Genomic DNA, 69,426 nt, shown 5'->3' on the forward strand with positions numbered 1-69,426 from the left:
AAAAAACACAGAAATCTACTATAAAAACTGTTCTTTCCTGTATTAATGCTCAGATCTCTCATTATTCTAATGCTGACATGAATGTTGATCATGTGACCCTCTGATCAAACAAACACATTTTTTTGGCCCTACTGTGATAATAGTTGCCTACCTCTGACCTAAAGTCTGTGGCTCAATTACTTAGTTTAACATGTTTAACACAGTTAGATGATCATTGAGTGTGTTTTAACCCAAATTCACTCACACGTGCTGTCCCTTAGAGGAGAAAAAGACTAAAGTCACACATATTGATCAGCTGTTTGTTAATAAATGTGTCTGTGTGGTATTTAGCATCAACAAATATAACCAGAACTGTCTTTCTGGTCAGACTTCATTTGAAATAAAATTATCGAGATTTATATCCTTTATCGTTATTTTGAGAAAATATATTGAGATATGAGTCTTTATCGCCCAGTCCTAGTGTACAGGAAGAAGTTCTTCCTTTGATGTTTAGCTAACTGTGAGTAACAGATGTTTGTGCTTCCACTGCAGCATGCTAACGCTAACGCTAACTGTTCTCCATTTTATTCACCTGTTGGTCAGAAACCTGTGTGTGTGTGTGTGTGTGTGTGTGTGTGTGTGTGTGTGTGTGTGTGTGTGTGTGTGTGTGTGTGAATCCTAATGTATTAATACTGCTGTGCGGCAGCTCCCGTGTGTGTGTTCCCATCCTGCATTATTCACACACACTTTATTCACCGTAAAACACTTCATTGTTCTCAGAGTAATTATTACACGTAGCGTGGACAGACGTCATTAGCGTTAGCGTTAGCTTCTGTGTCTGACACCAAAGCATCACTTTCCACAGAAACCGTTCTGATGCTAATGTGTTGTCTTTAGCTCAGGTCAGGGTTGGGGTCGATTCATGAAAATTGCCTGTTCATGTTCAACATAGATTTTTCTTGATGATTTTCACATTTTTTGTGTTTTTGTTGTTGTTTAATAGATTTCTGGCTCTTTTTGTCATGATTTTAATTATTTTATTCTGTATTTTTATTATTTTTCTTTGTATATTTGTGTGTGTGTACTTTGGCCAGTTGCACGTCTGCACTAAACCGTACCCTAACCCTGTGTAATTAATGTAGCTTTCCCCCATTTGTGTTTACTGTGAAGTTGGTCATAAATTTAATTTAAAATGGCAATAAAAAGTCTTATAAAGTCTTAAATGTAGTTTGACTAAAGCTGTGGGAATCCTGTTCCCAGTATTCCCAGTGATGTCACCTGACTCCACCCATAGAGCTGTACGATATAAAAACCTCTAATAATAATGCATTTCATATAGAGCTTTATCATAGACACTCAAAGACACTTTACAGAATGAAGACATTATTCTTTCACTCCACACGTAGTGGTGGTAAGCTACTATTGTAGCCACAGCTGCCCTGAGGCAGACTGATGGTTGTCATAGTGAACCATAGGCCCCTCCCACCACCACCAACACTCACTCACACACTACATTCATACTAGACAATGTGGGTGAAATGCCTTGCCCAAGGACACAATGACAGATACCACAGCACTGACTGTCCCCCTCAGTGGTCTCCATCATCTACTGACCAGGACCAGACCTGCTTATCTTCACAGATCAGACCAGATCAGCCAATCACAGGCTGGGATGGTCACATGATACCCCTCTATTGCTCATATTGTTATATTTCTGAGCTCTTTTTGGCAAATTGACCAGTTTAAGCAAAGTTATAGAAAAATAATAAAACTTCAAAATGCTGCAAATTTTGCCAAATTTTTTTAAAAATCTGCTGCAAAATCAGGCGTTTTAGTTCACGACAATCACAGAAATTGGCCGTGAAATCCTGGAAGGACTGATAAATGTCTTTTATCAGTCCTTTTAAATTGTTCTGGGGTTTCCATGGAGACGCTTGATGGTAACAGAGTGAAAAGGAAAAGTGCTGAAAATCTTCAATCAAACCTGCATTACAAAAAAAACACGTAGAAAGTTAAGATTTTTTTGCTTTATTAAGTAAAACACACTTAATATTTCTGTGAATCACATTTTTTACTGAAAATAACGTTAAAAAGCTAAGAAAATAAAAACGCTATCTGTAAATGTATCGTTATGACTCACACTTACAGTCTCTCTGTACCCAACCACACTGACACCACTGGAATGTTTGCATGACTTTTATTTTGAAATGCCAAGCTGTTGATGCTTGGAGCGCTAAAGCATGTGAGTAAACCCAGTGTAGGTCAGATTAACCACAACATGAGCTTTAATATTTTATTCATCACCATGGCAACGCCTGTGCCTGCTCCACACAGCAGGACTGGCTGAGAACCATGGAGTAGAACCATGGAGTAGAACCAGTGACAGGATGTGGTCCTTATGGGATTAATTTATCTCTAATCAATGATAATTAATATCAAATCAATATTTTATTAGAAAAACAATTTTCTAAACATAAGTACACACACATACGCACACACACACACACACACACACACACACACACACACACACACACACACACACACACAGATCTACAGTATCTACCTACCTATCCTCTATCTAACAGAAGTAGGTGGTCCCAGATGTTCCTTCTATTGGTGAAGTGGTCCTTGGTCTGATAAAGTTTGAGAAACATTTCTCTAGACAATAGTCATAGATTCTCTGAGGTTCAGGTCAATCAAGCACAGGAACACCATGGTCATGGGGGGGGGGGTGTCTCATCACCACCAGTGATCCCCCCATCCTTCACCCACAGCCCAACCATGTCCCACCATCACCACATTTCATGACTCCAGGGCCCACCTCTGAGCCCGAACCCCCCCCCGGCCCTCCTTCCCACATTTCACCCCCTGTTGTCACCAGACCATACTCAATAGTTACCATGGCGACCGTGACGGAGCCAACAGGGGATTGGTCACTATTTAGGGAGACTGAAGCAACCTCCTGTTGAAAGTCCCTCCCCCATGAAAGATGACCACCTTATTGTGGTCAGGGGGGTTTACGTACCTCAGTGACCTTCAGAGCTTTACCAGCAGGAGCTTAGTCTTCAGGTGGGACCCTGCCCCCTCATATATACCTGCCCCCTCATATATATACCTGCCCCTCTTATATATACCTGCCCCCTCATATATACCTGCCTACAACTGGCCCTGGTGTTGAGCCTGATTTAAGGTAACGTGAAGGCTCTACAAATGATATTTTTTCATACGTGATAATGATAATTGGACTAAAAAGAGTAATTAGATAGTTTTATCAGAGTGGTTCCTTCCCTCACTTTCCTCCTTTCACACACACTTGTCTAAGCCCCACCTCCCTCTGGTGTTGAGTGTGTGTCTGTGCGTTGGATGCTGTAAACCAGCTCTTAATAAAGCTTGGAGAACCTCTAACGTCCTCCAGCATCTCCAACAGCAGCAGAAGCTACAATAGGTAGAGCTCACTCACTCACACATGCTGTCCCTAACAGGAGAAAAAGCCAAAAGTGGCACATATTGTGTTTGGTAATAAACTGACGACAGCGTATCACAGGTTGATGATGAAACATGAACAGATCATCTTTGGTTCAGATCTGATATTCTGAGTGAGGGTGGCATGTGCTCTGTGTGTGTGTGTGTGTGTGTGTGTGTGTGTGTGTTTACTTCCTGTCTGATTCCTCTGTGATCATCAGGAGAACAAACCAAACCAGAGCTGAGAGTCACCATGACCCACTACCCTGTGTGTGTGTGTGTGTGTGTGTGTGTGTGTGTGTGTGTGTGTGTGTGTGTGTGTGTGTGTGTGTGTGTGTACGTGCACGAGCTCCTCCAAGGTTCTCACCAGAACTGCTGAACATAGGGTGCTCTACTCTATGATTTAGATTCTTCTCTGTTTTTGTTCCTCTGGTGGTGAAAGGAAACAGGAAGTGTGTCTGATTGGCTGATGCTTTGTGTGTTTTGTGCACATGTTGCCTCACTATAAGGGGTCAAAGGTCACACTGAGCCCAACATATTCTGACTGTGTTTAATGTGCTCAATGTTAACTCAACACACAGAGAGATGTGCTGTGGTATCTGCCCTAACCTGTAGGAATGTATTTATGCAATAGATCAGAAATGGGGGCGGGGCCACAAACATGTAACTATATGTCACATGATCAACATTAATGTCAGCATTAGAATAACAACCAATCAGAGCATTAACACTGTGTGTGTGTGTGTGTGTGTGTGTGTGCGTGTGTGTGTGTGTGCGTGTGTGTGTGTGCGTGCGTGTGTGCGTGTGTGTGTGTGTGTGTGTACAGGTATTGATCTGAGTGTGTGACACCAGACGTTCTCTCAGTAAACTGTGAACACTGATGGTGACGATAGTGACAGCCGTCGCTAAATGAGGCGAGACATCACAGATTAGTGTGAAACTCACTGAATATTTCTCTCCAAAGATCAACCAGTGAAGAATTAGTCAATGAGGAAGTTTCCCACGCCTTCACAAGCTGTAGATCTATGAGTTACACTCTATGCTCTATAGTGTGAGGACACACTCTGACCCCAGTGTGACACTGAGACAAAGACGACTTAGAATCATTAAGACAGTTACTATTGTCATTCATTCCCTTCACGGTGGCTAGCGGTTAGCATCTCAGCACGTCCTCACAGCAGAAGGTCCTGGGTTCAAGCCCTGGGGTGAACACGTGGAGTTTGCATGTTCTCCTCCCGAGTACACCGTTACCGCTTTGCTAATGCTAAGTTAATGCTAGGTTAATGTTAATGCTAATCAGTGCTAGGCTAATTTTAATGGTACGATAATGTTAATGCTAAGCTAATGTAAATACCAGTACTAATCCAGTGTTCATGTTAATGTTAGGTTAATGCTAATGCTAATCCAGTGCTAGGCTAATGTTAATGGTAAGATAATGTTAGGTTAGTGTTTGGTTAATGTTAATCTAATGCTAGGCTAATTCTAATTAATTGTTAGGTTAATGCTAACCTATTGTTTGGTTATTGCTAGGCTACTAAGCTAATGCTAGGCTAGGTGTATGGGTTCTGGCTCCTGATTGGTGGATGACGTCAGGTTCTCCTTTTGTTCTCCAGCTTCATATTGTTGTTGTTTCATCTTCACTTAGAAAATATTCTAGTAAATATAGTGTGTGTGTGTGCGTGTGTGTGTGTCTGTGTGTGTGTGTGTGTGTGTGTGTGTGTGTGTGTGTGCGTGCGTGTGTGCGGCTGTGTGTGTGTGTGTGTGTGTGGCTGTGTGTGTGGGTGCGTGTGTGTGTGTGTGCGGCTGTGTGTGTGTGTGTGTGTGTGTGTGTGTGTGTGTGTGTGTGTGTGTGTGTGTGTGTGTGTGTGTGTGTGTGTGTGTGTGTGTGTGTGTGTGTGTGTGTCTGTGTGTGTGTGTGTGTGTGTGTGTGTGTGTGTGTGCGTGTGTGTGTGTGCGTGCGTGCGCGTGCGCGTGTGTGTGTGGTCCACACTGAGCGTGTGCAGAGACAACACAGAACACTCCATGACAACGAACAGCAGAGCTTCTTCTTCTCCTTCTTTTTCTTTTCGATGATGTCATGGTTGTGCAGCGCCTCGTCCAATGGGGGAGGAGAAGCTGCAGCACAGACGCACTCATGCAGCGTGCTGTGTTTATTCTGGGATGTACAGTGCTAGCATCAGCTGCTAATTGGTGGCGTGTGCTGTAATGTGTGAGTAGATCAATGGTTCAGTCAAAGAGCAGGAAATGCATGGGAGACTTTTCTTTTTTTGGGGGCGGGGGACGGGGGGTGGGGGGGCGTTCTTTCACTGAGAATAAAGGTCACTGATGATGACTGCATTACATCCAACACATGATTGGCTTTATTTAACCTTTGTTGCTTTGTGGCAACACATCAGTACGGTGGCTGGGAAGAGCAAAAACACATTTACAAATTATTGCAACACTTTTACAAATGCCACAAATTTTGAATACAAATATAATTATCTAAAAAATGTACAAATAGCAAAACACTTATTTACAAATGTTGAGCTAGAAAATAAGAAAGAAAATAAGAGGGAAAAAAACACAAATAACAAGAAGAAAAAAATTCTTCACAAAACGGCAACAAAAATACACAAAAGTGTTTCCCAAGTCACAACAGGTGCTGACTTCCTGTGTGGATGTTGCTCGGTAAACGGGCGCTGACTTCCTGTGTGGATGTTGTCTGGGAAACGGGCGCTGACTTCCTGTGTGGATGTTGTCTGGGAAACGGGCGCTGACTTCCTGTGCGGGTGTTGCTTGGTAAACAGGCACTAACTTCCTGTGCGGGTGTTGCTTGGTGAATGGGTGCTGACTTCCTGTGCAGCTGTTGCCTGGTAAACGGGGCGTGGGTGTTGTGCAGCGGCTGCTTTGTGCAGAGGTTATTTTTGTCCAACACGTGGTGCAGATGAGATCTCTGATAAAAGCTTTGGAGTGAAGTCCAAAAAAGTGGAGAAAACACCACGGACACGGATCACGGTTTCCATGGCGTCATACTGAGGCTCCGCCCACCACATTAAGATGTGAAACCCACACTGCATTAGCGGATTTCTATCTTTGGAGTGGTTTTATTCTTTTATTCTGCCTCGGTCAAGGACGCTCTGACCTTCACGGCCACGTCAGGGTCCGGGGATGCTACCCCGGGGCCGGGCCCCTGCCGGGCACAGACGACCCACCCGTCCACAGAGATAGGACAGGAAGTGTCCAGATGAAAGCAACAGGAACAAACGCTCTCACTGCAGCGGTGCTCACACACACGGCCAGCGGCAGAGAGCAGTGTGTGTGTGTGCGTGTGTGTGTGTGTGTTATGGGGGGTTTAGTTTCTGTGACTTTAAAGCATGTTTGTTCCTACGAGCACACAGTCATATCCACACTATCCTTGTGATTGCCATGGTAACCATACGCTCTCCCTGTGCTGCTACAGTCACTGTCCCCCCCCCCCACCAGGCTTTGTTTAAACCGCTCTGTCATTGGTCAACAAAGGATTTATTGGTTAATGACTGTAATTATTCTGCCCTCCACACATTAATAATCTACTGTATCAAAGGAAGAGTCAAAGAATCAGAAGGATTGTAACCTGCAATTCAGCAATAGTCAGGGGCCAGGGAAGTTCAGGCTTGACTTCACAATTTCTGACACAAGAGACGATGCTCTGTGATTGTGTTGATGATGTCATACTGACATACTACTCACACTAACGTATTACTCACACTAACGTATTACTCACACTAACGTACTACTCATACTAACGTACTACTCACACTAACGTACTACTCATACTAACGTACTACTCACACTAACGTACTACTCATGCTAACTTACTACTCATACTAACTTACTACTCATGCTAACGTACTACTCATGCTAACGTACTACTCACACCAACGTACTACTCACACCAACGTACTACTCACACTAACGTACTACTCACGCTAACGTACTACTCATGCTAACGTACTACTCATGCTAACTTACTACTCATACTAACTTACTACTCATGCTAACGTACTACTCACACTAACGTACTACTCACACTAACGTACTCCTCACACTAACGTACTCCTCACGCCAACGTACTCCTCACGCCAACGTACTCCTCACGCCAACGTACTCCTCACGCTAACGTACTACTCACGCTAACGTACTCGTCACGCTAACGTAATCGTCACGCTAACGCACTACTCACGCTAACGTACTACTCACGCTAACGTACTACTCACGCTAACGTACTACTCACGCTAACGTACTACTCACGCTAACGTACTACTCACGCTAACGTACTACTCACGCTAACGTACTACTCACGCTAACTTACTACTCATGCTAACTTACTACTCATGCTAACGTACTACTCATGCTAACGTACTACTCATGCTAACGTACTACTCATACTAAGTGTGACGTCTAAATGAGTATGTCGTACATTAGATAGTGTGAAAAGTTTGAGTGTGTGAGAAATACGGGGATGTGTACTATAATATGGGGACATTTTTTAAGTGTGCACACTAGTCATACTCAATTGTCCCACGTAGAGATGTTGATCATTTGTTTTTACAATATTTTTGTGAAAAAATTACTTTTTTGCATTGTCTCCAATGAGTTTAATTAGTTTAATAAAGATTTAATAAGTTTAACAGTTTTAATAAAAACACAGTGATGGACTTGATGATTTAAAAAAGGTTTAAATGTAGAAAAGTTCCCTTAATGTTGGCATTTCATCTTTAGTGTTTTTCACCATCTGTGACTCACTAACACTGCAGTAATGAATGAATGAATGAATTAACGTTGATGTTAATTAGGCTGGATTAACTGTGACCTGGAAACCAGACACATTCATTCTACTGAATAATTCACACTGTGGAGTTGATCATATTATTATAGAAATAAAGCTTTTGTTGCTTTATTTCTATAATAATTTAATAATTCTGTTCCTTGGCTCTGGATCATGATGTTCATCAGGAGGCAGCTGCAAATAAAACGTCGCTTTGATTCTCGCCAACAGGCCAACGGTCAGGCTCCTCCCACTCTGTGCACTGCGGGCCTCATTCAGTAAACGACACACACACATGTGGACTCTATATGGCATCTGTCATGTTGCCTTTTCTGCGTGTGTGTGTGTGTCAGATGAAAACATGGCGTCTCATCACTGTGAGAAACGTGACTTTATAAATGTTTGTTCCTCCTCCTATAAACGACCTCTCCGTGACCTTTCCACCCTGTGCTGGGCCCTGATTGGTCGAGCATTAGATTACTGCTCCTTCATTGGAGTGTGTAGTGTGTTTGTCTTGTGTTGTCATTCTGTGTTCATGGAGTTGTTTTGTATGATGTCATTTTTCAGAGCTTTTTCTGACAGTCTGTGCAGCGACTGTGTCATATTCTCTCCAAAATCCATCATTTAAGGAACATTTAAGGCAAAATAAAGGGGAGAGATTTTTGGGGTCCATCCATAAAGTCAGTGAAATGATGGTCCATTGTTCTATGAATCTGTGATAACCACATTTATTTATTCATCTGAATAATATCCACTGTTATCCAGGAACGTTTACTATTATTTGGGCCATAGTATATAGTCATAAACCACAGAAATGTGTTAAAAGTTGCAAAGTGTGGGCAATGGAATAAAAAAATGTAGGGAAGATTAGCTTAAACTAGCAAAATGTAGGCATCGAAATGGTGAATGTGGTTAAATTGGCAAAAATGATCATGAAATCTGGTGAAAAGAGGTTAAAAGTGACAATAATGGGTCAACATGTGTGACATTAGGTGTAAAAGTGGTAGAAAGTGTTTATAAGTGCTGAACATGTCTGGAAAGTGGAAAAAATGTGCAGAAAGGCATTAAAATGTGATGTAGAAGTGTCAGAAATGGGAGAAATGTAGCAAAAATACATTAAAAGGAGCAAAAAATATGGCAAGAAAAAGTGACCCCAAGGTTGAAAATTTTATTTTAGTTTTTTAATTTATTTATATGTGTATATATATATATATACTGTATATATATATTTTTTAAAGTGGTAGTTATGAGCAGAGTTGTTCTGTGACTAATGACGGCTGATCATCTTTTTCTTCTTCTTCTCTTCCAGTGTCACTGCAGATGTGACGGAGGCCGACGCCCCTCGTTAGCGTTTCCTGCATCGTTCCCTTTATTTTTACTATTCTTCCTTCGTCGTCCGTCCTTTTGGTGCCAAACACACACGCACACACGAGACGAGCTAAAACCAAGAGGCCGTTTGTTAGGTCCTCTTAAAGCCGTATGAAGCTCCTCCCCCTCGCTGTCTTGTCTCCATGTTGCTGCTGAATGCTGCCATGGCGATGGCGTGCGTTAACGATTCAAAGTGCTTTATATCCACCTTCAGGTCTACTTCCTGTAGGAGAGTGGCTTAGCTCCGCCCCTTTATCCTCTCGGACCTCTTCCTGTACGATGCAATCTGACACCTCTCACTGTTACGCCATCGCCGGCTCGTCTAAACTAACGCTCTTTTTCTGACAATCCCTGACGTTTTTTTTTACGCTCAGTTTTGCCGTCATTCAATTCGAGCGCCGAGTTGACGGATGAATTCGGACACTTTCATGTCTGTCGTGTGGGCGGAGCCGCGCCGCCGCGCTCGAGCCGGGCCCACTCCATCCTTTGTCCTCTTCCGCTGGGCTGCACTGAGTTCAGAGCAGAGACGCTCGCAGGAAGTGGGAGTGGCTTCCCTCGCTCGCCTCCTTCCTCGGTTCCTCCCCAGGATCTGATGCCAAACCTCCAATGCAGACTCACCTTTACCGAAAAAAATCAACTTCACTCAGTGCCAAATGAACACCGACTTCCTCAAACCGTCGTTTATGCCACGCCCACTTTTTACATCTGACAGAAGTGCCATCAGCTCCGTTTACATCTCAATGTTTACACTCTCAGTGAATCGTAACTCCTGTTTACACCGATCTCATAAGCCCCGTCCCCTGAAACTCTGACCTCATTGTTTACGCCACTCTCATAAACCCCGCCCCCTCAAACTGTGACTGACCTTATTGTTTACACTGTGTTTGTCAGCGAGCGCCGTTTACATTCCTGTGAGGGCGGGACATGTCCCGTCCATCGTACGTTCATCTTTAAAGACACTTTGACGCAATGTCGCACTCGCCTCCAGCGGAGATGTTGTACCTCGTCCTCGTACTTCTGCTCGTGTCCGGCCTCGCCCTCGCCGACGTCCGGACGCCGAGCGGGAAACCCAGCAGCACTTTGCTCCTCCTCACTGGCCTGAAGAGAACTCCGCCCCCTCTGCGTCCGGCAAAGGCGGCCGAGGTGGAGGATGGCGACGAGGGTCGGCCGGCCGCGGCAGAGCTCCCGCCGAAGCCCCTCCCACAGAAGATGCTGCCAAGCAACGTGACGGCTGACGCCCTGAAGCCGCCACTCGGCGCCGCCCAGGTGGCTCCACCCCCGAGGCAGCTGGTGGACGTGGACGTGTGCAGGTAGGACAGAACACCAGGAAACGACCCACGTTTATGATCCTGAATGAAAACATTTTCAAAATGAAATTCAAGAAAATGATTTCATAAACATAAGTGAAGCCCCTTCAAAATAAAAGCCAAACATTTTGGTAATTTTTGTTTTTCTTTTTTGATAAGAAGAGTCGTTTAATATTACTATAATATCCTAATAATTAAATTATAATAAGTCATCATAATATAATAAGAGAAGTCATTTAATTATACTGGTGATTATTAAGTGGATGATAATAATAATATTATTAATATTACTATAATATAATTGTAATTTGATTATGAAAATTATAATAATAATAACTAGAAATTGCATTGCCATGACAAATTGTGGCTGTAGCTGCAGAATGAAAGATTTATCTGCAGTTCATGAGCAGCAGCTGTTACACTTTAGCAGAGCTAATCAAGCACTAGCATGACAAAATCAGCCTCATCTGCATAATTAAATTATATTAAAAGTAAAAGTGTTAAACATTAGATAGAATCATTAAAACTAAGCAGTGGAACATTTTGATCTTTGCTAAAGTTTAACTGATTTATTAGCAGGTTAAAATATGGTCAGAAAAATAAGAAATTAAAAGATTAAAAATAAAAAGTGAAATAGTAATATAATTATAATTTGATTACAATATTTATCAAAATAATATTAATAATATTAATAATAAGTCCATCTGGTCCAGGAAAACATTTAACAATAACATTTTAAAACATTACAATAGAAACACTGAGACTCTCTTGTTTTTGTTTTGTTAAAATGTTTTAATGTCACTGTATTTATCGCCTGTCGATGTAAACAGAATAACTTAAAATATTTACAGAAAGGAAAGAAACAGAGAAAGTAGCAGCTCTGATAACTGGGAGCATTAAGCATCTCCATGGAAACCGTACTGTTGGTATGTGTCCGTGTGTCGCCGTCACGTAAAGGGTTAAATATGAGGCGTCCTGCACGCGCTCAGTGGCGTCCTGTGTCGCAGCAGTCGTCTCCTCATCCCGCTGAGAGGCGTCCTGCTGTTGCTAAGCAACGTGGACTCCACTCTAAAACGGGTCGAGTGTGTTGGCGAGCGGTGTTGGAAGCAGCTCTCACTTCAGACGGTGTTTTACATTAAGCTCCTCCCCCTTCCTCCTCAGGGGCTACTATGATGTGATGGGACACTTTGACAACACCTTCAACTGCTCCAAGGGCAGCTACATCTACTGCTGCGGCACCTGCCACTACCGCTTCTGCTGCGAGCACCAGAGGAACCGCCTGGACCAGGAGGCCTGCAACAACTACAACTCCCCCGTGTGGGCCGACCCCCAGGGGTCCGTCACCACGCCCACCGGCAACAAGCCCGCCCCCGACTTTGAGACACTGCAGCAGCAGAACAACAGGTGAGCCTCAGGACACGCCCCCTGGTGGACACTCCCCCAATTGGATGCATGACGACCTTTGACCCCGTGCTGTTTTGTGTCCTCCACGCAGCACGGCCTACGTCATCGGGGGGGTCATCTCCTTCACGCTGGTGGTGGCGGTGGGCGTGAGGATCGCATTCAGCAAAGTGGCACGGAGACCCCGAAACAGAGACGTCAACATGCCCAGGTCAGTTTGTCGTTAACTTCAGCCACCAGAGCGTGTCAGCACACTGTTTAAGGGAGAGTAAAGGTCCCTTAGGAGAGCTCTTTAAAGTTATTTACAAATATGTCCTAAAACTATTGAAATGTCTTTTTTAGTAGATCTATGTATAATAAACACATTATTATTCAATTCAACTTTATATATAAAGCGCTAATTATAACAAAGTCATGAGTCCATAGCAAGAAAGAAAAAACCCAACAAGATCCACATGAACAAGCATTTATGATGCATTTATGTCATATTCACATTTTTTTAATTTCTTTTTAAAAAATACAACTATTTTACAGTTTTAGAGCCTGTGTTCCTCCATCTTTAAATCATGTGATTGATGATGTCACACAGCCCCACTGCCTGTAAACATCCCATTGTTTTCTATTGGAGTGAAACATTCAACCTGATTTATAGATTATTTAGTAGATTTATAGATCATTTAGTAGATTTTAAAATCATTTAGTATTTTTTAAAATCATTTAGTAGATTTTAAAATAATTTAGTATTTTTTAAAATCATTTAGTAGATTTTAAAATCATTTAGTAGATTTTAAAATCATTTAGTAGATTTTAAAATCATTTAGTAGATTTTAAAATCATTTAGTAGATTTTAAAATCATTTAGTAGATTTTTTCAGACTAAATGACGACTCCTGCTGCTTTTGGTTGTTCTAAAAAAATCAGTAAAAAAGTTAAAGACATCAATGTAAAAAATGTGCGACCCGAAAACAGTTGTGACCACATGGGGCGATAGTTCCAACTCTGAGGTTTGGTAGTAGACAGAGAAGCAGAGAAGAAGAGCTCTCCTAAGTGTCCTTTACTCTCCCTTAAACAGTGCGCTGACACGCTCTGGTGGCTGAAGTTAGTGTCTTCAACAGTCTGTGATTTACTCGCTAACTTCAGCCACAAAACAAACACAATCAGAATCATGAAAAGTTACAGAAAATATTAAAACCTTGTTATAAAAAATAAGTAGCCTTAATCTCAACTTTTGAAACAATTTTTGGAAAAAGCTGCTGCACAATCAGGTGTTTTAAGTCATAACAATCACAGAAATTGGTGGTGAAATCCTAAAGGTTCTGAGAAATAGAAAAAAGGTCATGGTATCAATTTATTTATAGAAACTGTTTTTTATATGTAATAAAATATACAATGAATTGCAATTTCTATTAATTTCATGTAATTTTAGGGAAGAAATAGTACATCTGGATATTTATCATTATCAGGATATAAATCTGCCTATATCATGATATAACATTTTCTCCATATCGTACAGCACTAGTTTAGGGGTTTTTTAGTCCCTCCTGTCATCACTAGGGTGTTTCTCACCCCCTGGTGACCTTCCCTCTGTGTTTAAGGAGTGTTGGCTCACACTGTGTCTCTGAGGTCATGTTTTTTGGCGTTCTCTCGTTCTTATCGATGATGCTAACGTGTTTGTTGCTAAACGTCAGGTCTCTGGTGGACATCCTGCGTCACCAGTCCAGTCCAGTGCAGCAGGTGGAGAGGAACAGCACGTTGCTGAGCTGCACCGCCTCAGACGGACGAACGTCTAAGAGCCTCTACACGCCCGTCCTGCAGAGCAAAGACAACCGCAGTGAGTGAACGCCGCGGGAAAAAACAAGGTTTTAATGAGCGGGTTAGCATTTACTGATGTTTGAGGTCATGTGACGGGAACAGAAACGCAGCGTTTGTGAAATGGTTCATTGTTATTTTTGTGCTTTGTTCAACTTTCTTCTTCTTCTTCTTCTTCTCTGTCGCTACGTCTCTGCTCTCACGGTCCTTTCAGGAGTCCTCACACGTACATATTTAACACCTGAATGATAAACACACACTGTATATAAGATGTTTATCAGCCTCATCATCAAACACTGAAGCCTCAGAACAAATACAGCTTCCTCACACTGTGACATTACACTTCCTATACTGAGGAATACCAATATAAACCTCTAAGAACCAGTATAAACCAATATAAATCTCTAAGAACCAGTATAAACCAGTATAAACCTCTAAGAACCAGTATAAACCTCTGAGAACCAGTATAAACCTCTGAGAACCAGTATAAACCTCTGAGAACCAGTATAAACCTCTAAGAACCAGTATAAACCAATATAAATCTCTAAGAACCAGCATAAACCTCCAAGAACCAGTATAAACCTCCGAGAACCAGTATAAACCTCCGAGAACCAGTATAAACCTCTGAGAACAAGTATAAACCTCTGAGAACAAGTATAAACCAATATAAATATCTAAGAACCAGTATAAACCCGTATAAACCTCCAAGAACCAGTATAAACCTATAAGAACCAGTATAAACCTATAAGAACCAGTATAAACCTCTAAGAACCAGTATAAACCAGTATAAACCTCTAAGAACCAGTATAAACCAGTATAAATCTCTAAGAACCAGTATAAACCTCTGAGAACCAGTATAAACCAATATAAATATCTAAGAACCAGTATAAACCCGTATAAACCTCCAAGAACCAGTATAAACCTATAAGAACCAGTATAAACCTATAAGAACCAGTATAAACCTCTAAGAACCAGTATAAACCAGTATAAACCTCTAAGAACCAGTATAAACCAATATAAACCTCTAAGAACCAGTATAAACCAATATAAACCTCTAAGAACCAGTATAAACCTCTAAGAACCAGTATAAACCAATATAAACCTCTAAGAACCAGTATAAACCTCTAAGAACCAGTATAAACCAATATAAACCTCTAAGAACCAGTATAAACCAGTGTTTGGACAACAGGTCCCATCTTTCCTGCTGTTGTGCTCTAACTGGTGACCGTGTTAACTGATGACCAGCTAATGCTCAGACTCACCAGTTAACACTGATTAAAAAAGTCATAAACAGGTTTAGAACATGATGATAAATAGTAGATCTATGATCTGTGATCTATGATAGATCTGAAGTAGTTGAAAAGCTCTGATGAGATGGAAGTAAAAAATAATAATTGATGTATTACATTTTATTGTACTTTTATGTACACAAGGTAATCAGTGAGCTAATGCTAACTAGTCAGTGTGTTGCTCTACCATTGCTGTGATTGGTCCACAGTGTGAGAACGCTCCTGTGATTGGATGACGTTGTCTCACAGCAGAGATGAAGAGCCTCATGTGGCTCCTGAAGGCTCCGCCCCCTCTCTCTCTGTCTCTCTCTCTGTCTGTGATGCTCTCTGGCCCCGCCCCTCAGTGTGTGGCTGTGTTCTCTCTACAGAGGTGAACTCCCTCCATCATGTTACCTCTCAGGGCGCTGCGCCTCCTGCGTCCCCCAAACACGCCGCCACCATCGGTAAGGCTGGCTAAGCTAGCTCAGCGGCGCCGGGCGGCACACACTGAGTGTGTGTGTTGATGATGTCACACACCTGAATGTGCTTGTGTGTACCCACACCTTCACCTTCACCCGCCTGCTGCCAAAAAGCCCCCCCTACCCCCCCCACCCCCACCCCCATTGCCATGGAAACCAATCATGGTTAGTTTGATCCACACGTTCACATTTAGTTCACACTGAGGAGGGGAGACCACACAGTTATTGTTTTTGTGTATTTTTGGACTCATTGTAGTGTTTAAAGGGGACATATCATGGTTTTAAATCCTTTCTTTTTACATATAAATCATACAGTTGTGTCTATATAAAGCAGAACTGCACTGCTTGGGTCTGAATTCCTCATTATTATAGCTCCACCCCTTTTCTGATGTGCTTCTGAGAGCAACTCGTTTTGGTGCTGTCTCTTTAAATGCAAATGAGACACTTCATACCCCGCCCCCTCTTCAGGTGACACTCGGTTCAACTCCACCCTTCTCGGCCATTTTTGTAGTTTGATAGAAGAGATACGGCTATGTAGCGGTGCATAAACTTTTTATTCACACGTTATTTACAAAATGTCAACAACGTTAGACTTGTCCATCCAGCCTTACATGTTCCAGCCAGAGTCTGACCCAGTGGAGCGAGATGAAAATGAAGATGATGAACCTGCAGAACCCTAACAAGTGAACTAACACAAGCACCGAGCTAACGCTAGCGCCAAGCTAACGTCACGAAATGCATTTTAATACAGTCTTTTCAAAGACAAAAACGTCAAAATGAAATGACTAATGAAAATTTTAGACTTAAATTAAATCACGTAGGCCATATCATCAAGGATCTAAAACGAGCACACAGCGCTAACATATGAAGACGGTGCTAATGCTAATGCTAACAAAACAATGACAGGGACGTCTTATCATCACACTTTTTAGCGTTATTTACAGCTTACTGAAGTGCTCTGTTCATCGTCTCCAAAGATAGAAGGAATTGAACCCTCAATCAGACAAAGTCTTTCTGTAAATCCTTCTTTATACTGGTGGAGGTTGATGAAGCAGTCATCATTGAAGTGCTTCACACACACAAAAATGACCTTATCCACAGATGTGGTACATTTCTATAAAAAATAAAACTCAACCAGACACTTTGAAAAGGTTCTGATGCTGGGAGACGGTGTAATGAAGCGTGTGGGTTACTACATCCAACAACCCAACATTTAGACTTATCCTCTCGTAACTTCTGCATCCTTGAGCTTGGACTACAAAATAAAAGCCAGAAATAAAAATGGTGGATTGCTCGAAGTGTTGGACCTGGAGTTGATGTCCTAATTTGGCAGTTCTGCTGCAAATACTGTGATGTAATAGTTCAAAAAACATAATAGAGAATAGAAAAATCAAAACAGATTGAAAAATATGAGCAAAACAGAATATAAAGATATCTACGGAGCTCCTGAAGAGACTAATTTGATTTTTTCTGTGCTTCTAAACACTCTAAATATACAACAAAATGCATTTAAGGGCTAAAAAAGTGGATTTAGCATCATATGTCCCCTTTAAGTCATTTTGTGTTTTAGTGGTTTTTTGGGACACATTTTGTATGTTTTTCTGATTGTTTTAAGTTTCTTTTTTTTTTTTTAGCTTTTCTTGTTGAGAGTATTTTTGTTATTTTTTAGTGTTAGTTGTCTTCTTTTGAGGCACTGTTTTTTAAGTGATTTTTTATTGTTTAAGTTATTTTGTGTAATTTAGTTGTGGTTTTGTGTGTATTTTTGTGTCTTTTTGGACACATTTTAGTTGTTGTTTTATGTGTTTTTGTGAGTCCCTCTGTCTTTTTGTGTATTTGTTTTCTTCCTCACATGTAGTCCTAAAACGCTCTCCACCTTTTTATGTATTTTTAGACTCACTGTAGTGTTTAACTCATTTTGTATGATTTGTTGTTATTTCGAGTGTATTTTTAGATATTTTGTGTTTTTCTTCTTGTTTTGAGCTTCTTTTTCTCTGTTTTTGTGTATTTTAGTTGTCGTTTAATGTGTTTCTCAACTCATTGTGAGTCATTTTTGTGTATTTGTTTTCCTCCTCACATGTAAACATGAAGCTTCTAAATGAATAATATTTCATTCTAATAAATATATTTTAGTTTTTTCAGTTTTAGTTTTGTAAATTGTAAAGTGTCATTATTTTTACATTTTTTACCAACTCTGTGAAAGAGTTTAAACTAATGTGATGGATCTCACTGCTGAGGCTCCGACCGCTCGCTGCTGCGGTCCAGTGGAGGCGGTTGCCACGGCGACGGGATGTGAGGCTGATCTCAGCTGATGAGCCGCTAACACCTACACACACACGCATCCCGTGAGGAGCGTTGTTATACAAGCAGCAGGTCAGAGCTGGAGAACGCACAAAGTATCACGGAAGGGTTCTCAACTCGTGGGTCAAGACCCCAAACTGGATCGCAGAATTGTTTTAAGCAGGACACGATAAATAAGGGTTTAAATATACCGCTACACACACACACACACACACTTATAAGTCCCTGTGTGACCTGCACCTTCACGTCTGTTTGATGTTCAGTGATGATGTAATACAGTTTAAGCCCCGCCCCCTCTAACCTTACATAAGAGGAAACACTTTATGTGTATCAATCCATGCTTTGGCTTTTTTGCACAGACCTCTGTGTTTGTGTGTTTTTGTGTCTCCTGTGTGTGTGTGTGTGTGTGTGTGTGTGTGTGTAACTTCTGTGTTTAATGTGTGCGATCATTGGTGAAGGCTCCGCCCACTAGAACCAGTTTAATGTTGGTGGTAGACGACGAGCTGCGAACACAAAACAAGAGAAAACGGGAGATTTGACTCATTCAGAGAGGGATAGAAAGTGTATAGATCTATAGATATCCACCACATAGAGTTGAACCTGTAGGTTGACTAAAAACCAAGGATTCCAGCAACTTCTTGTTTTCTCTTTTTGAGTCTTATGTTACGGTTTCATTTGTTCAGATAACCTTTTTTCAGGAAATGTACTTTGATCTCCTGACATGTTTTGACTGTCAACTGCCAGTCTTCCTCACAGGTGTCTGCTGATCGCTTTGATATGTGACTGATTTCCAGCAAGTTCATTTTGACTTCTTCTTGAATAATATGTTATGGTTTTATTTATTCAGACAATATTTTTTCAGGAAATGTATGTGTAAAAAAAAAAAAATAATAATAATAATAATACAGTAAAATATAAAAATAATAAAGTTAAAAAAATTATTATTATGATTAGCAATTATTAAAAAGAAAGTTTACTGAAATTGAGTAAGAAAAAAGAAACAAAAATGAATGATAATGAATAAACAAAATATTAGAAAATTAAATAAAAAATATTGTCAGTCTTCCTCAGAGGCGTCTGCTGATCGCTTTGATGTTTCCTTGACTTCAGCGTAAAAATTCCAGCAAGTTCTTTTTGACTTGTTCTTGAATAATATGTCAAGGTTTCATTTATTCAGACAACTGTTTTTCAGGAAAATTATCAGCGATCAGCAGACACCTCTGAAGAAGGCTGGCAGTTGACAGTCAAAACATGTCAGGAGATCAAAGTAAATTTGCTGATAAAAATATGACTAAGACTAATCAGACTAAGTTTAAGACGAGTGAGGAAGTAAACACTGACTGCTCCATGTCTGCGTACCAGTTGTGGTTTACACCAGTGTTTCTCAAATGGGGGTACGTGATGACTCAGCAGAGGGTACTTGGGAGAGAGAGAGGGAGAAAGTGGAAAATGAACAAATAAAGTGTCAGTGTTGGTCCTAAACCAGGCAAACTGATAAAAACTAAAGAAATAAATCTATTCAGGAGCCACTAAATCAGTGTTTTTCCACCATGGGGTCGGGACCCCATGTGAGGTTGCCTGAAATTTCTGAAAAACTAAAATAGATTTTTTATTTTATATATATACATGATCAAAAACGAATTATACAAAATAATTTGTGTCTTTGTGGTTGCCAGAAATTCTTGATATCAAAATGGGGTCACGATCCAAAAAAAGGTTGAGAACCACTGCATTAAACACAGTTTATTTCACTTATTTACAAAGTTAGATTCTTTAAAATGTGTGTTATCACTCATTCATTCCATCATTATGATCTAAAGTTGTTTTTAAATAGTTTTCTAAGCAAAATGTTGTAGTTGGACAAAGGTGGGCTTGGATTCAGAAATAAGAGAAAGGGGGACTTGAACCAAAGTTCGAGAACCACTGGTCTAGACCTTAATTGTCCCTCGTCCCAACTTTCTGTCCAGAACGTGGACCACGGATGAACAACACGCCTCAGCTTTCCTCGGGGCCCAAGCTGATCTCCAGCAGCACAAAAGGCCCCAGTGGCGTGGGTGGAGTCATGGGTGGAGTCATGGGCGGAGGAGGAATGAGACACAACAGCAGCCACCCCAACTTCTCTCACTCCTTCCACAACCTGGCTCAGCTGCCCCTGTCCTACGAGGCCACCATGAAGCCCGAGATCAGCCGCTACAGCTCCCTAAAGAGGCTGGGTGAGTGGGGAGGGGGAGGAGTCAGGGTGAGTGGGAGGAGTCAGGGTGTTTAGTTGAGAGATGCAAAGATGCACTAAATGGATACTGTGGTATGTGGAGGTGAAACCCAGATTGAGTCATCATTTAGTCTGGTTACTAACTGAGTCACTACAGCTAATGTGACTCTAACAAGATAAACAGCTGCAAACGTGTCAAACTAATGTTTGTGTTCATTTATCTCCTGTTGTTAAACAATAGAACCTAACCAAACATCTACTGTCATACAGTATATGGTCTTTGATGGAGTCAAATTCACTACAGGTACGGTTTAAAACCATAGCAGTGACATTATTGGTGGTTTTTACGCCCCCTGGTGGTATTCACATACATTTACAAATCAGTCTATGTGTAGCAAACGTCACCAATGTTCCTTCATTGAGAACATTCTTAAAGGAGAAGTAGCATTGATTTTGGGATATTTATTTTTATTTGTTTTAAAAACTTCCACAAACACTGATACTGTGTAAAATTCTCTGCTATAGACCTTTATTTTCTGTATTGATATGAAAGAATTAAAAAGCAAAGTGTTTTTGTTTTTAATTGAGCAGTCTATGCAAAGTTATAGAAAATAATAAAACCTTATTATAAAAATAAGTTGCCTTAGTCTCAACTTTTGCAACAATATTTGAAATTTACCTACAGTATATTGTTATAACATTTTCTCCATCACTCGACTGAATAAACCTGTACTCATCACATTAGAGCTCTGCTGCCCCCTGCTGGTGGAGAACAGTAGTTAGATTACCCTCTGGTGATGGAGCAGATGCCACTTCTTCACCAAAAAGTTCCTGAACCTTTTAGTTCCTGAACCTTTTAGTTCCTGAACCTTTTAGTTCCTGAACCTTTTAGTTCCTGATATGTTACACTAAATGTTTCTGTCTCAGAGAGAGAACTGGACGACTACGGCTACCACTCGTCTAAGCGCCGCTCCACCAACGCTCCCCCCTCCTTCCACTCCTCCCAGCACCACCTGCCGTGGGGGGGCGACTACACGCTGAGCTCACGAGGCACCCTGCCCCTCCACATGCCCTCCACCCCCAACCCCTACCCGCTGCCCCCCACCGCCCCGTCGCACTACGGTGTGTCCAGCTTCGACCGCCCGCCGCGCCGTGTTCGGTCCCAGGACCAGCTGCTGGCGCTGGGGGACACGCTGTCACGTCTGTCCAAGAACCAGCAGCACCAGTACCATAAAGCCATGATGGGAGGGGGGCGGAGCTCCACCTCACAGCTGCTACGCAGGTGAGACGGGACAAACCATTTCGATCTGTTCTAAAATATTTAAAAGGACAAAAAAGGAGACGGAAGTACTGTTGGAAAGAATAATAAGGATAAAAATAGTATTACGTTATAAAATAATAATAATAAAGTCAGTAAATATATATAGTAAAAAATATTAATTAAGTTTAGGTATTAACAATAATAACAATAATAATAATAATAATAATGAGGTATAAAAATAACATTAAGTTTAAAAAAAGAATTATAATAATAAAGTAAAAATAATAATTAAATAAAATAGATAAATAATTAAATAAAAAGAAAATTAATAGTAATAATTAGTTTAAAAATCAATCATAATAAAAAAAACTAAAATTGTTAAAGAAAAACCTGAAGGTAAGAAACAAATAAATTAAAATACATAAACAACGTTTTAGATAATGGAGAAAAAAAAATAGCATTTATTTATTTGACTTTAGCACGATTAAATATTTCCACATTCAGTCAAAGCAGCATCTAAAAATCCACTGTAAACGTCCAATCAGAGTCAAGGCCTCCAAACGCTGCTCTGAACATTTTAAAAAGCGTTTAAACTTGATCAAATTATGCGTACAATTAAAAAGAATCTAAAAAGTTAAACATTGATGAGACGCTCAAATCTGCTGTAATCTGATTTGTTGTTTGTTTTTCAGGTCTCATGAACGGCTCCTGGTGTCCCCCGACCGCCTGGAGGACCGCCTGCTGATGGGTGTGGTGATGGGCGGGGGCGGCGGTGGGGGTGGTGGAATGATGGTTCCCACCATGGGGCGCCTCTCCCACCACCAGAAGGCCCAGTCGCAGCAGAACATCTGCGTCACGCCGTCCATGGACCGCCATCACATGGTCAAGATGAACTCCCACCCGACGTCTGGCTACGAGCACGACCGGGTGCCCGTTACCGCCATGGGCATGCACAGCGGCTGGGACCCGCACGGCGGCCCCGTGGGCGGTCACCCTAGTGCCCGACGCATGGCCTTTGCCAACAAAAGGCAGAACACCATCGAGCAGCTGCACTTCATCCCTGGGGTGGGCGGAGCCGGCCAGGGCCTGAGGACGGGCAGCAAGAATGAGGTGACGGTGTGAGGGGGGGGGGCAAGGGAGGGGCGTGTAGTGGGAGGGCGAGACCAGAGGGAAGGGGTGACCAGAGGGAAGGGGCGACCAGAGGGAAGGGGCGACCAGAGGGAGGGTGACCAGAGGGAGGGAAAGAGCAAAGGGAGGGCAACCAGAGGGTAACTAGAGGGGGTAAAATGAGCGTAGAATTTTGTGGTCTACATCCTGAGGACTGTTCTCTAGAAACTCCACTCTGAGGACAGCTCTGAGGTAACGCCCTAAAAATGAGGACCTAAAACGAACCAAGGGACAAACTAGAGTGGACATCTATGAAGACGACATTCTGAGGAAGAACCAGAGCGACGCTCTTTTCTAACGACGCCCACTAGACAAAACCTTGAGTCAAAGTGGACGACGCCCCAATGACGCCCTGAGGGTGAAGAAGTCACTGAGGCTTCTCTCAGACATGACATCACTCCATCTAGCCATTCTTTAAAAAGGGAAGCCACGCCCACTTCACAAGAGCAAAAAAAAAGCGACTGAAGGCAGTCCTCTGTGACTTTGGTTTGTGCTGAGTCACAGTTTAAGGCGCTGTGGTCGGCTGAGGCTCCTCCACGTGTGGAGCTGAGGCCGACGTCTGCTTGTCTTTGTGTTTGTAAAAGTATTTAAAAGCCAAACATGAAGCTTCGTATGCAACAAGTATTTTACCGACCATGAGTATTACTGAGCCCTGGAGGGAGGAGTTTGTGTATATGACATCACAGCTGGACATTTGTCTCCATGCCACGCCCACACTTTGTAAAAATAAGCCATTGTGGAGGAAGGCTTGCTCACACCAGGGGAAGCTCTGCATTTCTACGAGTCAGCAAATCTGTCACAGATGTGTTTCAACGTTAAAATAAAAACAAACATTGAGACGTGAAAAGGAAAGAAATACAAAGCCTCAAACGCAAATTATTCGTTTTTAATTCAAGGAGGTTTAAGTTCATGCGGAAAATACTTATTTACTTGCGTATAAGATAAGTTTCATTAAAGTTTTACGTGAGCACGTAAAAAGTTTAGCATTCAAGTTAAAGTTCTACGTGAACACGTAACAATTTTCCGCGAGCACGCAAAAAAATTTTTTTGTGTTGCGTTAAAAGTTTTACATGAGCACATCAAAGGTTTGCGTGTTTGTTTTGAACATGTAAACGTCATTGAATTAACAAATATTCTGTGAGGAAAGTTTAATGTGTTTATGGGCGTGACGAGCTGTTGTGGGCGGGCCTTAGAGCGACCTCTGGTCCAATCACCTTTGAGACTGTGCTGTGAGTTTTTACCCGAACACATCGGATTCTCCCGCCGCCACTTTGCACCGAGGAGGACAAACGTGTCACACCAAGGGCTAAAACCTACTTATCTTTGTGCGTCTGTGCGTCGGAGGCATTACGTGTCTTTACTTTCACGCCTTTTTTTGTTTTCGTGCTCCTGCAGAAAGGCAATGAGGACGTGACGATGTCAAGACTTTGGTTCCCCGACTCTCCCTTTAACGGGAACCGATGAGGCCTCGTTTGAAGTTTGCGTCTGATTCTTCATCATGGTTTCTTGTTTTTATTCTGTGTGGAGTTAAAAATAGGTTGGAAAAGAGAATAATTTGTACAGGATGCAATCAACCGAAAACCGCATGATGTCATAGGTCTGTGTTGGTGATGTCATAGTGCTGACTGATGATGTCATGGCGAGTGTGTGTCTACGTCTAGTTTCATTTTGTAGCTCTCCTTAGGGACATCCAACATTTTTTTTAGTGTTTCCAACGCGCCATCGTTGTGTGTTCATATCACCGTGCAGGGCAGGCATTGGTTTTTTGCCGTTTCTTTATATATATTCCAGGAAGTGAAAAAAAGGGACTTTTGATCAAACTGCAGCTTTTTCTCATTCAGCTACGTCCACCAAAGCGCGAGCTTGTGAAAAATGTAAAAACTTGTATCAGTGTTGAGTTTTTGGTGAAGCGGCTGTGAGTGCGTTTAACCTTTTACCGGCGAATATTGTGAACTCTTTTCCCGCCGCCGCGCTGGATTTTTTTCCCTGAACTCTGAGGAGCGTGGGAAGAAGAAGAAAAAGAAAAAGAAGAGCCAGGGCTCATTTTTAAGGATCTGCTGCTGTACAGTGACGGTGGTTTTTACTATGAGAGCCGCTCATTACTACTGAAGCTCGTTTTACAAAATAAAAGTCAAAATAAAGAGATAAAGTCATAATTACAAGGTAGAAAAGGTGTGACATTGAAATTAAGTCAGAATTAGCAGATAACATCATTATTCCTAGATAAAAGTAAAAATAATGGGATTAAAGACATTAAAAGTTCTACTTTTTTCTTGTAATCATGAGCACACCAAAATTTAGCATTCAAGTTAACTCACGTGAGCACGTAACAATTTTACGCAAAGCACGCAAAAGTTATTTGTGTTGCATTAAAGTTCTTCGTGAGCAAGTAAAAAGAGTAACATTCAAGTTAAAGTTCTACGTGAGCACGTAACAATTTTCCACCCGTACGCAAACGTTTTTTCTGTTGCGTTAAAACAAAAGATTGAAAGTCCTACTTTTTTCTTGTAATGGTGACTTTGTCATATTTAAGACGTTTTTGTGTCCTAACACTGACTTCCTGTGATGAGCGGCTTCCAAAAATTCACTTTTTTTGAGAAAAAAAGGCGTTGGTGTGCGTAAACGGCACGTGTGAGTGAGTTATTACCCGTGTGTGTGTGGGTGTGTTTTTCACCGACGGAGGCGAGAACGAGGCATATTTGTATTCTTAAAGCTACTCTGCATACCTCAAAAGTATTTATTACATCCTTCTTATACTGTACACGTGCAACCATTTCTGTTCTTGGTGATGGATTCTTGCGTTTGTAAGGAACATTTACTGTTTAAATGAGAACAATTAAAAACCTCCCACCAGCTCGTGTTTGTGTCAAACATCCATGAATGTCATCTTCTGGGCCGAAAGCCAGGATTTACGACACACACTGAACGCAACCCTGCAACCTGTGAGAGAAACCGCATGTTTGTTATCTGGGAAAAGTCAAATTAAGGAGAATTCACAAAATTAATAATGGAAGTATTTGCAGTTTTATATTTTAAAATTATATCTCAGTCCCTCCAAATACATAAAATGATAAATCCATGACACAGACTCAGTTTTATCACACAATAGCAGTAATCTTAAATTGTTGGAAGAATTCTCAATTATTTTTTAAAAATTTTGCATTTTTCCAGATATTATTCCACAAAATTTCACCAAAATTAAATAAAGTTTGTCACAAAATCAGAGAATTTATGAGGATATTGTCTGTGTGTCACAGATTTTTATTCATTTTAATTTTTTTTTACAGATTTTGTACAGGTACAGTTCGCCAAAACATGTGAAAACATGGAGAAATGATCCAAATGCTAAATTACATTTGATCCAGACATTAAGGAGAATTCTATATAAGCCCATTTATGCCAGTAATTCATAGTATTTCAGAAATAATAATAAGTCATAATTATGTGATAGTATCTGATAATTATGACTAAAAAATATATTTTTTAAATTTTACTATTTCTAGTTTTTGTTTGTTCATGTGGTTTTAATAGATTTAAGATGAGATGATGAGAAATACAAAGATAAGTGTGTATAAAAGGCGGGAAACAGTGAGCGGGTGTAATGAGATGCGGCGTGATGCTAATGATATCAGTAATTAACTCATTAATGTTCAACACTGAGAGTGTGAAAACACACACACACGCACACACACACGCACGCACGCACGCACACACACACACACACACACACACACACACACACACACACACACACACACACACACACACACACACACACACGTGTATTCGTGCCGGTTCGGGTCCGTTCTTTGCGGTGTCAGAGGTGCCGGTGAGTCCGGCTCGGCCTGACCCGGAGCCCGGATCCACCCGGAACCAGTCCGCGGACAGGAAGCGACCATTTCAGGGCTGGAAGCATCAGAGGAGAGAAGGACCGTCGTCTGCGGAGGGAGGGCACCGTAAACACCGCACAGCGGGCCGAGGAGGCCGAGCACTACACCCGAACAAAGGATCCGGACCCCTGGGGACACACGCCGGGCCGAGCCGGGCCATAGGTTCTGTTGGTGGGTCAGAATCTACAACCGATAGAGGGTCGGGCCTTCATCGCCTGGATGAAAGCAGCAGCCCCGGTGACGGGTGGCAGAGACCCCGTTCTCTCGGTGCTCCACATCCGCGGTGTTTCCTTGGAGATACGGCCGCGTTTGTGAGCAGTTTTTCAGGGAGAGACATCGGACTCTTTCCGGTAAGAACCAAAACAAAGCCGCCTTCAGCTAGCACGTTAGCCGCTAAGCTAACGGTCTATCCCAACCGAAAACCATTTTCTAGTGTTAATATCACCATTGCAAGCACATAATTAAACTGATTCTAAAGTCGTTTTCATAATATAAATCTGATTTTAACTGTTAATAGTTGTTTATGAATCAGTTCTGGCAGCACTTTTGCAGCTAGCTCCCGTTAGCCAGCTCTGTGATTGACGGCTAGCATACCGTGCTAACAGTTAATAAGGTTATTTTTCTGTGTTTTCAGAGTCCAGCTGAGAGGTACGTGCTTCAGGGGAGACTGTGGACCAAAGCCCGCCCGCTGGGCTCCGACTGGCGGCCTCTGAACACTCGGTAAGATGCTAAAAACACCGGCCAACGTTCACCTTTTCACCACAGTAAAAGTAAAGACCCGCTCATTCAATAAACCCAGTGATCATAATCTAATACCAACACAACTTTCCTTTTTCTACATTCACTCTGGATAATTATTCTGTATTACATTACGTTACATTACATTACATTAGCTTTACTCTCCAACCAAAGCAAATCCCTGCATTTCAATGTAAACATGTTGAAAAGTAAACATTACTGATACCATTAAAACAAAAAGCTCAGAACGATCAGTGACACAAATTATAATATTATATGTATTCACTGATAAACTATGAATATAACACTAATGACTTAGTTTTACTATTTATTAATAGTCCCTCACTCGTCATACTTGATAGGCAGTGGCTATCCGTATGGTTGCTGTATCTATATACCGACATTCTACCCATGCAACGCCCCTATTTGGCCAGTTTAGGTCACGTGACTAAGACTAAACTTTACCCTAAACCTAGCACGCTACGTACTTGTACTTCGGTAACCGTACCAATAGTACCGGGGGTGTTTTGTGTTACCACCGTGTTAGGATAGCTGAGTGGTCTAAGGCGCTAGACTTAAGGTCGTTTCCTTCCGCTGGTGTGGGTTCGAATCCCGCTTCTGAAATTTTTTTTCTTTCGTTTTAACATATTTAACATGGCAAATTCCAACTTTAAAAATACATATACAAAGAAAAATAATCATTTTACAGTATTTCCTGGGTTAGGGTTAAAATAAAATTGACGGAACTGTAGCTAGAAGAACACGGGTCCGGCAGTGACGGAACTACCGGCGTTTGGCTTACTGTGCCTGCAGACGCATGCGCACAGGAAGTGCTGGAACTATAGTCGGGTTTGTCTGAGGTGTGAACCAATAGCAACAGCCTACTTTATAAAATAACATTATTTAGTCGTATAATGTCAAGGAAAATACGAACAAGGACACTAGGGTGTTTTACCATATATACTCTGACATTATACGACTAAATATTATGGAAGAGGATACATTTGCATAAATGATTTTGGGCAAATCAAGATTAAAGTTGAAATGTCGACATTAAAGTTGAAATTTTGAGAATAAAGTACAAATATAATTATGAAAAGATTAATGTTCAAAAGAGGAGATTAGTCAAAATTTCAAAAATAAACTCAAAATACAATATTGTGATAAAAGTTTAAGTTTTGCAAATGAAGTCAAATCTATGTAAGCGGACTAGTTCACATTATTATACCTGGTATTAACAATGTGTTAGTCTCTGATTTTCTGTTAACGGAAATTGCATTATTCAATTATTAATGTTATTTGTTTTCTAAACAAAGTCGAGCAGAAATTGCAATCTAACGCTGACCTAGATATATCCTCACATATCTCACATTTACACAGATTGTCTTCTTAAACATATTGACAGATACAGAAATGTTAATTTTCTCACAAAAAGCTAATTTAATGAGCTATTATGGGCTAATGTTAGCTTTAGCATGTGTAGCTACAGTTTGTTTCAGTTAATTTCCTCTGTGTATAAATATGAAACAGTTGAATCTATTAACTGTATTAAACATGTTTGGAATGATTGCAGGAAGTTTAGTATCATGTAATGAGTCTGATATTTAGGGAAAGATTAAATAAAAACAATAGTTCAACTTAGGGCTGGGCGGTATTTGATTACACAACTTTTGGAACGCTACGCAGTGTTTGTTGCGGTGTAAATCACATGTGTAAATGGATCAGAAAGACACAATTATCTCTGAAGCTGCATGTGAGCATGTCAGTGTGCGCATGCCTCTGCTACAGGAGAACACAGAGGCACGGTTAGCTTAGCATGTCTGCAGTTATACACAAAAAAGAGAGCAAAGGATCACAATTTGTGATTCCTATAATGTGGAAATAAGTCGTGGTGGAGCTGTAAACAAAACTCTACCTTATTCACCATAAGAAACCACCACACCACTGAGTATGTAGCATTTAAAGCTAGAAATCAAGCTAAAGCTAAGCTAACATTGCATTGCAAAGAGCCACTGGGCTGCTGTTGCAAACTTGTATCACTACTAGTGTGGAATTATTCTACTATATTCACTCATGACAATAAAATACAGCATCCTAAGTTAATCTACTGCAGTCATTCATCTCTTATCTTTATTTTTCTTTATCTTCTATCCTTTATTTATCACTTATCCTTATATTTATTATTATTATTATTATTATTATTGCTGCTGGCTTGTGTTTTTGTTTTTTTGTTCTGCTGTTCCGTGCACCAACTACCAAGTCAAACTCCATGTGCTGTTTTTTTTAAAAAAAAAAAAACTGTACTCGGCAAAATAAACGATTCTGATTCTGAACCAGGAGAAAATGCTGTGAACACCTGAATATGCATTAAAAAAAATACCGTGATATACATGTTAGGTCATACAGCCCAGGCCTAGCTAAACTCTGAAAGAAAAATAAAACAAAGTTAAAATCCGAGTTTGTTCAACGTTATTTGTTGATTGTGAAGTTGGTTTTAATCGCACTTTGTTTGAGAATATTTTTACTCAAAGTATTGTCTAAATATTGATATCAAAATCATTTAGGTATTTTGTAACTAATTTAATTTGTTCATTAATAATTATGAAGTTTCAGCCACAATAAATAAATAAATAAGTGTTTTATTTCTATTGGTCATGAAGTGTTTTAGTGTCACCTATCTGTGGTTTCATTTCACTGTCGCTGTTACATTCTTTAAACTGTAAACACACTGAGATATCACTACTGTTAAAGGGGACATATCATGGTTTTAAATCCTTCCTTTTTACATATAAATCATACAGTTGTGGTTTATATAAAGCAGAACTGCACCGCTTGGGTCTGAATTCCTCATTATTATAGCTCCACCCCTTTTCTACCCCTTTTCTGATGTGCTTCTAAGCGCAACTCGTTTTGGTGCTGTCTCTTTAAATGCAAATGAGACACTTCATACCCCGCCCCCTCTCCAGGTTCAACTCCACCCTGTTCGGCAATTTTTGTAGTTTGATAGAAGAGATACGGCTATGTAGCGGAGCATAAACTTTTTATTCAGAGGTTATTTACAAAATGTCAACAACGTTAGACTTGTCCATCCAGCCTTACATGTTCCAGCCAGAGTCTGACCCAGTGGAGTGAGATGAAAATGAAGATGATGAACCTGCAGAACCCTAACAAGTGAGCTAACACAAGCACCGAGCTAACGCTAGCACCAAGCTAACGTCACGAAATGCATTTTAATACAGTCTTTTCAAAGACAAAAACGTCAAAATGAAATGACTAATGAAAACTTTAGACTTAAATTAAATCACGTAGGCCATATCATCAAGGATCTAAAACGAGCACACAGCGCTAACATATGAAGACGGTGCAACTGCTAATGCTAACAAAACAATGACAGGGACGTCTTATCATCACACTTTTTAGCGTTATTTACAGCTTACCGAAGTGCTCTGTTCATCGTCTCCAAAGATAGAAGGAATTGAACCCTCAATCAGACAAAGTCTTTCTGTAAATCCTTCTTTATACTGGTGGAGGTTGATGAAGCAGTCATCATTGAAGTGCTTCACACACACAAAAATGACCTTATCCACAGATGTGGTACATTTCCATGAAAAATAAAACTCAACCAGACACTTTGAAAAGGTTCTGATGCTGGGAGACGGTGTAATGAAGCGTGTGGGTTACTACATCCAACAACCCAACATTTTGACTTATCCTCTCGTAACTTCAGCATCCTGGAGCTTGGACTACAAAATAAAAGCCAGAAATAAAAATGGTGGATTGCTCGAAGTGTTGGGCCTGGAGTCGATGAACTAATTTGGCAGTTCTGCTGCAAATACTGTGATGTAATAGTTAAAAAAACCTAATAGAGAATCGAAAAAGCGAAACAGATTGAAAAATATGACCAAAACAGAATATAAAGATATCAACGGAGCATCTGAAGAGATTAATTTGAACTTTTCTGTACTTCTAAACACTCTAAATATACATCAAAATGCATTTAAGGGCTAAAAAAGTGGATTTAGCATCATATGTCCCCTTTAAAACAAACATTTAGATCAGAAACACTAGTTTCATCTATAATCAGTAACAGCTAATGAAATGTTTGGGAAGATATTTGCCTTTAATTTGTTAATGAGTGAACGTTCCCAAATAGGAAAGAAGCAGCTTTGATATTACAAACTAAAAGAAATGTTACTTTAATTATGATTATCAATCATAAAGTAGTGAAGCGCTCACCATGTGTATCACTAAGTCACAGCACAAACGAGTCATGAATCTTTAGGAAATCACCGTCAAGTTCAGTTTCTAATCCTTTATGTCAGTGTTTTTCAACCTTGCGGTTGTGACCCCATGTTTGGTCGCCAGGAATGAAAGAGGTTGCCTGAAATGTCTAGGATTAGGTAAAAAATGACAGATTAAAATGATGTCTTTGTTATTATTTATTATTATTTAAATAGTCCTAACCACGCACAATATTAAACAAATATTTTCTAAACTTTCACTTTCTCAAATATAAATTTAGTATGAAAATATTGAAAATAAACGGCTCTGGGATTGATAGAAATTCGCTACATAAAAATATAAAAAAAGGTTTGGAACCACTGCTTCATGAGCGACTCCATTTTTTAGTCACAAGAACTCTTGATTTTTTTTTTTTTTAAAAATTTCCACACATTTTTTTTTTAGAACAATATATTTGAAAAATCCTGCAGTTGAAGTTTTTTGTTTTTCATAAAATTCTTGTTTTTTTTACATTTAGATCATTAAAGAAATAATGACTCATTGGTGGGAAAATGAGTTTAACACTCCTGATGTAAAGAGTCAAAAATCATTGTTTTAGTGTGCTAGTTCTCATGACTAAAATACAAGTAACTCACTCTATGGAAATCAGTCCAAAACACAAACGGGCCACTTTAAACCCCACAAATAAAGTAAACACTTTAAATTACATTTATCCACTGTTATCCAGGAAGTTTATTATTATTATTATAGCCATCTTAAAGATGGAAATCCTGGTTTTAATCACAAATAAAATGGGTTCAAAATGTACCAAAAAAGGTGGAAAAGACAGAGAAAGAGTTAAAAAGGATTCAAAGTGTCAATATTGGAACAATTAGTTCCAATAATTAAACAATTAGTTTAAACTGGCGAATAATGGACATGACAAATGGTGAATGTGGTTAAATTGGCAAAAAATAATCATAAAATATGGTGAAAAGAGGTTAAAAGTGACAATAATGGATCAACATATGTGACATTAGGCGTAAAAGTGGTGAAAAATGTGCAGAAAAGGCATTGCCTAGTATGAATGTAATGTGTGACTGTGAGTGAGTGTTGGTGGTGGTGGGAGGGGCCTATAGTTCACTATGGCAGCCTCGCTTTCATCAGTCTGCCCCAGGGCAGCTGTGGCTACAATAGTAGCTTACCACCACTAAGTGTGGAGTGAAAGAGTAATGCCTTAATTCTGTAAAGCACTTAGTGTCTATGATGAAGCTCTATATAAAATCCAATGCATAATTATTATTATTGAAATGTGATGAAGTGCCAAATTGGGTGTAATATAGCAAAAATACATTAAAAGAAGCAAAAATATGGTGATAAGTGATGAATATGTTAAAAAAAAAATAAGCAAAAAATGGGTTTAAATTGTTGAAAAAATAATCTTAATTTCTTGAAGGCACCTGGGGACCCCCTCTCAGTGGGTCCTGACCCCAAGGTTGAGAACCCCTGCTTTAAATAACTGTAAGGACATTATTAATAATGTTATTGATCTTTTACAGCCTCCTATTTTCCTTTCCATTTCCCAAAGGATTTACTCATTTCCACTTCCTCTTCCATTTTTCATTTTCCTCATCTTTCCATGTTTACATGCTTTACTCTGTATTAAACTCCTGCAATCAACAGAACCCACTACTGTTATTTAATATTTAAATGTCTCACATAATAAGATGGTAATGCACAAGATCACACAAGATTACGTAGCTACAGTTATGTTAGCATCACTGCTAACCCATAGCCACTCGTTTAACAGGAAAATTCTCATAGGAATGTGTGATATAATCCCTAAACAATATTTTATTACATCTAGCTGGTGTTAATGCTAAATCCTGCACAGTCATGTGATTGGAGATGCTTCTGTTGTGAGGTGTCACCAGGTAAACCGATCACCAGTTCAGCTAATACACCATCAACTTGTACCAGAGGCTTTTCACATTTGAATGCAGTCATCATAATGTCAACCAATACTTTAGATGAAGCTCTGCATTAATTTACAGTCACAGGATAACATGATTACTAGATGAACCGTAACACGTAGCAAGAGATTTTGACGTATTTGTCTGTTTGTTACACTTTCTAGACATTTAGTCACTCGTCTTTAATGTCTCGTTGTGTATTTTGTGGTTTCTCTCTCAGGATTGGATGAGGACGCAGATGACAGTGCAGCGACAGGAAGTTCTTCCACACGTTCCAGGACCAGTGAGCCCAGTGGCGATGGTTATGGGACGCTTCACTGCAAACTGTGCTGTTATTCTAACGTAATATTTCTGACCAATGGAAAGCACTTAGCAGTGAGATTAGAAACCTGACTGATGGGTCTGTGTGTGAACCGTTAAGACGTGGTTGGTTTAAGGGCTCGGTCACTACAGACTACAGTTTGCAGTGGGGGGGGGGGTGGACACACGTCCCACAGCTGTGTTGGGAGATGTTCCAGTTCAGTAAATACCCGATGGACATCCTGGAAATGCTGAGTGGGCACCAAGCGCATCAGTTCAAAGGCCTGGGTCTGGAGCGCCAGCTGAGCCACCAGCAGCAGGTGCAGCTGCAGCACCAGCAGCAGCTGCAGCAGCAGCACCAGTCCCCGGCCGACGCCTCGGGGAGCCTCCTGTCCGGCCTCGGTCTGGGCTCCCTCCAGAGCTCCCGGAGCAACGCTTTCGCTGACTCCTCCTCGCTGTTTGCCAAAATGGGCGGCCCTCCCTCGTCAATCTCCCACCAGAGCCAGTCGTCCTCGTCCTCATCGCACAGTTCCAGGAAGTCCAGTAAGATGAGCAGCAGCAGCAGCAGTGGTGGCTCGTCGTCAGGGTACCCTCAGTTCCTGCGGCCGTTCCACCCGGCCGAGGCCGCCCTGGCCCAGGAGCAGCTTCACTCTGGGATGGGACGCTTTGACTTTGGGGGAAGCAGTAGTGCTGGTAGCGCCGGGGTCATTGGGAGCGTCGTCACCTCTGCACCGCCACCGCCCCCACTTCATCCTGGTCTGTCTGTTCCTCAGCCTTCATCTGGACCTTCCTCATCCTCACCCTCTACCTCCACATCTGCCTCAGCCTCCAACAACCCCTCAGGGAGCACCGCGGTTCCCTTGGTGGGTCAGTCGGATCCCCGCAGCCTTCACCAGCAGTTTAGCTGCATGCTAGCCGCTAACCAGTACTTCCTGTCCGGGGTCCCGGCCAACAGCAGCTTGGAGCAGTTCCTCGTCCAACAAGGCTCTCACAACCACCTGGGCCTTGGCCTCAGCCAGGGCGCCTCGGAGGCCAACTCCGCCCTGGCCGCGCCCCCCGCCCTGCACTCTTCCCACGGGCACAGTGCGCCACCACAGCCTCAGCAGCAGCAGCAGCCTCACGCCTTATCACACTCGCACAGCCACGCCCACCATCCACACCCGTTGCACCCTGCCCCCCAGCCCGCCCCACTGGGAGGCTTTGACTTCCAAAGCATCCCCGTCCTCTCCTCCAATCAGATCGCATCGCTGATGCAGCAAGAGGCTGGCCTCCCCTTGCCCCTCCCCCTCCACCTATCCCTCTCCAAGGAAGACACGTCCAAGTCAGGAGATGGCTCCTCCCACTCGTCGGGCGGGGGCAGCCGCAGGAAGAAGGCGATGGCGGGGTACCTTCCTCAGAGGAAAGCTGAGAACAGCAGCAGCTCCAGCGCTCACAGTCAGAGCTCCGCCTCCTCTGACCTGCCCCAGCATTCCTCGCTCCTCTCCTCCTCAACCTCGCAACAGCAGTCATCCTCCGCCGTCTCCTCCTCTTCCTCCGCCTCGTCTTCCTCCAACTCCACCTCAGTGCTCGTCGCTAATGGCGCCCAGCAGCTCACCAAAGCCTCGGAGGGTCAGAGCCGGTCATCACGGCAGCCTGAGCCTGAGCCACTGTACCACTGCGGCGAGTGTGGGAAAACCTTCACGCACCTGTCCAGCCTGCGGCGCCACCTGCGCAGCCACGGCCTGACCCCCGAGAGCCAGAGCAGGAAGTCGGACTGTAACTCCCCGAGCCCGGAGAGGATCTTCTGCTGCGGCGAGTGCGGCAAGAAGTTCAAAAAGCGCGGTCACCTGATCCAGCACAGCGTCACGCACTCCCAGAACCGCCCGTTCATCTGCGCCGTCTGTCAGAAGTCATTCAACCGCCGTGAGTCGCTCACCCGGCACGAGAAGATCCACGACGAGAAGCCATTCCGCTGCCCGGCCTGCGGTCGCTGTTTTAGGGAGAGCACCTCGCTCCTCAACCACGCGGCTTCCGGGGCCTGTGGCAAACCGCCCCGCAGCGCCAAGAACAGGAGCGGCGCTGCAGGAAACTCCTCGTCCAATCAGAGCAGCAGTAAAATAGGAAGCACCGGAAACGTTGTTGTGGTTTCCAGCAATGCGGCGGAGATTTCCAACGTGACAGATTATTCCAGAAGTCGCTACCAGAGTGCGTCGTCATACAACAACAACGCCGTGGACTACCGACGAGCACCGGCATCCTCGCTGTACTCGGAGAACACGTTGGCGAGCGACATGAGCAGCCAGACTTTGCGTAAAGCTCCCTTAGCCCCCACCCTTCACCCCCATCCACAGAGTCAGCACCACCAGCAGCCCCACCTCCCCCTGTCTTCCTTATTGGATGATTCCGACGATGAGGTCACCAGCAGCGCCATGTCGGCCATCGCCGCAGCAGCTGCCGCGTCCTGTGATTTAAACACGGAGAGCAGGGACGGAGAGAGGAGGGACATCATCGGTGGGCTGCTGGGGGGGTTGGGCTTTGGTAACCTCGGTGGACCGCCCTCGTCCGGTCTCAACGGCTCCACCATTCCCCTGACTCACCCCAGCCACGCCCACCCCAAGCCCCGGAGGCCGAGAAAGCCCCGCGAAAAGAGGGACCCCAATGCCGTCGTGAGACGCAGAAGAAGCCCGGCGCCCCCGGGGGACGGCTCGGAGCGGCCATACGGATGTCAGATCTGCGGGAAGCGCTTCAGGAGGGCGGAGACGCTGCGGCGCCACAACCGCGTGCACACCGGGGAGAAACCGCACACATGTGAGGTGTGTGGGAAAATGTTCCGGGAGCCTTTCCACCTGACCAAACACCTGACCGTGCATTCGGGCCAGAAGAACTACAAGTGCAACCTGTGCGGGAAGATGTTCGCATATGCCCAGAGTCTGGTGAGGCACGGGAAGCTGCATCGCAAAGGAGAGATCGACAACCAAGGACGACGGATTAAAGGCGGTGCCGCTGCCGCCATCAGCCAAGTGTCCAACGCTGCAAACTCTGACTACTTCTTGTCCTGCTCGCAGGGAGACAAGTCCCCGACATCCGGCACACCATCTCAGAGACTCTACACGTGCACCGTGTGCTGGAAGTCGTTCCGTCACTACTTCCACCTGACGGCTCATCAGCAGACGGTTCACGGCGGCGGCGTCGGGCTGGAGAAATCCTTTCGCTGCGAGGTGTGCGGCAAAGCTTTTGCCTACTCCAACAGTTTAGTGCGGCACAAGCTGTCCCAGCATGGCATCGACCGCTCCGGCCAACGGGTCAACCAATCACAGCCTGCGGGGTACTCGCCGATCTTCTACGAATCAGGAACTGGCTCTGCCTTCACAGGGGCATCTCAAGTGCAGCCGGGAACTGTGGGGCAGGCGCCGGCGCAGCAGCACCCTTTTCACTACCGCGCCAAAAACTTCCTGAAGCGCCAGGGACAGACGAAGAAGCAGCGGAAGAAACGGCGGCGAGTGGTGATCCACAGCATCATGAGGGATGGAAAACTGGTAGGTGTGCCCCTGAGCAAGGACACACGCAAGAAGCTCATTCTTCTCAGAAGGAGGCGGGGCCGACTGCAGGCGGCGCTCAACAAGAAAAAGATGTTAGCTCAGCTCCGAGTAAAAGGCGGGGAGATGAAGGTAAAGTCGTGGGTGGGGGGTGCGGTCAAAGTGACTGGACTGACCTCCATGGAGACTCCCCTCAAACGCTTCCCATGTCCCATTTGCCCAAGCGCCATGTACGCCAAGCAGGGCTCGCTGCTGCTGCACCACGCCCTCAGGCACCCACCCCGGAGCGCCGGCCGCCGCGCCCGTCTGCGCTGCCGCGTGTGCGGCCATCGCAGCAGGTCGCTGCTCAAAGCGCTGAGCCACAGGGGGCACCACCTCAAACAAGCCGCCTTCCAGTGCCACAAATGCCGACATCGCTTCTGGAACTCGGAGCTCCTCACCCGCCACAGCTTCTCCTGCCGCGGCATCGCGACCTGGGAGCTGATGAAAACACGGCCAGAAGGGGAGGGGGCGGGGCGACCCATACTGCAGCCGCTGCCACCGCAGAGATCAACGGTCCTCGCTGAGTTCAGCCAGTGAAACTCTTTTCTAGACTAGATTCTTTTTGACCTTTATTTTTTTGATATAATCAAAGCTGCGAGCTAACGCTAACGGGTTTTTAACAAAAAGGGTTCAACAGGGGGAGGGTTTAGTGCGACTGCCACATTAGCCCCGCCTTTCTCCACCAGTAATCAACACACGCATTAACATGGACTTGAAAAAGGCTCGACCGTGCCCGCTGTGTGAAGGAGTTTTGTAGCAACTGTTTGGAAAAAGAACTCATCGCGTTCTGTTCTGTTCTCGTCTCACTCCATCAGCAACGTTCATTAGCCACACCTCCAAGTGGTGTTCATTAGCAACGCCTCCAACCATCCACTTCGTTTCTCTGTTTTTTGTTTATCCAGTGAGGAAACTGAACTAATGTCTCCTAAAGTGAACATGTTAGCTGAACGAGCTAAAGCAGGCGCTACAGTGACTGAACACGTTGGTCTTAGACGTACACTACTTTTTAAAAAAGAGGCAAATGCCGTGTTAGGATCTAAAAAGGACTTTAAAGACAAGCGCTGTGTACTGTACAATTACTATATTTTATTATATATTGTTTGTCTTTTATTTTTAACTCCAAGTATTCGTTCATTTTGTCATTGTCTGTTTTACGGGAGGGAGGGGGAGGAGTCAGGGGGAGGGGCCACTTTGTGAAATGGTGGGATGATTGTGTATTGATGTGATATTTGTTTCCTTCACCTTTACCTCAAACCCTTTTATTACACCCCCACCCCATGGCCACACTAGCCCCACCCTATTTTTGTACGAGCAACATGTACTCTCTTAGGTCCTGTTTGTCCACATGTGTATTTTCTTTTATTTCTGTACAACTAAAACATGTAATATTATTAATACTAAATTGCTATCCTTTTTTGTTTTGTTTTTTTGGCTAAAAAGTGAGTTTGTTGAAAACCCTCAAATAAAAAAAAAAATCTTGAAATGTTTCGTGCCGTGTTACCTTTAATTTTGGCCATTTTAATCTATGACAAATGGTGGAGCAGAAATGGGATCAGATAAAGTCTGGAGAAAAAAAAAGAGGGCTAGCATTAATATTTAAGCCTTTGTGTTTATAGAATTTTTTGCGTTTCTTTTGTTGTCGTTTTATTTGTTTTATGTCGGATTCCTAAGTTACCTGTGGAGAGAGCGGGTCATCCAGAGCAGCAGAAGTTTTCTGAACGATGGATTTAGTTCTAAAGTCCAATAAGAATGGTGGTGGGGTGTATATATTATAAGCCCCGGCCCCTTGATATATAGACCAATCATGGCCATTTGATCTAGAAAACTTACGTAGACATAATTCACACATTTCAGAGACCCTCCGTTAAACTTCCGGTTAACTTCAAAACAAGAGCCTTATTTACAAAAGAGTAAAAAAAAAACTAATGGAAGACAAAAAGAGATGCTTTTATTTTGAAGATGATGCTTGATTTTTAGCTTTTATAAGGTGCAGTAAAACAGCCACTAGGTGGAGCTACAGAGATAAAAGGTGACACATTCGTCTCCTTCCTCCAGTGTTCGAACCTTCTAGGAATTGTTTTTGCAGCAGGATGAACACAAACATCTCATATTTATATTTATAGGCTCACTGGCAATATATTTATATTTTGATCCTCCAAACCACACACTGCCAACATTTACCACTCTGTTACTTTCCCTGGGTTGGTTTATTCTGTTTACATTTGAAATTTATTAACATTAAGAATTTAATTTGAAAATTTGTTGGAGATGTTTCTTCCTGTAACAATCGCCGGTACTGCTTTTCTAATTATGTGTAATAATCCTAGTTTTAGTAAAACTAAAAGAAAGTATCTTGTTTTGTATATTTTTATAAAATAACATTTTATTTATTTTTCTCATCAATTGAGAAACGTTTTCTATGGAAGAGGATTAGGGCCACTGGTCTTGATTTATTTTATTTTTTATTTTTTTTATCTTAATCTTTTTTTTTTGTTTGGGTTTTTTTAAAAACATTTTTTTTTTATGGGGGATAAATTTTTTTCTGTTTGAGGTTTATTTATATTTTTTGGCCCCAATAATCTTCTGTAGTTTTCTGCTTTAAAGTCTTGTTCTCTGTGCCCGGGTTTAGTTTTAGTCAGTAGGATAAGGACATGAATATTTATATTTTATCATTTTATTACAGAACATGGGTTTTTATTTATTTTTATTTTTATTGTTTTTGTATGCATGTAGTAGACAAATGATTACACTATGAACACACTTCAAAATAAAAGCATTTCTTGACTTTATTTACTTGTCTGTTCAAGGTGTGGGGAAACTACCGTTTTTGTTACATTTTGCTTTGTTTTGGTGATTTATTTTGTAGTAAATAGTTAAACATATTTTAAATCATTCTGTGCAAAACTGTTAAATCTAGTATCTTATTTATTACAACTGTTCCTCTTGTTTAGCTTTATTTACGTCTTCTTTTATTCCACTAATATTAATCGAGTCCTCGTGAAGCTTTAGGCCATTAAAATGACCGCTCGATCAAATTATACCGGTTTAATTTTCTTTAATAATAAAAAAAAGTATTTCAGTTATGTTGTTTGTTGTTTTGCTTTTGTATAAAAAATCCCATTAACAGAAAAAAGTGTTAAATGTTTTATTCTTTGTTTTTTTAATTTGTATTAAATAAATGGCTGCGTGTGAATGATATGTTTTTCCACGTGTTTTCGTGTGGGTTTATTTGTCATTTTTCTGTTGAGTCTAAACATTTTATTTCCCTGGCGTTTTGTCTGAAATCGTCGCTGCTGTGAAACGTTAAATGTTTGATTTTTCTCAGAAACTCTGAACAGCTGCGTCACGTGCACAGGCACGGGGGGCAGGGCGGCAGCCTGGTGGGCGGAGACTCTGACCTATTTTCAGCCAATGGGGAAGCCGTGAACGGCAAGGCGGAGTGACCCAGATTCGGCCAATCACAGCGGCGGATGCGTCGCCGCTAGGCAACAGCTTCGGCGCGTGCTGGATCCGCGTGCACTTGGTACGTTTGAGAGCGCGAGACGATTGTTGGATGAAATCAAGACGGAAAAAAAAGTCGATTTCACCGATTAAAGCTGCGTTTTAGCGACGTTTGTGTGGGTTTGTGAGCCCAGGGTTGCCAGGTGTGATTAAATACGAGAAATGAAGCAACAATGAGCTCACTTTGAATTACAAAACAAAAGCCTGACGTTTCTCACGTATTTTTGCAAATAACATCTATTTAATGGGATCTGTTTTTGTTATTCTTTTATTTGAATATTAACACTTAAATCCAATTTTCCAACACATATTCTGTTCATTTTGGTGGCTTCCTGTCTTTTATTGTGAAAGTCTCTTCAGAAGCAACAGTAAGGTGTGTTAAAGCTGTGGGACACACGGTGGAGAACATCCCGGTGTAATTCCCAGTAAAGCAGCGGGTTTCCTCTCACTGGTTTTAATGGTTTCACTGACAGCTGAGCAAAGAGGTGCGTTCACGGTCAACACTTCATAGGAACAACCACGCCCCCTTGTTTTTATTGGCTCTAAGCGAAATGTGCTTTATGTAAATCTACGACGCGTTCAATGACCAAAAAGAAAACAGAAAACTGAAGTTATTGAACTCACATTTCCTTCAAATATTTATTTTTTTAATTAAAATAATCTGTAAATAATTTAAAAAGTATGTTAATCAGAATCACATTTATTTATTTTTTTACAGATGCTCCAGAAATAATTTTGCATGAAATGAAGAAACATTTAACAAAGAAGAAAAAAAGAATATGTACATATGAAAGTAAAATTAATTAAATACAATCATAAACTAAAGCTACTGTCGCTTGATGATGAAGATGTTTATATGTAATATTAATGGTCTAATTATTAACATTATCCATCTACAGGGTAAATGGACACGTATCATTAAAAATATTTTTTATTTATTTATTAATAATGAAGTTATAATTTCTTAAATACATCTAGAGATTTAATTCAATGATGATAATTGTCAATATTATTCAGAAATGTATAATAATAATAATAATAGAACATGAATATGAACATATATGCAATATTATTTATTAAATATTTGTTAGTACTTAATGAGATATTAGTACAATTGTAATTAATATTAGGAATAGTATTGTTCGTGATTGTGAATATAGTGTCATATTTTTAGGTTTTATTTTTTCAATCCTCCTGTAATTATATTTTTTTAAATATATTTAAATTAATTCATTTTAATTTAACTTAATTAATTTAAAGCCCTTTTAAGCTCCATCTGATCTGTGTGTGTGTGTGTGTGTGTGTGTGTGTGTGTGTGTGTGTGTGTGTGTGTGTGTGTGTGTGTGTGTGTTTCTATTAAATAAAACATTTCCTCATTTTTGTCTGAGCTTTTCTTTGGTCCACGAACGCAACATGAGTGAGAGGGAAGGCAAGAGGCTGGTGGGCGGGGCTTGTGTATGCCTACAAGCCCCGCCCCTCGAGTGTTCTTTCCCCGTGAGTGGTGACGTCACGCCATCGGCCCGTGTTGGTTCCAGCTGACCGAGGAGCGCGAGGGTTAGAGAGAGAGAGAGAGAGAGAGAGGTAGAGCTCGTGCACCGGAGCAGCAGCTTCAGCCTCGATCATCTCCACCTCCACCTCCACTTCTCCTTGAGCTCCATGTCCATCCTCATGGAGCCGCTGTGGAGGTGAAGCAGCTTCAGCCTCACCTGTGCTCTCACCTCCACCTCTGCTGCTCTACTCCGTCACCTCCCCAGGGCTGGGAGTCATGTCACGGCCTCTCGCGCAGCTCCTGCCTCCGGACGTGCCCGCGGGGGCGGCCACGAGCCCCCAGTTTGGAACCAGCGGACCGCAGGCAGGACCGCTAACCTCCATGACAAACCTGAAGTCCCTGCTGCAGCTGCCCATCAAAGCAGACCCCCGGGTGCTCAAGGACTGCTGCGAGATGAAAGGTGAGCAAGCTGCAGTGCGCGGCCCAGAGGGCGTCCGTTTGAGTTCAGGATCAGGGCCGGATCAGTTTGATCTGGATCAAGTCTGAGCTCAGACACCCACCCTGTCTGTGTCAATGAGGGGGTGTTACAGGTCCAGTAGTGATTGTGTTATCTCATGACTAGTTTCTGGAGCATTGTGCAGAGGTGGTGTTATGGTTGGATGTGTGATCGTGTTATCTCATGACTAGTTTCTGACAGATCGTGTTCATAGCGGTCAGTGTTATGCTTCAACTGGTGGTCATGTTATCCTGTGACTGCTTTCTGAACCATTGAGCACTAACAGGTGGTGTTACAGGTGGATGAGTAATCATGTTATCTCGTGACTAGTTTCTGACACATCGTCCTCAAATGAAATGGTTGAGAATTAAAAGAACTGTCGTGAAAGTCGTCGCCTTAAAAAAACATAAATAAAATAAACGCAATAAATTATTATTCAGGCACATGTTTGTATGTTTTATATATTACACATAACGTACACATTTCTACACCATTTTATGGTTTCTAAATAGAGGAGTTGGCTCTGACACACACACACACACACACACACACACACACACACACACACACAGCCTCAGGCCACACTGTCGGGTTGAATTTTGCTCAAATGAATAAAATGGAGGTTTTTTGGTGTAAAAAGAGGAGCTAACCTTTATAGAGCTTCTCTCTGAGGGTTGATGCTGCCCCTGGTGGTGATTTATTGTACCTGCAGTAAACAGCTGAAGATCAATAACTCATTAAAAAATTAAATCCCCTGAATTCATAACATACGAAAAAGCTAAATGCATTTTAAACCTTTTTATTTAGATCTGTTCCAGTGCTTTGCCACAGACTAAATGTAAATGGTAAATAAACTTGATTTATATAGAGCTTTTATCACCACTGAAACAGTCCCAAAGCGCTTTACGTATCAGCTCATTCACCCAATCACTCTCATGTACAAACATGTAAAACACATTAAAGAGGAAAAATGTCTGCTCCACATATTTCAGAGCTTTTTCTGACAGTCTGAGCAGCGTCTGTTTCATATTCCTTCAAAACACGTTAAAAACTTTGAGATGAATCTTTGCGTTCAACGCGTTAGAGAAAATAGATGTTCTTCTTTCTTTGAGACTGAAGGAACTCCATACATATATTTGGTTAGCTTAGCATGTAGCCACCAGTCTCGCGTGTTTGGGTTAGCTTAGCATGTAGCCACCAGTTCCAAATGTTTAGGTTAGCTTAGCATATAGCCACCAGTCCCACATGTTTGGGTTAGCTTAGCATTTAGCCAATAGTCCCACATGTATGGTTAGATTAGCATATAACCGCGCCACCAGTTCCATATGTTTGGGTTAGCTTAGCATATAGCCACCAGTTCCACATATTTGGGTTAGCTTAGCATGTAGCCACCAATCCCACATGTTTGGGTTAGCTTAGCATGTAGACACCAGTTCCACATGTTTGGGTTAGCTTAGCCTGTAACCACCAGTTCCACATGTTTGGTTAGCTTAGTATATAGCCACCATTTCCACATGTTTGGGTTTGCTTAGCATGTAGCCACCAGTTCCACATATTTAGGTTAGCTTAGCATGTAGCCACCAGTCCCACATGTGTGATTAGATTAGCAGATAGTGGATAGTCCAAAATGTTTGGGTTAGCTTAGCATGTAGCCACCAGTTCCACATGTTTGGGTTAGCTTAGCACGTAGCCACCAGTTCCACATATTTAGGTTAGCTTAGCATGTAGCCACCAGTCCCACATGTTTGGTTTGATTAGCACATAGTGGATAGTCCAAAATGTTTGGGTTAGCTTAGCATGTAGCCACCAGTTCCACATCTTTGGGTTAGCTTAGCATGTAGCCACCAGTTCTACATATTTGGTTTAGCTTAGCATGTAGCCACCAGTCCTACTTGTTTGGGTTAGCTTAGCATGTGACCACCAGTTCCATATATTTGGGTTAGCTTAGCATGTTGCCACCAGTTCCACATATTTGATCAGATTAACATGTAGCCACCAGTTCCATATGTTTGGGTTAGCTTAGCATGTTGCCACCAGTTCCACATATTTGATCAGATTAACATGTAGCCACCAGTTCCATATGTTTGGGTTAGCTTAGCATGTTGCCACCAGTTCTATATGTATGGGTTAGCTTAGCATGTAGCCACCAGTTCCACATGTATGGGTTAGCTTAGCATGTAGCTACCAGTTCCATATGTATGGGTTAGCTTAGCATGTAGCTACCAGTTCCATATGTATGGGTTAGCTTAGCATGTAGCTACCAGTTCCATATGTATGGGTTAGCTTAGCATGTAGCTACCAGTTTCATATGTATGGGTTAGCTTAGCATGTAGCCACCAGTACCACATGTATGGGTTAGCTTAGCATGTAGCTACCAGTTCCATATGTATGGGCTAGCTTAGCATGTAGCCACCAGTTCCATATGTTTGGTTTGCCTAGCACGTAGTCACTAATACCAAAGATTTGGTTAGCTTAGGACATAGCGACCAGTCCCACATGTTGGGTTAGCTTAGCTCCTAGTATTTCTGTTAGCTTAGTATAGCAGTGCTGGCTGAGCAGGGTAAATCAGTGTTGCATTATGGGAGTGATGCTTCTATTCTCTTAGTTTTCTGTGCGAGCTTTGTCTAACGCCCACGTTTCTCCATTCTTTGTCATCTCTGATTTTTCCTGTGCTTTCATTCTCCTCCTCTTCATCTTCCTCCTCTCGACCTCTCGACCTCCTTCCAGAGCAGCTCTCTCTCTCTCTCTATTATTGTCTTGTCATAGCTTGTCTTGTTGTGTCATATCTTGTCTTAGTAGTTTGTATCTTGTCTTGTTCTTTGGTACTTTGTATTGTTTTGTTGTCTTGCTTCATCTTGTCTTGTTTTATATAATCGTATCTTTTTTGTATTGTTATATCTTATTTTGTTCTGTTGTGTCTTGTTGTCTTGTCTTGACACAACATATTTTTTCTTGTCCTGTCTTGTCTTGACATATTGTGTTTTGTCTTGCCTTGTCCTATTTTTATTTTGTATTGGTTTTTCCTTCTATTCATTGTCTTGCCGTGTCTCGTTTCACCTTGCCTTTTTTAAATATGATCTTATCTTTTCTTGTATTATATCTTGTCTTGTTGTCTTGTCTTGACACAGCATATTTTGTTTTGTCTTGAAATGTCGTATTTTGTCTCGTCTCGTACTGTTGTATCTCGTCCTGTTTTGTGTATATATCTTATTTTGTTGTCTTGTTTTATCTCAATATTTTGTTGTGTTATATCTTGACTTGTCTTGTCTTGACATGCCATATCTTGTCCTGTAGTATCATCTCTGTTCTTGTCCGGCTGTGTCTTGTCTTACTGCGTCTTGTTTTGTCTCAACAGTTTGTTGTGTAATTTTGTGTGATATCTTGACTTGTCTTGTTTTGACATGGCATTTTTTTGTCCTGTAGCATGTTGTTCTGTTTTGTCTTGCTGTGCCTTCTCTTGTCCTGCCGTGTCATGCATGGTCTTATCTTATTTTGTTGTGTCAATTTGTGTCATATATTGTCCTGTAGTATCTTCTCTTACTTAATCTTATCTTGTCTTGTTGTGTCCTGTCGTCATGTTGTGACACAACGTGTTTTGTCTTGTCCTGTTGTATCTTGACTTGTCATACAGTATATAATCTTTTTTTCATGTCTAATCTTGTCTTGTCTTATCCTAACTTGTTTTGTCCTATCTTATCTTATCTTATCTTATCTTATCTTATCTTGTCTTGTCTTGTCTTGTCTTGTCTTGTCTTGTCTTGTCTTGTCTTGTCTTGTCCTAGCTTGTCCTGTCTTATATCCCATCTTTATCTTGTCTCGTTCCCAGACAAAGACAAACCTGTGGACTCTGACGAGGACTCTATGGGCGTGGGCGGAGCCTCTGGTGGCGTTGGGGGCGGGGCTCCGGTGCGTTCCAGCTCCCAGTCAGCGTTCCTGGGCCCTCTGCTGTGGGAGCGTACGCTACCGTGTGACGGAGGCCTGTTCCAGCTGCAGTACATGGACCTGGAGGAGTTCCTCACGGAGAACGGGATGGGCATGCACGGGACCGGGCCTAGCTCGGCCAGCGCACAGATACCCTCACAGGTGAGAGAGAGAGAACGCCACCCTGGGGGGTCACCAGTTAATCCTGGAACACTATTTCTCATTGAACCTTTGTCAATCTTCCCCAAATGTCCATAGTAGTAGTTTTAGAGTTTTGCTGAGTCATCATTTGAACACCAAGACACCAAAATAAGAGTATTTAAATTAGATGAAATATTTTCAATGAGACTAATTGTATAAATAAAGGTTGTACATAAATAAATTATTTTTGTATTTTTTAATACAAAATAAATAATACAATAATTATGAATTAAAAATGTTAATCTTTGCAGTAAAACACACTGAGCTACAATTAATGATAATAATACAAACTTATTATTAGAAAAATTAAGATAAACTGTCTTAATAAAAACTACAATATTTTAACAACAATAAAACCCTTATTTTCACAGCGTTTAACAGGAATATATTGAAAATAAAAAAGCTAACAACAATAATATTAATAATGAAAATAACTACAATTAAAATAATAATAAAAAATACTAATACATAATAATAATAATAATAATAATAATAATAATAATAATAAAATACAATAATAATAATAATGTTGATAAAAAATAAAAATGAAATAATAATACTAATAATAATAAAATATAATAATAATATTAGTAATAATAAAATATTAATACTTCACAATGATTATGTTGATAAAATAATAATAATAATAATGATAAAAACGATGATAATGTTAATGATAAAAATAAATGATAAGAAATAATAATAATGATTAAATAGTAGTAATATAAATGATAAAGAAAAAAAATATGATAATGGTAATAATAAAAATAAATAATAATGATGTAAAATAACAATAATAATACAAAAGTGTGTGTGTGTGCGTGTGTGCGTGCACATCTGTCCTGTGTGGCTGATGTTTCCTCTGCTGGGGCAGCTGCTGCTCAGTGCTAGCGGCTAACGCTAACGCTGTGCTATAAATACGTGGTGTAAAGCATCCCTAAAGCCCTCCTTCTGTCACACGGGCTGGACTTTAATACAATGCACAAAAGGAACACGAAAACCTTCAGGAGCAACACAAAGACGGACACGGCAACGGGCCGCCAAATTCTGTGCGTCCCCCAAAAGTAAACACAGAAAATGATTCAAAAACACAGAAAATGACAGAAAAATACACAAGACAATCAGAAAAATATACAAAATCAACAAAATAATATACAAAACTACCACAAAAATAAACAACCAAAAAACACGCAAATTACACAAAAAAAGACACAAAATGACTACAGAAATATACAAAAATTAACAGAAGAATATAAAAAATAACCACAAAAATAAACAACCAAAACAAAAAAAAGCACAAATGACACAAAAATTAAACAAATTGAGAGGGAAAAATAAGCAATTCCAAAAATACACAAAATGACAAACAATACACAAAAAATGTTAAATATATAATAGAAAATAAGACTAATCACATGATAATAAAAACTTATTAGCTACTATTTAAGGAACAATGTACATTTATTAATTACACACCAGACAAACGAATGCATGGTATAAACTAAACAATAAACAGATTAATGAATTTCTTTTAAAGTGAGAGTGAGATGTGTAGTTATAGTTGTGTATATTGTGTATATTGTGTTGTGTAATCAATCCAGTCAGGTGACCAGTGTGAAGCTTAGGTTTAATGGTGTCTGTGGACAGAGGGAAGGAGTGAGTGGTAATAAATAAAACTGGTATTTAGGATCAACGTGTCTAAAGTTAAGCCCAGTACCAGTTTTATCTACAGTCTAAGACATGTCAGTACATCATAGACCAATGTATGTGTAAGAACCACTACTGTAAACCCAGGCACTGCCCCGAACCCGAAGATGCAGCCAGGCTAGCAGAAAGAGCGGGGGACATCCCCCCCCCACAACCGAGCAACCGTCCAGACGCCCCCAAGATCCCAAGCCGAGAGGCAGCCACTGCCCCCCACATACACACCTGAGAAAGCACCAAGGAGTCGAGGACCCAGGACACCCCACCACTGACCACAACCCCCAACCCCAAGGCCCCCCGTCAACATTCGCCCTCCGCACGAGACCCCAGCAGAGGAGCCAAGGCCCACGCCCAGCAGACGGCCAGAGCCGCGCCTGAGGGCCTAGAGCCACCAGGGACCGGACCCCAGGCCAGAAGGACCTGGAATAGAAGCAGCACCGGGAGTAGCCCTACCAGGGACGACGACCACATCCCCAGCCACATAGGGCATCAAGGGGTAGCTGCAAGTCGCCCCGCCTGCCCCTAAGCGCACCGACGAGCCCCCCAGAGCGTTGTGAGCCATTCTCTTCTGGAATGTTGTTGTATAGTCATTGTTAGAACACTACATCAAATGTTGCTGAGTCATGGTTTTGATACTGTTGTGTTATTGCTGAGTAATGGCTTGGACACTATAGTATTATTTCTGAGTCATTGTTAGAATACTACAGTAATGTTGCTGAGTCATGGTTTAAACAGCTGTGTCTTATTGTTGAGTCATAGATTGAACGTTATAATGCTGAGTCGTTGCTTTAACTCAGTTTTTAATCGGAGTACGTGTTTGATCCCTTACCTGTGTGCTATATTATCGCTGAGTCATGGTTAAAGAGCCTGGTTTTTATTGCTGGGTCATGGTGAACTAACACTGTTCTCCTGTCTCCTTCTCAGAGTTCTCAATCTGCGGTTCCCAGTCAGAGTTCCCAGTGTCCTCCATCGTCTCCTCCGCCATGTTCGTCTTCCTCTTCATCCATGTCGTCCTCCTCCTCTTCGTCATCGCTCATCGGACTGGAGACGGTTCAGCCGCAGCCGCAGCCGCCGCAGCCCCAAGGCATGATGGGAGGTCCCGAGTGTCACGGTGAGTGCCCTCGCTAGGTTTTGTTAGCGTTATTGCTCAGAAATGGACTGTTGGCATTTGTGTGCTGTGAGGACCAGTGCTACCCAGGCTTTAATCTGTTAGCATTAATGCTAATGTTTGCTACAAGGCGTGAATAACTCTGCTACTAGCTTCGCTAACTGATTGTTAGCAAGGTGCTCTTAACTGTTAGCATTCACATTAGCAGGTTTGTTCCTGGCTTCTCAAATGCGATATTTGCATTAGCGTTAAATGGCTATTACAATATCTCTGCTGCTGTTATCTGATACTGATTGTTAGCATTAATTTTTGGTCACTTTCTGTTAGCGTTAGCATTAGCTGGACAGTTCCTGTCTTCACTGATTAGGTATTTTCCTTTGGTTCCTTTTTTATTTGCAGAAACGATTAGTTCTGCTGCCTGTAATTCTGGTTATGATTGTTAGCGATAGCAATTGGTGCTAACTGATTACTAACCCTATACTGGTTCTCAGAGCTAACTGTTAGCAGTTAGCATTAGCAGGAATCATACTGGGTTCAGTGAGGATGTTTGTGTTCTAAGTAAAAGGAAGCTAAGCTGCTCAGTCAGTAGCTGCTAAGCTAATGCTAGTTTTCGGTCTGTATTAGTCCTTTTGGTCTAGTTTTTTGTCTGTTTTTGGTCTGTTTCTCATTCTGACTTTGGTCCTTCTGGTCTATTTTCACTCTTTTCTGGTCATTTTTGTCTGTTTTCAATATGTTTTCGTCTGTTTTGGGTCCTTTTTTTTTTTGGCTTTTGGTCTGTTATTAGGTCTGTTTTTGTCCATTTTTGGGGGTCTGTTCTGGGTCCCTTTAGTTGGCTTTTGGTCTGTTCTTCAATCTAACATTGGTCCTTCTGGTCTATTTCTGGTCTTTTATGGTTATTTTTTAATCTTTTTGTTCTTTTTAACCCACTTTTGGTCTGGTTTTTGGCTCTGGTTTTGTTCTTTTTGTTCTGTAGTAAAACCACGGTAACAGTTGGAATCTTGTTTTCCTTTTTAGACGTAAATGCTTGTTTTTAATAGCGTGATGTGGACGTTGACCTCACGGTGAAGTTGTGCTTCTAGTGCTCACAGCGAGGTCACACACTGTGTGTGTGTGTGTGCGTGTGTGTGTGTGTGTGTGTGTGTGTGTGCGTGTGTGTGTGTGTGTGTGTGTGTGTGTGTGTGTGTGTGCGTGTGCCTCCTTTTATTGTGACTCAGTGTCAGAGTGAAGTGGTTTGTGGGAGAATTAGAGGTTGATCCAGGATAGAGATGATGATGATGATGATGATGATGATGCTGCCACACGGGGGAGAAAATACCTCCAACACACACAAACACACACACACACACACACACACACACACACCAACCCTGTGTGTGTGTGTAACACGTGACTGAGCTGAGCGTGATGCATCCATCCAGAAGTCCCTGCGGTGTTTGTTCAGCTACAGAGCGATAGTCGGATGGAAATAATAATCTCCTCCACTCGCACGTTTCACTCAGCTTTTAATTCATTCTGTGAGAAAATCAGGATTCTGTGATGGGAAGGAAAAGAAGGAGAAGAAGGAGAAGAAGGAGAAGAAGGAGAAGAAGGAGAAGAACAGAGGCTAGGAGACATTTTATTTCTGCATCTACAACAATTTTTACTCCTAAAATAACCAAATAAATCAAAATGAATCCTGAAAACAAACATGGAGTCATTCAGTTCATATCAGCCACAAATAATTAATTAGATTAAAGACTGGGCGACCGTGGCTCAGGTGGTAGTGGGTCGTCTTCTGATCGAGAGGTTGGGGGTTCGATCCCAGTACCTGACTATGTGTGGAAGTGTCCTTGAGCAAGACACTGAACCCTAAGTTGCTCCCAGTGGTCGACTAGTACCTTGCATGTCAGTCCTGTCCCACTGGTGTGTGAATGTGAATGAGCTGATATGTAAAGCTTTGAGACTGTTTCCGTGGTGATAAAGCTCTATATAAATCATGTCCATTTACAACGATGAGATAAACTTCATGCATTAATATATTATATTGTACATTTTTTTCTCACAAAACAAAACAAAACAGAAAAACTACAAAAAAAGGAAAATTACAAAATATACTAAAAATACACAAAAAACATAAAAAACACATAAAACTACAAAATACATTTAGAACACAAAAATGTTCAAATAAACTAATATAGGGAAAATGTAAAATAAGAAAATAATCACATAAAGGAGGGAAATAAGTTCATTAAAAATGTAGCAACATTATTAAATTTTTAGTTTTTCAATATTATAGTTTTAAATGTTAATGTATGAATACTTTTTTTCACTAAATATATCTATTTATAGCTAATTATCATTTTACTACGTTAAGGTTTAATTTATACAGACATTTTTTCCCCAGGAAGTTTACGTTTACATCATTTTTGTCGGACTCCCATCGTTTCACTCCCGTGTGTCGTTTATCGGACACGTCGGGGTTAAATACTCAAATGGCTGTTAGCAAACTACAGGTTAGCATTAATCAATTAATTAAAGTCTCATGAGAGGACGACGGACACATTTATTTCTGCTCTTTATTGTTCTGTTCTCCTAGACTATTAATGACACGTATGTCAAGGATGTGCAGTCGACCTTTTTAGGAGCCAAAATGTCAAGGTCAAGGTCACGTCAAGTGTCAAAAACCAAAATGTTTCATATCTCTACCAAAACGTATCGTACAAGTTCAATACTTACATTCATGAAAAGTTCATCTAAAGTGGAGTATTTGATTTAATCAGACCAGACTGTACGACCTACTAATAAAAAGATCAGTAGAGGTCAAAGTTCATGACGTCACAAAAAAAACAAAAAATCTTTTTTTCTAAAACTTTGTCAGAAATTGAGATCCAGTGCTCAGACTGGTACCATTGAACAACATTTCCTTTCAATGTGTGACCTTGACCTTCACTCAAGGTCATATTTAAGGTCAGTTTTCTGTTTTTGTGCATTATTACTTTCAATTTCATTAGTAAAAACAACAAACTTCACGTCATTTTTTCAATTTTATTTAAATTTTCAATTGCCAAATACTTTTTCACCTTGCCTAGTTTATATTATTATTATCATCACTATTATTTCTTTAATTAACTTCTTTAAATTATTATTATAATCATTCTTAATATATATATATATATATATGTATATATGTTTAGTGTTTTCATCGTTTTTTTGTGTAGTTTTAGGGGTTTTTCTCATTCATTCTGTTTGTTTTCTGTGTCTTTTTTTTATTCCTTTTGTGTCTTTTCTGTGTTTTTTCATACAGGTTTATTCGTGTCACACTGTATTATTTACTACACAATGACCCGCATTTATCAACTGTTCTCAGGCTCAGATCTGTGCGTACGATGAGTGTGTTCCACCAAATTCACGCAGCATGTTAAATTCCTGTGTGTGTGTGTGTGTGTGTGTGTGTGTGTGTGTGTGTGTGTGTGTGTGTGTGTGTGTGTGTGTGTGTGTGTGTGTGTGTGTGTGTGTGTGTGTGTGTGTGTGTGTGTGTGTGTGTGTGTGTGTGTGCTTTGATGATGAAAGGGTTAAACTGTGACACAGCACAGAGCCTCGGTGGCTCAATGTTCCTGACGCTCACACGCTCAGCCATGTGCAGCCAACACGTCACGTGCTGCTGCAGAACGCCTCGGAGCAGCGAGGGAGGGAGGGGCGGGGCGGGGGGAGGAGCAGGGGGGATTAGAGAGGAATAAACAGCAGGAACAGCCACTGGGAATCAGAGCAGATTAAAACACAGCTCAGAAAAATCACTGCTTCGCTAACTCTCTCCTGTTTCTGTTTCAATAATATATTTATTAGTCTATGCTTCATTTTATGTACATATTGCAGATATTTCTTTATTACCATTCATTTTTTTTTTTACTTTCTTTATGATTTTTTTCTCCAATTTGCACGACTGATCATTTGATGTAATTTTGTATTTTTTGTTGCTGTTTGTTTTTGTTAAATCAGCGATAATTGAGTGCGTGTGTGTGTGTGTGTGTGTGTGTGTGTGTGTGTTTTCTGTAAATATTTGTTAAGTGTCTGCTCAGGTCATGTGACTACAGAGCTGTGACATAACCGTCTGTCAGTGTGTGTTGACGATAGCAACGATCGAGCTTCCTGCTGAGTGTGTGTGTGCGCGTGTGTGTGTGCGTGATTGTGCATGTGCCTGCCTGTGTTTGTTTGTGTGTTCAGTGTTTCTTCGTTTCTGTTTCAGAGTTTAAAACGTTTCCGCGTCAGTTTACAAACGTTTACCTTTTGTAACATTTAGATTTCATATTTATCATTTAGATTTAGATTCAATATTTAGGCTTAGATTTAGATTTAACATTTAGATTTGGATTTAATATTTTACATTTAGATTTAGATTTAACATTTAGATTTAGATTAAATATTTAGGCTTAGATCTAGATTTACCATTTAGATTTGGATTTAATATTTTTACATTTAGATTTAACATTTAGATTCAATATTTAACATTTAAATTTAACATTTAGATATAGATTTAATATTTAACCATTAGATTTAGACTACAATTTTGATTTAGATTTGATATTTAACATTTATATTTGATATTTAACATTTATATTTAACATTTATATTTAACATTTAAATTTAACATTTAACATTTAGATTTAATATTTAACATTTCCATTGAACATTTATATTTAGATTAATATTTAACACTAACATTTACCATTTAGATTTAGATTTAATATTTAACATTTAACATTTAGATGTAACATTTAGATTTAATATTTAACATTTAGATTTTGATTTAACATTTACCATCCATATTTAAATTTAATATAACATTTAGATTTAATATTTAACTTTTAGATTTAGACTTAACATTTAGATTTGATATTGCTGTAAATCTGGTCAAATGTAATTCACGTTTTTTAAATTGTGGTTAACTGCTATATGTTTATTTGTTTATAATTTACAAATTTTCCGTCTGTTTTTCGTGGTCACGTAAAGTCGAAAGTAAAACTGATTGAAAAAAAGAAACATCAATGTTTTCACGTTTTTAACAGATATTTTTCACTTTTCCAGCAGCTGACGAAGACGTAAAGTGGCAGCATCTGTTGCTTTGGGTCATAAACTTTGAAATGCCACTAAATAATGCTAAAAATAATTAATATTATTATTATAATAATTCATAATTATAATTAATCTCCCTCAGTAACGACCACGAGCATCATCCGTGCGCTGTGAGCAGCAGGAAGTCTCTGAGCTGAAGCGTGTGTTTACATTACAGGGAGGGGACGCTTTATTACGTAACACACTTCCTCATCCACGTTCTTCTTCTGCACCGTGTTTGTTCGTAGCGTCAGGGTTCACGTTGAGGTCAGCCACTGGATCTTTATCTGATTATCAGATTAAAGACAGTCATCATCATCATCATCATCATCTTCAATACACAAAAATACACGAAAAAACTACTAAAAACATTAAAACTACAAAAACAGACAAAAAAATACACAAAAAACATAAAACATAAAAAAAACTGCAAAAGTTAACCAAGAAAAGCCCTTACAGATATATACTAAAGGTGCAACAATACACAAAAAACTACTAAAACATACAGAAAAACTACAGAAATACACAAAAAAGTGAAGAAATATGCTTTGATGTATATTCAATGGTTTTGTGTATTTTTGCAGTTTTGTTGAATAGTTTTCTGTCTTTGTGGTGTTTTTTTCTCTCATTTTGTGTCTTTTTGTGTTTTTAAACATTTTGTCTTTTATTTTGGTGTTTTCTTCATCATTCTTTTTGTTTTCCGTGTTTTTTTTTTTTTTTAGACATTTAGTATCTTTTTGCTGGTTTTTAACAGCAGGTTTACTCATGTCACTGCATTTTTTACTACACAGTGTGTCTCAGAGTGTGTAACTAAGTGTTACTCTAACTAGTCAACAGCAGATGTAGGGGCTGTAGAATGTGGAGGAGTCGCTCTACTCCGTGGGAGGAAGAGGAGGAGCTACTCCTGCTGTCACAGATTGAACAGCTTTCACACGCTTTTTTCTGTAATTTTGTGTGTTTTGGAGCCGTTTTGTGTGTGTGTGTGTGTGTGTGTGTTTTAGTTTATTTTATTGTGATAATGTTGTGTGTTTCATGTCGTCATTAAGTTTATAAAGTCAAAGCCGTGTGACTAAAATATGCTTTACGGTCACACTTCTATAGATCAAATCCATGACCGTTATCAGTTTCTTCTCTGGGTTAAATATTATTATTATTATTATTATTATTATTATTATTATTATTGAAGAAATGAATGAAGAAATATCTTTATTTCTGCTGTTTTGATGTAAATTTAGCTTCACTGTTGCTTTTGTGGCTCAATGACGACCCCTGGTGGTCAGTGAGAATCACTGTAGATATACACAAACAGGTTTATTATAGGAAAGGAAATGATTCATTATTATTATTATTATTATTATTATTATTATTATTATTATTATTATTATTATTATTATTATTTCATATTATTTTTATATTTCATATTATTATTATTTATAATAATAATAATAATCAATCAGTTCTGGCTCATCTTCGCTCTGATGTTGTGCAGCCACAAAAACATGCAAAATAGCAACAAAAATATACGGTGCACCTCTGAAAACACTCAAAAGGAAAATAAAAATGGACAAAATCACACACAAAAACTTGTAACGCAATAAATGGCTCCAAAAATAAAACACACAGATTTTTTTTTAAAGAATATACTGTAACTACAAAAACACACAGGAGAGAAAACTATGAAAAGTACAAACTATGAAAAGTACACGATTTATGACAAAACTACACAAAAACACTCCAAAAATACACAAAAACACTCACAATGGTTCCAAAAACAGCCAAAACAAAAATATATAATATGACACAGAAACACACAGGACAGAAAACTACATGAAAGGACAAGAAAAATAGACAAAATTATGACAAAAACACAATCAAATGTTTCCTGTTAATGCTCTGATTGGTCGTTATTATAACGCTAACATTAATGTTGATCATGTTTGTGTTCCTGCTCTAATTAAATTGCTGACTCAGCAGATCGTACCATGACTAAGGCATTTCTCTCTCCTGTCTCTTTAAGGCGGCCCGGCGGTGCCTCAGGATGCCTCGCCGTCCTCCACCTGTCCACCGGGGCCTCCCGGACCTCCCGCGGCCGGCGCCAACGGCAGCAGTGATCTGCTGGTGAACTTTGACCCCGACCCGGCCGACTTGGCGCTGTCCAGCGTGCCGGGCCAGGAGGCGTTCGACCCGCGGCGACATCGCTTCTCAGACGAGGAACTCAAGCCTCAGCCCATGATTAAAAAAGCCAGAAAGATGCTGGTTCCTCACGAGCAGAAGGTACTACATGTCCCACAATGCTTTGCTCCATCACACCACATCAACATTACATACAGTATATGTACACATGAAAAGTTATTCTAATTCTATCTACACATATTTATTAATAATTAACTTAATCTCATCCTTATCCAATATATAAGTGGGGTTCAAACAAGTCAGGGTTTGTTTTCAGGAATGGATTAGATTCATCAGGTTTAGTTAAACCAGTGGTTCCAAACTAGCAACAGAAAAGGTTTGGGAACCAATGATTTAAGCTAAGATTAGATTAAGTTAATCATGATAAGTTTAACTGTTTGTAGAGTTAGAGATTAAGTTATGTTAAGCTAAGATTGGTTAAAATAAGTAAAGTTAAGATCAATCAGCAGTTAAAAGTTGCTTATTAGAAATGGATAAGTTAAGTTATAGATTGTTTAGTAAGTAGCAAATGTAATAAAAAGGTTAAGATTAATAAATCAGGTTAAGACTGGAAATAATGTGTTCAATTAGGATAGATTAAGTTAAGATTGGATTAAATGTGTTTATCTTAGACAAAGTCAGGATATGTTTCACAGATAAAAGAAGTTAAAACAAGTTGGGATTTCTGGATAAGATAAACCAGAGTGAATTAAGATAAACTAGATAAATATGGGTTAGTTTTAATAGGCTGCTTAAGATAATATAACTCAGGATAAGTAAAACTAAGATAGAATAAGATAATCAGGCTAAATTAAGCTAAAATAGGATTGAATAGGTAAAGAAAGGATCAACTAACTCAGGATAAGATATGTTAATCTTGGATAAGTTAAGGTCAGGATAAGTTTTGTTAGTGATGATGGCTGGTTAAGAAAGGAAAGGATAAGATAACTCAGGATAAGTTGAGCTGGAATAGAAGGTGAAACAGGAAGGTTAAGTTTGGGTTTGTTTAAGTCATTGTTAGTTTGTTTAGCTGACTCAGCGTTAGCTGAAGTTAGCGTGTGTTTAAATGCAGGCATCTGATTGGCTGTTTCTCTTTTGTTGCCCCTCCATCATTCCTCGTTCACCCAAACTGACCCTTTTTGTCCTGCTCTCTCTCTCTCCTCTGTCTCTGTGGCTCCTCCCTCTTCGCCATCCTCCACACACACCCCACACGCCCACAGGACGAGAAGTACTGGAACCGGCGCGTGAAGAACAACGAGGCGGCCAAGCGCTCGCGTGACGCGCGCCGTTTGAAGGAGAACCAGATCTCGGTGCGCGCCGCCTTCCTGGAGCGCGAGAACGCCGCGCTGCGACAGGAAGTAGCCGACATGAGGAAGGAGCTGGGCCGCTGCCGGAACATCATCAACAAGTACGAGAGCCGCCACGGGGACTTGTGAGGCGCCGCCACCAGGAGGAGGAGAGCCGGCAAAATCAGCCAAGCGCACGCAGCACCTGGGCTGGAGCGGCGAGTGGGCGGGGCCGGCTAGCGTAGACCTGCTGTAAGCGCGGCGCCACGCCGGGCGTGAACGCAGCAGCGTGGATTATCTTTTTCCCTCCTTTTTTTGGGCAAATCCAAACGTTTCCTCACTGACCTTTGGCAGCTTCACGTCTGGTGGTTCTCACGCCCGGCGTCGCGTGGCGTTTTCGCAGCTAGTGCGCCGCCGCCGCCGCGGCCCTGGCCGGTTCCAGCCGGTGCTGCTGACCCCACAAACACGCCAGCGAATCGTCACGCTTCAGCTCTTGGACACGGAAGGGGCGGAGCTTTGTTTTATACGGGAGGAACAATCCAATCAGACGCGTCTATTTTCGAAGGCGGGACTTTTGTCCGGCGCAGAAGGCGGAGGAGGGTTTTCATCCAATAACGCAAAGAGATTTTGACACGGGGGGATTAATGTATATTTTTCTATTAGCGACGTATTCAGGACCAGATAATCTTTTGTATATTTTATAAATGACAGCTGGACAGAAACGCACCAGGCGTATTTTCTCCCAGCGTGTGTTCGCCACCAAATAAACTGTCCTCACGTGACGGAGCGCGTTTAGCCGGAGGCAGAATGTATCACAGCTGAATCAGGGATTTAACCCCGCGCTGTCAGACCAGGCCACGGAACTTTAGTTAGTCAGGATTGTGAAACTCGTTTGGAGCTCACGTTAAACTCCAAACAGGCACAGAACAGCTGGAGGAGGGCAGATGTTGGGGGGATAATTAGTGGTGACGCGTGGGAACGGTTGCAGGCACACACAGACACACACACACACACACACACACACACACACACACACACACACACACACACACACACGCTTTACAACACTATCTCTGTGTTCCTCAAACTAGTCCCAATGGTGCAAAGATACACAGCCGTCCTATCCTCTGACACACACACACACCCACACACACACACACACACACACACACACACACACACACTGATGTTGATGCTACTTTTGAGGAAACTGTCAGGTTTGTGTGACTTTTGAGGGCCGCGATGAAACGCACTGATAGAAAAATACACAACTTGCAGGACAAACAAGCACCTAGACAGACGTCACAGATGGTGTGTGAGGGTTTACACACTTTTTTACGGAATTTCTACTTTGTGGGGACTAATTTGATTCTTTTGTTTTGTCGCAGTTTTTCGGAGGTGTAGAACACAGTGGGATGAACAGTTCATCCTCATTTTGTCAGTGTGTTATAAAAGTGTCCTCAAGTGTCACAAAAACACACATGCATACATACACACACGGAGACACACACACTACGCAACACAAGTGAAGTTTGCTCCTCAAACCAGTCCCTAAGGTGCAAAGATACACAACCATCCTATCCTCTAACACACACACACACAGTTTGATGCCACCTGTGAGGACACTGTCAGGTTTGTGTGACTTATGAGGACCGCGGTGTAACACACTATGTGACCCCGATGGACACACAGTTTTTAAAAACACACAATATACAGGACAAATGAGAACCTGCAGAGGCGTCACACACGGTGCATTAAAGTGTTTTTTTTATTTCAGGAATTTCTGCTTTGTGGGGACATTCGACACTTTTGGTGTGTTGCGTTTTTAGAAGGTGTAAAACCCAGTGGGATGATGGGAAAAGACAGACAGTGTCCTCATTTTGTCAGTGTGTTATAAAAGTGTCCTCAAGTGTCACAAAAACACACACACACACAGGTTTAACCCTGCTCAACATTGTCGTTATAAACTCTTATGGTGCTGATCTGATCCTTTTCTGACTTCCACACACACACACACACACACACACACACACACACACACACACACACACACACACACACACACACACACACACACACACACTTTGACACTTTTTCAGTTGATCGTTTTCTTCCTCCGTCTCCTCTTGTATTTTAATGACTAGTTTAAACCTGTTGAGAATTGCTCCCACTGCTACCGTACAGATGTACCTTCTTTGAACATTTCACACTATTCTCTCACTAGATGAATATATTATATATAATAAAATATATATGTATGTATGTATATGATACACGCTTGAATTATTATGTGATTATAGTTGTAATATACATGATTGAATATATATTTGAAAGCGAATCCTTTTGTGCGGTTCTTTCTCAGGTTGGACGTTTTTATCCCTGAGCTCGTGTTGCTCGTGTCGGTGGACGTGGTTTTTATGTCTTTCTTTCTTTCTTTTGAGATTTAAAAAAAAAGTCATTTTAATTTGTCTTTCCATCCCGCTAACTCACCAGCTGGGCCAAACTACACACCGTTCACCAAACCACGCCCTTTTAGCGAGCTGAGATTGTTTCTCTTCATTACTGTTATTATTATTATTTTTAATATTACTATTAGTGCGTCTTCCACACATCAAGGTATCAGAGTTCAGAATAATCAGGACAATATCTTCAATACCTATTGGTTTAAAGGTAGGGTAGGCGATTTTCAAAAGCTAGCATGATTTTGAATGTAGCTTCCCTGATGGCTCCGCCTTTACTCCCCTCACCCCTCCCCTCTGTGCTCCGTCTCACTCACATGCATGCTCACAGCTGCTGCAGAAGAGGAGCTCAGCTCATTGATGTATTGTGTAAAAACTACGTTGTCTCATTCAGCAGTAAGTAAACAATAAACTTTATCATTATATATGTTAAAAAATGTGACTAAAAACTCTGTTTTAACTAAGTGGTGACGAGCTTTCAGTGTGAGCTCGTGCATGCGAGGGATCGAGAACGAGCAGGGAGACGTGATTGGTTAAAAAAAACGGTTGAAGTTATTACAGATTTACAGCTGCTACAGATGATGGATGTTCTTTGTTACTTTTTCAGAGCACATAAGATCTTAAATTATGTCAGGACACAAAGACAATTTCAACCAAAAACTTAAAAAGTGTATCTGGAGAAAATCGCCTACCCTAGCTTTAATTTGGATAATTTTTTTCCACATACATTTTCAGCAGGAGCGCTTTAGTGCCCCCTGGTGGGAGGGAGGTTCAGGACGCACTCAAACATTTTTATTAGATTATTTTTTATTTTATTTGAAATCTTTTTCAGAAGGTTTTCCTTAGTCTGGCTTGTATCCCGCGCTTGTCCTTCAGCTTCAAAACTCTGTTTTATTACGTTTAGATTTATTCAAACTGATTTTAAGCTTTGAATAAAATTACAATTTTAAATGTAAGTTTAATCTTTCAAAATAAACTGCTTTGTGTAAACTTGTAAGTGTTGAATTAACTACAAATACCATTTCTTTAAAAGAGCATGAACATATTTGTGTATAAAATATTTACTTATTTGTCAATACACACATTTTTCTGAATGTTTACAGAACCTGATGAACGTGTTGCGGGTGTTTCATATCCACGTTACAAACTTGTCTTTATTCTACTAAAATCACACTGATACGCTGATACTTTCCAACACTTTATTTTCTACTTTTCTTTGATCTGCCGCGCTGTGATTGGACAGTGACTGAATGAGGGCGGGGTTTAGTGGACGGTTGTGTAGCTCTGTTGTTCTTTCAGAGTAAAACTGAACTTTTTACTTCTTCTTCTTCTTCTTCTTCTTCTTCTTCTTCTTCTTCTTGTTCTATAATCTGTGATGACTTTCTTGATTCCAAGCTTGAGACTCTGATTATTTCCCAGGAGTCTTTGCTGTGGAGTTTTTTTCCTTTTGATACACACTGAGCTCTGGGAGTTTCTTCCTCAGAGACGTTTCACACAAGCTTTTTGACAGTGCTATTTTTCTATGTGTGACCGGTGTTGTCGAGTGTTCTCCCTTTCTCAGAACAAACCACCAACACAATGACAGTGATGTTGCTAGTTCTTCTCGTGGCTAACTTCTTTTGTCGATGTGACGGACTGCGTCCTCCTCCTCACACAGTGGTGTGCTCTCCACACGGACGCACGTCTGAGCTCCTCTTCCCTCCAAACACCAATAAATAAATAATCCTTCACTCACAGTTTCTGCTTCGTCACTCTGTCACAAAACCAGGGAATAACAGGATTATAGTCATGTCGTGCATTATTGTTGTGCGTCTTTGTGTAGTGTGTAGTGCTTAGTTAATTAGCTTAGCATGTAACAACAAGTCTGAAATATTTGTTCGCTTAGCACGTAGCGACCAGTCCCATATGTTTAGTAGCTTAGCACGTAGCCACCAATCCACATGTTTTGGGTTACCTTATCATGTAGCGAACTGTCTCAAATGTTTAATTAGTTTAGCACGTAGCCACCAATCCCACTTGTTTGGTTAGCTTAACACGTAGCCATCACTACCACATGTTTAGTTAGTTAGCTTAACATGTAGCAACCAGTTCCAAATATTTAGTTAGCTTAGCATGTAGTGACAAGTCCCGAATATTAGTTAGCATAGCACGTAGCGACCAGTTCCATATGTTTAGTAGCTTAGCACGTAGCCACCAATCCACATGTTTTGGGTTAGCTTATCATGTAGCGAACTATCTCAAATGTTTAATTAGCTTAGCATGTAGCAACCAGTTCCAAATGATTCATTAGCTTAGCACGTAGCCACCAGTCCATATATTTGGGTTAGCTTAGCACTTAGTGATTAGGCCCACATGTTTAGTTAGCTTAGCACATAACCACCATCCCTATACGTTTGATTACCTTAGCACGTAGTGACTACTCCCACATGTTGGGGTTAGATTAGCACGTAACCACCAGTCCCACACGTTTAGTTAGCTTAGCACAACATGACCAGTCCCACAGGCTTAGCATATAGCAGTGCTTACTGAGTAGGGTCAAAGTTTAAAGGGGTGTGGCTTGTGATCTAACTGATAAATGTGCAGCTTTTCTAATTTATTTCACATGGAATAATAGTTTTTAATGAGATTAAAATAAGAATTAGTCAGAAAAGACCAAAGTAACTGATAAAGAGGGTTAATGTGTGTGATCACACACACACACACACGTTACATGTTCACCTACGAATTTTTTCTGATGTGTGGTATATTGTGTTTCCATGGCAACGTCCATCAGTCCATGATCTTTGTGAGTCACTTCATCACACTTACCTAGACATCAGTTCCACATGTTTGGTTAGCTTAGCATGTAGCCATCAGTTCTGTATGTTTGGTTAGCTTAGCATGTAGCCATCAGTTCTATATGTTTGGTTAGCTTAGCATGTAGCTATCAGTTCTGTATGGTAAATGGTAAATGGACATGATTTTATATAGAGCTTTATCACCACTGAAACAGTCTCATAGCTTTACATATCAGCTCATTCACCCAATCACTCTCACATTCACACACCAGTGGGACAGGACTGACATGCAAGGCGCTAGTCGACCACTGGGAGCAACTTACGGTTCAGTGTCTTGCCCAAGGACACTTCGACACATAGTCAGGTACTGGGATCGAACCCCCAACCTCTCGATCAGAAGACGACCCACTACCACCTGAGCCACGGTCGCCCGTATGTTCGGTTAGCTTAGCATGTAGCCATCGGTTCTATATGTTTGGTTAGCTTAGCATGTAGCAATCAGTTCCACATGTGTTAGCTTATACAGACCAACACGTCTGTAGTGCATCAATATAAACAGTTCATGTTGTGATTAAAAAAAAAAGAAAGTTAAAACTAATCAATATTAAAAGCAGTTTGTGAAATTTGTGAAATACAATTATATGTTTACATCTTTATTATAAAATCATAAAATAAAGAAAATATTTAATATTTAATTATTAATGTCAAATAAATCGGTAATTAAAGCTTTTAACTCCTGTCACTCTTCTGTAGTTCCCCTTCTGTCCACAGGGGGGCGGAGTCAGCAAACATTTCATTCAACAGCTGCTTTATACACGTACACGCATGCGCCAGCTGACTTCATTAATCTCTGTCTGTTTGAGTGGATACAGCGTTGCCCTGGAAACGGCTGATAGAGAGAGTGTGTGTGTGTGTGTGTGTGTGTGTGTGTGTGTGTGTGTGTGCTGCATACATTCGTTCTTCATAAAGGCCCCACGGACCGTGACGTCACACGCCATCTCACCTTTGTGGCGTTCAGCTGCACGTGGGCAGTGACAGTGTGATTAACGCGAGGCCAGAGAATAAAGGAGGAAGACCTGCAGTGCGCATGCTCAGAGGTACGTGTTTAACTTCTGCTGCTGCTTCACTGCGCCACCTGCTGGACACACAACTCACTTATTATTTATACACACAATGAAAGAAACACACACCACAACATTAACACAAAAATAACAACTAAAGAAACTAAATGTGAGCAAAAAATATTCAAATAACCAACTGGAAAAAGCGGAAACAAAAATACCCAAAATCACTGAAAACCCACAAAATGACAGAAAAACACACAGTATCACTTCAAAAATATATTAAAAAAATGACAGGAAAATACTCTAAAATGAAAGAAAAAGACACAAAATGAGAGAGAAATACACAAATTGAACACAAGTCTTGAAGGGTAAACAGGGTCAGTGACCTTTGACCTTTGAATCCTCCTCATGTAGAAACAAATCAACCTTTTGTGTTTTTTCTCTTCACTGACATTTGAACTCAAACCTGTGACGTTGTTATTGTTGGTCCTGGACAAGCCCCCGATATAAAGCACTGATTAAAGGTCATCAGTTATAACCATGAGCAGTTAAAGTGCTACACCAGCAGCTCTAACTGTCCTCTTCCTCTTCCTCTTCCTCTTCCTCTTCCTCTTCCTCTTCACTTTAAACTGATGGAGTTTCAGGAGCAGAAAGAACAAACGTTTTCAAAGGTTAAAATAATAACGATGACCTCCTCATTTTCTCTGCAGCCCAGAGAATTAATTCATTCTTTCTTTCTTTCTTTCTTTCTTTCTTTCTTTCTTTCTTTCTTTCTTTCTTTCCTCTAAATGTGTGACTTTGAGCTCCAGGCTTCCTGATCTTTGGCTCCAAACGTCCAAATGTTCCTGAACGAGTTCCTGTGAGATGAAACCAAACCTCAGTCACTGAGCAGCTCAACAATTTAAACGCTTTAAACCACAGCCACGTTTCATCTCTTTTTATTTAACAAACCAGTCATTCAACCTTTTTTTTTGCTTTAAGGAACTCTTTCTATTTTTATGTAATGATGTAATCATTTAGTGTGTAATAGGAGTGGATTTGTGTGTGTTTAGTGTGTGTATTTTTAAAGATGTGTGTGTATGACCCTGATAAACGGGAATAAGTGGGTCTGAAAATGGATGAATGGTAAAAGATTTGTGTGTATTTTTGTTGTACTTTTGTATTTTATAATGTGCTTTTGTGTATTGCTGCAATGAACTTGTGTGTGTTTGAAAAACATTTGTGTTTTTGAAGTTATTTTGTGTGTTTTTTGGAGCCATTTTGTTGTTTTTTATATGTCAAATGTTCAAAGGGAAACATTTGACACTATGAGATAAAAACACTATTTAAAAGCAGGCTTTATGTATTCTGCATATTTGTAGTACATTTGTGTTTATTGTAATTCTTTATGTATGTTTATAGAGTGGTTTTGTGTGTTTTTAAATGGGTTGTTTTATGATTTAGTAGTAGTTTTATGGGTTTATGGAGTGGTTTTGTCCATGTTTATAACACTTTTGTTGGTTTTTTGTGTGGTTTGTGTTGCTTGATGTTCCTTGTGTAGTGTTTCCAGCATCCTGTCTCACACACACACACACACACACACACACACACACACACACACACACACACACACACACACACACACACACACACACACACACACACACACACACACACACTCTGTTCCCTCAGAGTGTGTAAGTGTGTGTGTGTATGAGTGTGTGTGTGTGTGTGTGTGTGTCTGACCTCGACGCTGCTCGGCTCAGATCTGAGTTGCCAGGTTGTGCTTTGGGGCGCCATGTTTGCTGTATCAAATGTATAATGAATAAGGAACAGCATTAAATAATGGATTACGTGCACGGCAACACATGCACGCCCATGAAAACATGGAATCATTCAAAACCTGTGGACAACAGGTCAATAAATAATCACCTCTTCTTCTGTGGTTTGTGTGTGTGTGTGATACTACACACTGCTGTGTGTGAACACGTTGTGTTACTGTAGTATGGTGTTGTCACCTCTGTAACCTTTTCTGCTCAGTTGTGCGTCGCTGCTCGTTGTTGGAACTCATTAGTTTTCCTGACATGGAGCAAAGGCACGAATGTGATTTGTGTGTCTAACACGAGCCACAGACGCAATGACGCCATAACGCAATAATGCAACAATGCCATAATGCCATAACGCCATAACGCCATAACGCAATAATGCTGTAACGCCATAACGACATATCGCCATTCGCAATAACGCAATAACACCACAACACCATAATGCAATAATGCAATAATGCAATAACGCCATAACGCCATTTGCCATAATGCAATAACACCATAACGCAATAACAACATAAAGCCATAATGCAACAACGCAACACAACAACACAACAACACAACAACACAATAACACAACGTGTGCCTGTTGATGTTCACAGCAGATCTGAGGGAGAAGAAAATAACCACCACTCATCAGTGGAATGACTCCTAAACACGTACGCTGCACAGCGTGTGTGTGTGTGTGTGTGTGTGTGTGTGTGTGTGTGTGTGTGTGTGTGTGTGTGTGTGTGTGTGTGTGTGTGTGTGTGTGTGAGTGTGTGTGTGAGTGTGCAACACAGCTTCAACAGGTTCTTTCCTCTGTGGGTTGCCATGTCTGTCACTTCCAGTCGTTTTTCAGTGAAAGTAACAAGAATGTTACAGACGTTGACGCCCAGTGCCATCAGTGATGATGATGATGATGATGATGATGATGATGATGATGACCCACTAGGGGGCGGGGGGCAATGTGGGGTCAAACCATGAGGGAAGATGCCCAGCAACCCGCCGCCCACAACAGAGGGGGAAGGAACCAGCTGATCTGGACCCCTCTTTAAAAACCTTTCAAGGCGAGGGCCCCCCGGGGGGTGTCTTTGAAAGGAGATCATCACTGACCAAACCCCACATTACTGTAATGAAGCCTGACCTTTGACCTTTGACTGGGATCAGACCACATGGTCACACGCCTTCATCATCTAAAGGCTAATGCGCTAACGCTAGCTATCAGCGCCGTAATGAACCAGTCAGACGTTTTGATCCCCAATGACTTCACAAATAAACCTCACACAGGAATCATCAGGATGGTTTCCATGGAGACGCTTCGACTCCTCACAGCTGCTACTTCCTGTTGGCCCCGCCCACACTCACGCAAGTGTGTGTGTGTTAGAGGAAGTCAAACCGTGTACCATTGGATTTATGTTCCTTATAAGTGTTTGTGTGTTTTTGTCGTAGTTGTGTGTGTTTTTTTGGTAAATCACTGATAGAATCATTAACCAGTGGAACACACAGGACCCGAGACTCAAATGAGCTGAATGAACCGTATTGATTTAGTGACTCAGATGATGGTGTATTTATAAAATGAGTCTTTAACCCAGTGAGTCAGTGAGTCATTCAATGAGGGTTAATGTGGGTCAAACATTGAGCAGACGTTCTCTGAGGAGTCGTTAATTCTCCTCCTTATTCTGAGCTAATTATCTTCATTATTCCACAGAGAGTCATTGATTCCTCTTGGTTCTCATCCACCAGCTGCTGATGACATCATCACAGCTACAGGAAGAGGCAAAGAGCGGGAACAATGAGACACGCCCACTCTATGCTATAATCTCTATGAAGAACATTCTGTGCTATGCTAACCATAGCACAGAATGGGGGGGGGGTACAGCATAGACATACATGCTGATGAATAGTTGACTTAACTAGTGTACCGTAGTTTTGTATGAAGCAAAGATTGACAATGACTGGAGACATGATATTTACTAAATGTTTTATTGTTTTAGTGTCAATATTAAGTTTTTCTGTAACAAACAGTGGCTGATGTATGTGTTTTATTTTTGTTTACATGTGACTCAGTTTTGGCTCAGTGTACAGTCATAGTTAATGTCTATGGATATTATTTTGTGAATCACACCACAGAATATTTACACACTTTTTTTTGTTTTTTATTCTGTTATGTTATACATTTTTGTTTGCTCTGTGTTTTATTTATATTTTTATTTGGCTTTCCTGTCACAACACTATGAATGTATGGGGGGGTGGTGGGGGTGGAATGGGGGGGGGGGGGGTGCTGGAAGCCTGTTTAGTTATTTTAGTCTGTAAATAAATAAATTAAACAAACACAAGCAGTGGCTGAAAGAACAGGTCATTTATTTTATATAATTTTAAAAGAAAATGTAACAAAAATGTTTTAAATAACAGCAAATCATAACAACAGGTTACATGTATTCAGTTTTTAATTTTACAGAATGCTGTACTTGAATAAACAGTAGCATAACAAACTGAGGGGGTCCAGCTCTGATAGTGGGGTCTCCTCTTTCTCTGAGCTGAACATCTGGCCTGGCATCATAGTCCATCAGTTGTGGCCCCTCCATGATGGTTCTTCTTCTTCTTCTTCTTCTTCTTCTTCTTCTTCTTCTTCTTCTTCTTCTTCTTCTTCTTCTTCTTCTTCCTGTTCTTCTTCTTCTTCTTCTTCTTCTTCTTCTTCTTCTTCTTCTTCTTCTTCTTCTTCTTCTTCTTCTTCTCTCTTCTTCTTCTTCTTCTTCTTCTTCTTCTTCTTCTTCTTCTCTTCTTTCTTTCTTCTTCTTCTTCTTTCTTCTTCTTATTCTTCTTCTCTTACTGTCTTCTATCTTTTCTCTCTTCTTCTTCTTCTTCTTCTTCTTCTTCTTTTCTTCTTCTTTCTTC

At 40.9% G+C, this 69,426-nt stretch overlaps 3 protein-coding genes across 4 annotated transcripts; all 3 read left to right on the forward strand.

Moving 5' to 3' along the window:
* The first annotated feature begins 10,094 nt into the window (after positions 1-10,094).
* Positions 10,095-22,754, forward strand: LOC114460920 (protein shisa-6-like). 2 transcript variants are annotated; one of them, XM_028442792.1, is made up of 8 exons: positions 10,095-10,911; positions 12,070-12,312; positions 12,404-12,520; positions 13,997-14,139; positions 15,775-15,849; positions 20,130-20,375; positions 21,299-21,653; positions 22,325-22,754. In XM_028442792.1, the coding sequence occupies exons 1-8, from the start codon at positions 10,571-10,573 to the stop codon at positions 22,752-22,754; spliced, it is 1,950 nt and encodes a 649-aa protein (XP_028298593.1). In that variant the 5' UTR covers positions 10,095-10,570. The 2 variants fall into 2 exon arrangements, with proteins under 2 accessions (XP_028298593.1, XP_028298594.1); XM_028442793.1 differs by lacking the exon at positions 15,775-15,849.
* A 3,782-nt stretch (positions 22,755-26,536) lies between these two features.
* LOC114460915 (uncharacterized) lies at positions 26,537-38,244 on the forward strand. The gene is made up of 3 exons (XM_028442785.1): positions 26,537-27,039; positions 27,324-27,409; positions 33,842-38,244. The coding sequence occupies exon 3, from the start codon at positions 34,131-34,133 to the stop codon at positions 38,013-38,015; it is 3,885 nt and encodes a 1,294-aa protein (XP_028298586.1). The 5' UTR covers positions 26,537-27,039; positions 27,324-27,409; positions 33,842-34,130; the 3' UTR covers positions 38,016-38,244.
* Positions 38,245-42,548: 4,304 nt separating this feature from the next.
* Positions 42,549-60,710, forward strand: dbpa (D site albumin promoter binding protein a). Its single transcript, XM_028442803.1, has 5 exons — positions 42,549-42,928; positions 46,791-47,047; positions 49,715-49,901; positions 57,004-57,260; positions 58,379-60,710. The coding sequence occupies exons 1-5, from the start codon at positions 42,745-42,747 to the stop codon at positions 58,592-58,594; spliced, it is 1,101 nt and encodes a 366-aa protein (XP_028298604.1). The 5' UTR covers positions 42,549-42,744; the 3' UTR covers positions 58,595-60,710.
* Positions 60,711-69,426: the final 8,716 nt, after the last annotated feature.

The sequence above is a fragment of the Gouania willdenowi genome, unplaced genomic scaffold (assembly GCF_900634775.1).
Source record: "Gouania willdenowi unplaced genomic scaffold, fGouWil2.1 scaffold_85_arrow_ctg1, whole genome shotgun sequence".
Classification (NCBI taxonomy): domain Eukaryota; kingdom Metazoa; phylum Chordata; class Actinopteri; order Blenniiformes; family Gobiesocidae; genus Gouania; species Gouania willdenowi.

Excerpts from the sequence above, each read along its gene's own strand:
- LOC114460915 (XM_028442785.1), top strand. The coding sequence starts at position 34,131 with ATGTTCCAGTTCAGTAAATACCCGATGGACATCCTGGAAATGCTGAGT.
- dbpa (XM_028442803.1), top strand. The coding sequence starts at position 42,745 with ATGTCACGGCCTCTCGCGCAGCTCCTGCCTCCGGACGTGCCCGCGGGG. Across the intron at positions 49,902-57,003 it reads GGGAGGTCCCGAGTGTCACG|GCGGCCCGGCGGTGCCTCAG; the intron begins GTGAGTGCCCTC and ends TGTCTCTTTAAG. Across the intron at positions 57,261-58,378 it reads TGGTTCCTCACGAGCAGAAG|GACGAGAAGTACTGGAACCG; the intron begins GTACTACATGTC and ends ACACGCCCACAG.
- LOC114460920 (XM_028442792.1), top strand. The coding sequence starts at position 10,571 with ATGTCGCACTCGCCTCCAGCGGAGATGTTGTACCTCGTCCTCGTACTT. Across the intron at positions 10,912-12,069 it reads GTGGACGTGGACGTGTGCAG|GGGCTACTATGATGTGATGG; the intron begins GTAGGACAGAAC and ends CTTCCTCCTCAG. Across the intron at positions 20,376-21,298 it reads CAGCTCCCTAAAGAGGCTGG|AGAGAGAACTGGACGACTAC; the intron begins GTGAGTGGGGAG and ends TTTCTGTCTCAG.